Below are 72,089 nucleotides of genomic sequence, written 5' to 3' on the forward strand. Positions count from 1 at the left end.
CAAAACGCCCTCGAAAGACAAACCGGGTAAACGACCCTTAAGGGTAGTTTAAATATGAGTTTATAATTCGGTCAATCCTTACGGTAATATAAAATAGAAGGCTTAAACCATTTTGGCTTAAAGCTACATAATGGGCCATTTTCGTAAAAATGTCTAACTTGGGGATAGGATGGGAATATAATGATTTTTCCCATTCACGATCCATCACATTTAAAGTTGTGATGATATATAAATGAAAATCATATGTGGGAACGCGAACTATAAATAAACGCACTCGGTTAAAGAGTCATGATTGAAAGGTTTGAAATTCTTAAAAAGAATGCGGATTAATCAAAGTTCGGCCTTTGAAAGGTCGAACGGTTCTATTGGCGTAACCGTTAACCGGATAATGGTCGCATAAAACGCAAGAATAATACCCCGGGTTATGGGGTATAGTCGTAAAAATAATGTTCTTGCGAGAAGATATAACTTCTGTGAGATCGTTTGCTTAAATATGCAAACGGGTCAATTATTTAAAATATATATATTGAAATCAATAGTTTAAAACAAATTCTGTGAATCCGGATCATGGGTTCACAAGTTAGAAATGTGGGCAAATGTTTTACGAACACGTAGGAAAAAGTTTCGTGCGAAACGGACGAGTAAACGAAAAGATATGGAAAATTTAGTATAAGGGCAAAACTAGAATAAAGTTGCAGATCAGCTCAACCATAAGCTACGGTCACCATCTACTGCCCAAAATTTTACAAGTGTGCTGTAAACTACGGCACATCAACCGTAGCCTACGGCGGGTTTCACCAAAATGTTTTTCCTTGTTTGTTTGATATATTTATGTTGTTATATCATGTCTAAGCACCATGTAACTAACATTTGAGTTGTTTATAGGTGTATAGGTGTTAGCTAGAACCTTACGGATGAATATCAAGCATGTAGAAGAACCGAACACAAACGTAGTTGAAGCGTCCGCTTTTGTTTAGTAAACAACACGAAAAATGTTAATGTTTTGTAATGTTTTAATCACTAATACTTTTTATAACCTGAATTTTGATGGATGTTTCTTGTATAATCTTTGTAAATGCAAGTATTTTATAATTCTTAGTTTTTGAAAAGTATGGGTACTATATATAGTACGAAGTTCATTGGGGAACACTAAGAAAGTGGGGAACCAGGGAACACTTTTAAAAATTTAACTTAACCTGTTAAAAATCAATTTTTAAAAAAAAATATTTCGGTGCTTTTCTATTTTTTTTAATTAAAAATTCTTCTACATGTATTCATAAGGGAAAACGTCGAATTTTTTTTTTAAAATTGATTTTTTAACTTGTTAAGTTGAAATTTTTTAAAGTGTTTCTCGGTTACTCACTTTTTTATTGTTGTAAAATACATTATGGCTTAACGTACATTACGTATGCGACCAAATTACGCACGTTCATTTGAAAATCACGCACGTTATAAACTCTAAAAACCTAATCACGCATGTAGGAAACATAAATCACGCACGTTATCACGCATGCCCTACCTTACAGTTCAAAAATCGCATCCCCTGTTCTACGATCTGAAACCATTGTTACTGCCCTCTAACTCCAATCGAATCAAAGCTTGGTAATGTTCCTGCATCCTCTGTTCTACTGTCTGAATCAAAGCTTGATCATGTTTCTTCATCCTCTGTTCTACTGTTTGATTTCGAGGGTCAATATTTTGATGAAACTTTTCAAAATCAACGATGAATTTAAACCAAATTCGACGAAATTGACCGAACAATAGCCAATTTGAAAAACGAAAAGAAATTTGAAACGAATTGGACGAAATTGATCAAACCCAGGCGGTCTGAAAATTTGATATAATCACGCATGTTATGAGAAATAATCACGCATGTTGGTTTTGTGAGTTTATAACGTGCGTGATTTTCAAATGAACGTGCGTAATTTGGTCGCGTATGTGATGTATGTTAAGCCGTAATGTACATTAACCTTCCTCTATATATATATATATATATATATATATATATATATATATATATATATGATGAAGATTATTATAAATAAAGATTTTGAAAATTCAAAATAAGACACTTTTAATTGGACAGAGGGAGCATTAAATAAAATAATATAAATTACGGGTCCGTGTAGTCTCGTAAGCCGGTTAGAGGTTTTCGATTATCCAAGGCCGGCCATGGGGGTGGGCGGGGAGGACCACCGGCCAGGGCCCGATATTTCGAGGGGCACGTTTTTTTATGAAAACCCGATATGTATATGTAAAATATTTTTTAATAGGGTACACCGATATAAACACCAACACAGGCTCACTTACAAAAATATTCTTATGATTTAGATTAGTTATTAAATCCTTTGAAAATTGACCGTGGGGTATGGGGCGGGGGTTTGGGCGTGGGTTGGGGGAAAACGCCCAAGCCACCATCCCGGGTGGGCTTGGGTTGGGGCGTGGCCCTTGGGGCTTTGCTTTCAAGCCGGGCGTGGGGCGGGGGTGACATCCTAGCTGGCTGGCTTCTATTCGCTGACCCGGCCATGTCATAGCGGGTCTTTTGAAAGTTTGAATTTTACTAATCTGTCACGCAGTGCACCCGACCCAAGCCCAACCCACGCCCCGCCATACCCCGTGGACACGTCACTAGCCGGGGGGGGGGGGGTCTCCCATTCCACGTGTCAACAAATGCCCTAACTCAAGCCCCACCATACCCCACGGTCTTAGGTTTAGACCTTTAGTGAGCTCAATACTCAATTTCGTTAAGATCTAAGGGCATATTTTTTCGAGCTCGAACAGGGTACACGAATTCTTAGGGCCGGCCCTGCAATTATCAAAATAAGTTTATTTTTAGGGTCAAGCCCGTTTAAACTCGGCTCGATTTAAGCTTTAAATATACCATTCTCAGATAGCCTGTAAACAGTTTGATTCATTTAATCCTCTACATCGAGGTATCAAGCTGTTTAGTAAGTTAAAAAAAATGGTCTTTACGGGTAAAAAAGAAAAATAAAACAAAAAGACTGAAATGCCCTTTATTTAAAAAAAATAATATACAAATACCTCTCATTACCGAGAAGAAAATGCAACCACAAGTTTGGCTAAATTACAAGGATTACAACAGTAATCGATCAATAATATGTGGCCAACAAAATACTGTTTACATTGACCAAAAAATAATATTATACTATTAGGGTGGAAGTTGGCTACAAAGTCTATTTTTCCTACAAAGTGATAAAACATAATAATGTCAACCATAAAACACACTCAAAACCCACAAATAACATAGTGGATGTTACTAAAACACCATATTTGTGGGTTTTGTGTTGTGTTTTGAATAATAAGACTTTGATTATCGAATGACTAACATTAGTGTGTTTTATGTTGATTATCATATTGTGTTTTATATTCATAGTTGTACGATGGTGTGTTTGAAGTTTTTAAGGAATGTTAGGGTGTGGATACTGTGTTTTAGTGATTCTCACTATGTTATTTGTAGGTTTTGAGTGTGTTTTATGACTGAAATTATGGTATTTTAAGACTTTGTACACTTTATAGGAAAAATGGACTTTGTAGCGAAACCCAACCTCTACTACTATTACTATAATATAATATTTTGATTACTAATCGGTGATTCAATATCATAGAAACAATAAAAACGTGCTAGTATTCATTCAGAAAAGGTATTAAAAAGGCCATGAAGGAGTCGTGGTGTCTTGATATCACAACAAACGGCAACCCACTCAACTGTCTCCTCCCTCATCTAAGCCGCCACCACCACCCGACGCCGGAAATGGGAAGAGCTCCGTGCTGTTCTAAGGTCGGTTTACACCGAGGCGCTTGGTCGGCCGACGAAGACAAACTCCTCATCGATCACATTCAAACTCATGGTGAAGGTCAATGGCGAGCATTACCATCCAAAGCTGGTACATTACTTAACCTTTTACCTTATTCCAACTCAATTTTTCGTGTTATGAATTTACATCAATATAGTTGGTAAACGGGCAACAAGCTGCCGCTACCACTTTTTGAATAGCAAAACTAAGTCTTTTAAAAACTACGCCTATAAATCTCAGGGTCATAACATTACTACGCAGACCCTATGGTATCGGTATGTACTAATGGTGTCCCATTTGTATTGTTGGTTCATTATTCACTAGTACCGAAAATACTGAAACTGAAAAACAAGTAAAAACACAAACTCAGTATCCTACCGAAACTGTCGTTCGGTAAAATAACGAAACCGAAAACCATAAAAACGAATAACAATATAAATACAGATGTTGTGTTGTTCTATCTGTATTGGTTACCGAAAATACTGTAACCGAAATGAGTAAAAAGTAAAACTACAAACTAAATATGGTATCATTGAAAATACCAAAAGGTAAATATAGGGAACCATAAACCATAAAATGAATTATAATTTCCTGGTATTGATGTTGTTCGGTCGATATCGTCTCAGTACTGTGCCGGTACAATATCGTTACAGCACCGATGTCTTTGTAACTAATTACTGTTTATATGGGCATAGGTCTGCTTAGATGCGGGAAGAGTTGCAGGTTGAGATGGATGAACTATCTTCGGCCGGGTATCAAGAGAGGAAACTTCACCTCCGACGAGAATGACGTCATTATCCGGTTGCATGCTCTACACGGCAGCCGGTGGTCACTCATCGCCACCGAACTCTCTGGACGAACAGACAATGAAATCAAGAATCACTGGAACGCTCACCTCCGGAAAACCCTTGAAAACACTGGCAACCAAACAACAAAAAAAATAAAAAACAAAAAAATAAAAAAGAAGAAAATGTTGGACGATCAGAAAGCTGAAACCGAAAGTCAACAAAAGTCAACGGAAGTCAAACTTGTTGACTCTGGGTCTTCTTCTTCATCATCAACTTTATCAACAAGCAAGAATGATGTTTTTGAGGATGGTGGTGCATGTTCGAGTTGTGCGTTTGACTTTGAAGATGCGGACTTTGACTTTTTGTTGCCTTTGTTTGAGATGGAAGATACGAGCATGATCGACGGTCAGCTAGACGATGGTTTTTTAATGGACGGTTGTGATTTAGTTATGTCAAAAGATGAAGAAAGTTTGATGCTTGAGAAGCTCTATGATGAGTATCTGAATCTGCTGGATCATCCAGATGAGAATATTCAAAACTAAAAAATAAAATGTTTAATTTTTGTTTTTAATAATCAGGGGCGGATCTATGCCACTTTTGTGATTTTCCGGGAACCCATTTGGTTAAGAAAAAATGGAAAAAATTTGTGAGAATCTCGTATGATTTGGAAAAAAATAGTGAGAATCTAACAAAAACCCAGTAAAAAAAGTTATTAGATCCGTCACTGTTAGCAATCCGTTTATTTTTTGCATTAAATAATAATACCTTAGAAGTTAGAAATAACGTGTTAGACTAATAAAACATACATGTGTTTTTGCAGAGTGCAACTCCATAAGTTGCGGAACTTTTGTTTTTGTCTTTGGATTTGTTTTGGTTATATATAAATGATACTTTTGAGTTACCTAGGCGTAATTACATATAATAATAACCTAATTCTGTAACGAAACGATTAAGAAATTTGCAAACACGTGCGCATACTTCGAAGTTTGGATCACGTAGTTAGAATATGAGGTGTGGAGGGGTTTGGATTGGGGGCATTGTTCGACACGTGGTAGGTGTTGGCTCTATTAGTCTACACCCAAAAAAGTGGGGTGTGGAACGGACGTGGCCAGACCGACGTTGGGGCGCCAAACGGTCAACCATTGCCAGACACGTCATCCCAGCCAAACAGTCATCAACACCCAGCTAACCATTGTCAGACACGTCACCCCAGGCCAGCGCCCCACGCCAAGCGGGCAGCGCCCACCAAAACGTCAACCCAAGGTGGTGTACCCGGCGTTAAAGGGCCAACAACGCCCCTTAGCCACGCCCACACCCACCGATCTTAGACCAGTTTCTTTTTAGCTAAATTATATATTATTACTAGTTATCAGTTCTCTTTAGTGCTACTATCTTGTTTAGCATACTTTGTTGCACGTTGCAAAATTTGTTCACATTTAAACATACTCAACAAATTTCGGATTTCGCGTTGTTACCTCCCCACAAAAACCTCTTGCTAATGCTTTCAAGTTCATTAGCGAATTTTATTGGAGCTTTAAATGGTGATAGATAGTATATTGATAGACTATATCTAACATCACTTTTAGAAGAGTGACCCTCCGTTCAATAGATAATGTATCATCTTTCCACAAAGACAACTTGTCTTGATACCTTTTTGATTATCATACTCCAATGTTTGGAAAGATTCCTGTTAGTTCCTATTGGGAGCCTGATCCTAGGGTTGCAAGCAGTGTTTTAAAAAACCGGTAAACACCGGTCGGTTATACCGGTATTATCGGTGCCGGATGCAAATCCGGTACGAAACACCCCGGTAAATAAGTGAAACGGGATAAGATTCGTACCGCGGTAAAATCCGGTATACCGGTTTGAACCGTAATACCGGTACCGGCCCATGGTTATTTTGGTTTGGGTTTTTAGTATTCTAGAGTTTCATCAGATACATATACCATCGATCAACATTCAAAACCATCATCACTTCATCCACAAGTTGATTCAGCTCCATCTACATCGGTTCATAACTCCATATTCATCATGCTTCGAGTTCCATCTTCATTGGTAGTTTTACTTATTTTAGTAAAATAATCTGAGAGTAAATAGATCCACAAGTGGGTCAAAAAGTGAAAGACTTGAAGCAATTCGATGTATCTCTCTCTCTATATATATGTATGTGTGTGTATGTGTGTATGTATGTATGTATGTACGTACGTGTAAAGCAATGTTATGTGAAAAATTGTATTTTGAAACTTGAAAAAGAAAGAGGACATGATAATAGTTATATTATAATTTATTATGTTAGTGAAAGAAAATTAAAACTGATAAGTTATGTCAAATAATTCATGTACGTATGTATCTTTCATAGAGTAACTAGTTCATCCGGTTGAACCACTCGGTACAACCCGGTTCTAACGGTTGAACCACTTTTAAGGCCATCCCGGTATGATTTAAGAATCGGTTTTTAAAACATTGGATACAAATGAACTGAACTTTCAGCGAGTAGTTCATGAATTGTTTGGTGGAAAGTTCATTTATATTCATTCGTTTAATAAATTACGAACACGAACAAAAAAATTCGTTTTGTTTAGTTAAATGAACGAACATGAACAGAGGTCGTGTTCGTTTATTTGTGTTCATGAACGTTCGATAAGTTGTTTGTTTGTGTTCATTTGTGTTTGGGGTTTTTATATTTATATATAGAGAGAAAGTATAATGTACATTACGGCTTAACCTACAAAACGTATGCGACAAAATTACGCAAGTGCATTTGAAAATCACGCAAGTTATAAATGGAAACCTAATCACGCATGGGAGCAGGTTTTGTGCGTTATTATGCATACATGTATGTAATCACGCATGGTAGTTTGTTCAATATATAATCACGCACGTTATAAACTTAATCACGCATGTTGTTAAGCCGTCGTGTACGTTATGTACGTTAAGCAGTTTTGTACGTTAACCTTTCTCTATATATATATATAGGGTAGGGATCTTGTACATTAATCTATAAGTGTGAGAAGTGTGAGAAGTTTATTATAACACTATATATAACACTATATAACACCATATAAACACCGTATAACACTATGTAACACCATATAACACCATATAACACTATGTAACACTATATAACACTATACATCTATCATAGACATGCTATCAGACAAAATATACTGTTATATTTGTTATATAGTGTTATATAGTGTTACATAGTGTTATATGGTGTTACATAGTGTTATACGGTGTTTATATGGTGTTATATAGTGTTATAATACACTTCTCACACTTCTGGATTAATGTACAGGATCCTCTCTCTCTCTCTCTATATATATATATATATATATAGAGAGAGAGAGAGAGAGAAACGGGATCAGGAGAAAACGCTCAAAAGTGTGAGAACGCATCCTGCCCCAACATGTGGCGCGCAATATAATTAGGGCGTATGGGCTTTTTTGTCATTTTATCTTCTGCTTTTCCAGTTCCGCTTTTCACAATATTGTTTTATTTTTGGGGTTTAAGATTTTTGGCGTTAACCAAATTCAATAATTAATGGCGTTTAATGGTTTCATTGTATTAACATTTTGGCGTTTTTGACGTTTTTTCAAATCGTATGCCATTGGAACCCAGGAGGTCAGGAAATCTATCTGAATGACGTTTTCAAGGCGTTTTAAACAAGATGGCCCATTGTTCTATTATTTTTTATATACATTTTGGCGTTTGTGGTATCTTGGTGTTTTACAATTGTAAAATTATATTACAACCACAGGGAAAGAAAATAGAAGCGAAGAAAATAAATTAAAAATCCTAATTGGATCTCTCTTCACAATCTTCACTGTCACCAGTCTCTCTCTTCTTTAATAGTACAAGAACTGTTACCAAATATATGGCGTTTTATGTAAAACTTAACAAACCCATCGGTTTGATTATTTTGCTTGCTCGTCTGTTGAAGTGGCTTTTTGTGGATGTTTGGGGACATAGATCTATGACGTGTGAGTGGGTTTTTCGCTTTTTCTTCATCTTGATCTTCATCTTTATAATCATCCCACTCTTCAGTGTCATTGATCTCTTCTCCTCATCCAAGGCTTATTCAAGAACAAAGAACACAAAATGACATTCGATTGTCATCAGTATCTTTTTCTTGAAGATTTGTCCATCCCATGCAGCAAAATCTTACTAAGTTACTCCCCTCACCGAACAATCTATTCAGTGAAACTTCAGGAAGAATAATATACTGAATATCCAAGAAAGCATATTAGCTATCTTTGATTTTTTTAATTTTTTGGCGTTTTACAGTGAGTGGTATTTAGTAGTATTGGCCATGGTTGTAAAAGTCCCGCCTAGGCTCCGAGTACTCCCCGAGTACTCGCTACAAGGTTGGCTGCCGAGGCACGAGTACTCTTCTCCCAGGCCAATTACTCCCCGAGTAATCTCCGCCTAAGCCGAGTACTTCCCGAGTACTTCCCGAGTACTCCCGAATCCGACTAGGGAGCGCCTAGCGACTTTTGCAACCATGGCGTTTGTTTTTTTGGTTTGATTAAATGGAAGTTGCTGAGAGGTATTATTTTATAGGATTTCTTTTGGCGGCGTAGGTTAGGTAGTGCATTATTATAATAAACTATTCGTCGTTTCAGTTACTGTTTGTAATTATTGTTTTTCATAAGCGTTTATCTCTGAAGTCTGTAACACGTCCCGTCTTTCAAGTTTGGCGTTTTAGATTCTAATATAATAAATTTTCCGTCTCTTCATTTTTACTGTTTTATAGTTACTGTTTCTAGTTACATTTTCAAGTTTGGTTTTTATTTGTTTTTTATTTTTTGGGTTTTTTATAATACTTTTCCAAAGTAATTTTATTATAGTTTGGGAGTTTTTGGGGCGTTTTACGGCATGATAGCGTTTTAACAAGCATTTGGTTGTCTGGCGTTTTTATTATATAACAATCAACTGAAAAAAGAAAATTAAAAAAAAAAGAATTTATAAACAATTGATCTTCCAAATCTTCACTGTCACCAGTCTTTTTCTTCTTTTTTGAATCATCTTAACTGGGTGGTTCGACTTTCGTATGATTCATTTTGTTTTTTTTTTTTTTTTCAAGCAGTTTGTTTGTCGCCGTTTGGAAGCACAAAGTCTGACATCAGCATCTTTTTCTTGAAGATTTGTCCATCTCATGCAGCAAAATGTTATTGAGTTTACACCCTTCAGCCAACAATCTTGAATTTTCCAATGAACGATGTTTGATTTTTTAATTTTAGCGTTTTACCAATAAAAAGAACGCCACTAAATAAAAGCACCTTAAACCTCAAAATTTGATCATGCTAAAATCAATAATGTATTGCTGTATGAGATGGACAACATTGTTAATCCTCGGTTAAGAAAGATAACTGACAATGTTGTCCACCCCATACAGCTAAACTTTATTGACAACAAACCTCAATAATGTTTTTGTTTGTTTTGGCGTTATAAATTTGATGGAAGTTGAGGATAAAGTCAATAAGATTTTACTCAATGAAATGGACAATATCCTCACTTAAGGATTTTTGTCCATTACATTGAATGAAACCTTACACACAACCAAACTGAATTTCAAATAAAAGTTTTGGTTTAGAAGATATTTGATGTTTGGGTTTTTTGGCGTTTCTAAGACGAATGGTATATATTAAATATGGCGTTTGGGGTTTTGTGTGTGTTTTTAATTGAAGGTCTGAGATATTGTATATATAGGATTTTTTTGGCGGTTTTTTTAGGCGGGATTTTATTATAATTAAGATTGGCGTTTTATATCTAATGGCGTTTTTAGTTAGAATGGTGTGTGCTATTTTTTTGGCGTTTTATTTCATGAGATGGCTTTTTGTGTGGAAAAGTCAAAAGACTTTTTTTACCCTTAATGAAGCGTGTCCACGTAATAAAATTGATGTTATTTACGAAAACACCACCGCGCCAATCTAGTCCATAGATTGTTTTGATCGGACGATTCATAAGCGTTCTCACCGTTCTCACACTTTCCACCGTTTGCTCTAAATCCTGACATATATATATATATATATATATATATATATATATATATATATATATATATATATATATATATATATATATATATATATATATATATATGATTCAGTTCAAATGAAAACCACTACGAGTTGCGAGAACCGTGAGAAGTTTTTGATCCGGCGTGAGTTGGGCCAAAAGTTTTTTTTGCACAAACGTAGATAAAAACATTATAAACACATCTGTAAAAAAAGTAAAAAAAAATTGTCGAGGCATTAGTTTTGACTGATGCAAGTTTTTTTTACGCGTTGGCGTAAAATTTCAATCTTTTAGTCTTGTTTTCTACGGTGTTTTATTTTAGGAATTCAAAACAGATTATGGTATCTTATAAAATAAAACACCATAGAAAACAAGATTGAATGTAAATTGTTTTTGCAATGTTATCGTGTCTTATATATGTTCATTGTGTTTTACTGTAAAACACAACACCTTGAAACACTATACAATTAAAACAACATAGACAAAACACCATAAACTAAAACATACGATCGAAATGCAAATTTTTTTCTCGAGTGAATTTCAAGGATTGTCTTTTATCTTTATATCCATTTTCAGGCGTTGTCCTTTATGTTCAAAATTGCCAAGTTTTGTCCTTTATGTTTTCATATCATACACGTTTTGTCCTTTAGGCCTAACCCAGTTAGTTTTTTCAGTTAAATTTGGTCATGTGCTTTGCACATAAGGGCATTTTTGTCAATTCAAAGGTTGCAGAAGCTTTGAGCTGTAAATCTGCCGTTGAACTTACCTTTGAATTGACAAAAATGCCCTCATGTGCAAAGCATATGACCAAATTTGACTGAAAAAACTAACTGGGTTAGGCATAAAGGACAAAACGTGTATGATATGAAAACATAAAGGACAAAACTCGTCAATTTTAAACATAAAGGACAACACCTGAAAATGGGTATAAAGATAAAGGACAATCCTTGAAATTCACTCTTTTTTTCTCTATATAAGTATAGCAATATGGTACTCATATTAAAGATAAATAACACTCGTTATTATGGTGTAATTTTTTTTTTTTTTGAAAAAAAAAGTTACGTGTAAAAAGTTCTTGATGTTTAAAAAAGACGAGGGGAACTAGCATGTGCATTGCATGTGGGTTTTTGAATTTAAAAATGTTAAATTTACCTTTATACACTCAATATAGAAAATTAATTATTTTAATGGGAAGCAATATTTACAATTTTACTATTATAATCTCAACAATTAGATTATAGATCAAATAGTGTAGATTCATTCCTACCGTTCTCACAAAACACACCATTTTTACAATAACACAACCCTATATATATATAGGTAAAGGTTCCTATAAAAAAGACCAAAAGTGTGAGAAGGATAAGAAAGAATCTACACCATTAGATCTTTGATCTAATGGTTTAGATTAATAGGGACCAAATTGTAAAATTTATTTTATTTTTTTTGGACTGAATTGAAAATTATAGGGGTAATAAAGTCTTTATATCCATTCAAAATAGGAAACTGTAAATCAAAATCCCTACAATTTCGATCTCTCTCTCCAATCGCTCATCGTCATTAGGGGTGTTCACGGTCCGGTTTCAAACCGTGAAACCGCCCAAACCGGTCATCGGTTTGGTTTCACGGTTGGTTTTTTAATGATCTATCGGTCGGTCGGTTTCAATATTTTCAAACCGTAGCAAACGGTTTGGTTCACGGTTTATAGCAAAAACCAACCGTAAAAAACCGGACCGGACCGTATGATTTTATTTAATTATTTTTAAAATATTCTATAATATGTATATATATATATATATATATATATATAGTTATGTTATATACTTAGATAAATTCATAAATTCATAGTTCTATTTTGGGTTTTAACTTGTCTGAGATAATGTGAAACATAATTGGGCTAAGCCCATTCTACACATAGTTGTAACTACTGGCCCTAAACTTTGTGTTAGCTTTTAAAACCCTAAAAAGCTACCCATATATGTTCAATGTTCAGACAACACCCAACAACTCCTCACAAACCCTAGCCACTCCTTTCTCTCACAAGTTGAAGAACACGAGCTCAAGGTTGGAGACGCCAAGACGGTAACAACTAACAACCTATAAACTCTAAATTTATTTTTTATTAAACTGATAGTTTGACCATTACCCTTATTTTAGGGGGTTAATACTGTTGAGCCACTCATAAATAATCTAATTTTATTGCTTATAAATTTTGTTATATGTATGAATCATGATGGTTCTTAACAAAGCCATATAAAACCCAAAATAGAACTATGTTTTGTCAATGTTTTGTTAAATAGTGAACACCAAAGTCTCCTGTTATATTTATGCATGATGGTTTTTTTTTTTATGTAGGGTACTTTAAAATGGAAAAAGAAGATGTCAATATTTCTATAAATATTGACAATGGTAATAATGTGGAGCATGTCGATATCATTGATGATGATGACATGGGTGAGGCTGAGACAGATGATGTTGTGGATTTGGAACAGACTGGTGATAACAACAAAAAAAGGGGACGCAAGCAGTCCATTGTGTGGGATCACTTTAACAAACCGACTTCAGTTCCACCTGAAGGTGCTCGTACCACATGTAAGCATTGTAAGAAATCCTATGTTTATGAACCAAGTAGGAATGGTACTAGCACTTTGTTGACTCACTTGAAAAGATTATGCAAGTTTAATCCTCTTAAATGTCAAAAAGATGAAAAGCAAAAAACTTTGAGTTTTCAAGGAAATGGGAGTGGTGCTAAATTAATGTGTGGTCGTTTTACAAAAGAATGTTGTGAGATATGTTAGATCTTCGCCATCTAGGTTGGATAAGTTTAATGAATGTGTAAAGATAGAAAAGTTGGATGTTAGTGGAACTGTTTGTTTGGATGTTACTACTAGGTGGAATTCGACTTACTTAATGTTGGAGTCAGCTTTGAAATACAGAAAAGCATTTAATCGGTTAGAAGAAGATGGCCAATATGCTAGGTATTTTAGTGTGGGTCCTAGTAGCTTGTTTGATGAAGAAGATGCAAAGAAAAAGTATGATGTGATTAAAATTGGCCCCCTAGTGATAGTGATTGGGATATTGCAAACTCTTTCATGACCTTTCTTAAGGTTTTTTATGAAGTGACAAATCGATTTTCAGGGTCTTTGTATGTAACTTCAAGTGCATACTTTCATGATATGTGTTTAATGCATACCCACATTGATGAATGCATTGGAAATGATGATGAAAGGTTGAGTCATATGGCAATAAACATGAGGTTGAAGTATAACAAATATTGGGGAGATGTTGAGAAGATGAATCCTTTATTGTACATTGCTGTTGCACTTGATCCTCGCTACAAGTTAAGTTATGTCAATTGGAGTTTGGATGATATGTACCCAACTGGTAATCTTGCAACCAACTTGAAGAAGAAAGTTGAAGAGACTTTGACTAAACTTTATGACTTTTATTGTTCAAAAGATCTTAAGCATGGCAAAAGTTGTACCTCAAAGAAGAGTCATAATTTGGGTGGGATTAGTGAGAGTCTTAGCATACAAGAGAGACGTATGCTAAAATATAAGTCACATTTGGAAGCTGGAACAACGAGTGAATTAAGTGAGCTAGATCGATATTTGAAAGATAATAAAGAGCCAATGTATGAGTCATTTGACTTATTACATTGGTGGAAGATAAATGGAGAAAAATATAAGATTTTAGCAAAAGTTGCAAGAGATGTTTTGGCTGTTCCAGTTTCTACAGTTGCTTCGGAGTCTGCGTTTAGCACGGGAGGTCGGATTTTGGATCCATTTAGGAGTAGCCTTTCTCCTAAAACAGTGCAAGCACTTGTATGCACACAAAATTGGATCCGGGCTGACTTTAAAAAACAAGCAAGTGTTGAATACAAAGATATGTTGAAAGAAATTGAAGAGATCGAAGAAATTGAAAAATGTGAGTTTTAGTAATTTTTGATAAATAAATATTTATGTATCTTCGGTTCTAATAAAGTAAAACTTCTATTTCAGGTTTTGCAAGCAAGCTTAATATTTGCACGGATCATATCGATTGATAGGTAATTTGCTTATCATGTTTTTTACATATATTCTTAATGCACACATCATTTTACTTTTATTTGTTTGAACTTTGAGTGTTGACAGTTGGAAGTTGGATGAAATCATAAGTATGGGCAACAATTTTTGTACAGCATCCACAACAGCAGCCAAGACCTGTATTTTGATGTATGTAGGCATGTTTTGTTGATGTAACAGCAGCCAACAGTCCAGCAACTATATTTTGATGTCTTTGGGCATTTGTGTTTTTGATGAATTTGCCTATTTGGACTGCTTTTTGTGCTAAGTGTAATTTGTGGATGGCTAGTTATTTTAAATAGGTTAATGTAACATTCTAACTCACTATTATGATAATATAATTTGTATGGTTTATATTAATTATTGTTCTATTTACCATTTATTTTTTGCAAATAAGGCCCAACAAGCCTAAACCGTGAAACCAAACCGGAACCAAACCGTTATTAACGGTTTGGTTTGGTTCGGTTTAATAATTCTATGGTTTGGTTTTGGTTTTGGTTTACAAAAGTCAAAAACCGTCACTAACGGTTTGGTTTACGGTTTGAACCAAAAACCGCGAAAACCGGACCGTGAACACCCCTAATCGTCATAAAACTCTCCCGCCGCAATCTCCCTGTTGTAATCGTCGCCGGAGCTTTCTTCCGTTCCAGTGTTTCGGTTTTTAAACCGTTATTCGGCGGTTTTCCGACCTTACTAACCGGAAGCGCAAACGATTCACCTTGAAACGAAACAGATAAACTCCGTGCGGATGTTTTCGTCAACATCTTCGCGTTTTTTGACATTTCAACGGACTGATCTCGCCGGTTAGTCGCTGGAGAGAGTGACGGAAATCTCTTTGCCGGAAGTGGAGAAGATGATAGAGAGTTCTTTACTGAATGGTGTTATATTCTTTACTGAATGGTGTTAAATTCTTTACTGAATGGTGTTATATTTCTTTACTGAATGGTGTTATATTCTTTACTGAATGGTGTTATATTCTTTACTGAATAGTGTTATATACTTACTGAATGGTGTTATATACTTGCTGAATGGTGTTATATAATTATTGAATGGTGTTATATATGTGCTGAATGGTGGTTGCAGTGTTATTCGTAGTGTTTTTTAGAGATCTTTAAAAAAAATCATGTTTCTATAATTAAGGGGGCGGTTATGGTAAGTTTTGAATTAATTGAATTAATTATAAAATTACTTGTTTACCCTTTTGAATTAATTTAGATGGAGGACACATGTCATCTTCACAATATTTCTCACCTTTTAACCTTTTTTACAATAACCTTACCCTATATATACATTACCCAAATAAAATATATATTGAGTAGGAGTTGGGTGGAAAGTCTATTTTTCCTAGAAAGTCTAGGAAGGAATAAGAATTGGACATGTGTCATTGAGGGATTTTAAGTAGAAGGGCTATCATGTAATTTCACATTTTAATTTTATTTTTGGAATGTATCTTCATTAACTAAAATTCCATGATTTTCGGAATTTTTATTATTTTCGAATTCAAATCTGGAAGTCAATGTGTTCATTAACTAAAATTCCATGTCACATTACATCGCATATTCCATTGTTCAGAAGATTACTGGAATTTATCAGCATGTTCTTGGTGCTGTGTTTTAACAGTTTACAGGGCTAAAGTCAATTTTTTTTTATAGATCCCACAATATAAAGATTGTAAAACACAGGGTATGAATTTGATTGCTGTTAAAACACAACTGTATGAATCTGAATGCTAAAACACAATTGTATGAATCTGATTGCTGTTAAAACACAACTGTATGAATCTGATTGCTGTTAAAACACAACTGTATGAATCTGAATGCTAAAACACAACTGTATGAATCTGCTTGCTGTTAAAACACAACTGTATGAATCTGTTTGCTGTTAAAACACAACTGTATGAATCTAAATGCTAAAACACAACTGTATGAATCTGCTTGCTGTTAAAACACATCTGTATGAATCTGGATGATAAAACACAACTGTATGAATCTGAATGCTAAAACACAACTGTATGAATCTGCTTGCTGTTAAAACACAACTGTATGAATCTGTTTGCTGTTAAAACACATCTGTATGAATCTGAATGCTAAAACACAACTGTATGAATCTGCTTGCTATTAAAACACATCTGTATGAATCTGGATGCTAAACCACAACTGTATGAATCTGCTTGCTGCTAAAACACAACTATATTAATTTGCTTGCTGTTAAAACACAACGTCAAGAAAATGGAGATGATAAGAACAATATTTGAATGGTGATGATGAACTCGGAGATGGTGGAGATGGAGAAGTGTTTTAATTTGATCCGGTGCTCTCCATCGTTTCTAAAGTTATCTTCTTCCATGATTATAGTTATTTTTTGTAGGGATTGGGGTTTCCAAGATGGGTTTGGAGAGAGAGAGAGAGAGAGGGAAAATCGCTTGAATTTAGGAACTGGGCGGTTATCTAATTGATTTAAAACACGGCCATTGACAAAATTGCCCCTACTCATTTAAAACAATCAATTAATTAAACTCAAATATTACAAGATTGCCATTGATTTAATCTCAACCCTTAAACACACCAATCGGATGGACCAGATCGCTTCCTAAACTTTCTAGGAAAAACACCCTTTCCGTGCGAACCCTACTCTATATTTTGATATTCCATTATTTTTATGAGAGCTATGTAACTCCTTAAGTATGTTCGGATAATTAAGTTGGTATATTTTGGGTGGATCTACTTAGTGTCTTTGATACCGATCACATTCAATGTGACAACCCGTACTCTCGATCCCAATCATCGAGAGAAAGGTATTTTAGTATTATTATTATTATTATTATTATTATTATTATTTAATAAACAATAAAAACCCGCAACGGGAGACACGTGCTACTTAACTGACAACCCGAGCCGAGCATTTTACTTTATATATATATATATATATATATATATATATATATATATATATATATATATAGGGGACCGCTAAAATGAAAACCACCTCCAGTTGTAAGAACCATGAGAACTTTTTGATCCGGGGCGAGTTGGACCAAAATTTTTTTTCATAAACGTAGATGCGTGTATTATAAACACATTTATAAAAAAAATCAAAAAAAAATGTCGTGAGTGTAGTTTTGAGCACCACAAGTTTGTTTTTACGGGTACCGTTTACGGTACCCGTAAACACAAACTTAACGGTACCCGTAAACACAAACTTGTGATGCTCAAAACTACACACACGATCTTTTTTTTTTTGAATTTTTTTTTTACAAATGTGTTTATAATACACGCATCTACGTTTATGAAAAAAATTTTTGGTCCAACTCGCCCCGTACGGTGTAGTTCTCATGGTTCTTACAACTGGAGGTGGTTTTCATTTTAGCGGTCCCCTATATATATATATATATATATATATATATAATCTCCGTTATGTTTAATTGATTAATTAAACTGGCCTGTTCGTTTAGACAAGACATTTAGTATTTTACGGGTCCATATACACGGGCCAAGCCGAACACAAATCCCTTACACATAAACCCTACCCTATACAAATTCCTTATAAACCTCACCCCTCTTTTCTATTAAAAAAATATATGAAACCCTAATTACATACATCAGGCGCACACATTTGTTCTGCTCCTTTCCCCCTTGACCGATCGCCGGCAAGATCTCCGGCCATTCCGGCTGCACAAACACCCCACCCTCACAACCTCCCTCTTATAACTCTCTGGTAGGTGTAAACCCTACATACACCGACAACAGCCGACACACTCTTCCCCTTTTCTGTTTCACTCTCTTCTTCCGATCACCAAGCAAAACTCTCTGGCGACTCGCCGGCCCTGCGCTTCCGGCAGCACTACACCCCCAAACATCATCTTCCCCCTCCTTGTTCCACACCCACATCAGTGAAGCCAATTCCATCCTGCACAAACACATCGAGAGTTGTGACACCCCAATCGCGTAATATACAACAACATGCGGCAGAAACATTGGGGAGTCACGTTACAAATTGTTTCATAACCCATGGCTCATAAAGTTTTGTTTTATTGAGTTAATTGTTTACATTGTCTTGAATGATTACAAATAATACACAACAATTGTCTTGCAGGTTTTAAATTCACTAAGGCTCAAGTCCGCCCTATGTGAAGCATGCTCAAAGTCAACATAAGCACCTGAAACATATGTGAAAATAAGTACGTCAGCATAAAAATGCATGTAAGTAACATAGGTTTTGTGATGAAGATTCATGGCTTTGAATGTTAAAAGAAGTGTTTAACTAAAAGTAGCCATGAACATTTGTAAAATGTTTTCTTTTGTAAAAATAATATGAAAATCAAACGATTTTAAAGAATGATGCATGGTTAACTTAATAACCAAAATATGTCTTGTGTAAAATATGTCAAGTGTTGTACCAAATATGTCATGTCTTTGTATAAAATATGTCATGTGTAAAACAATGTCTAGTGTAAACCAAGGGTCATGTATAAACCAATGTATTAGACAAAATGTGACATGTGTAAACCAATGTCATGTGTAACAATGTCATGTATAAATAATGTATTGTATAACAAATGTCGAGTAATAACCAATGTCTTGTATGGTAAGTAAAAAAGTCTTCACTTAAACCATATGTAATAATGTCTTGTATAACCAAAAGTCTTGTGTAACCAAAATGTCGTGTACAAAACAATGTTTTTGAATAACAAAGGTTTTGTTTAATTCAAATGTTATGTTTTGAAAACCATTGCTTTTATTGTTATAAACATTTACTAGGTTTGTTGGTGAATATATTCAAGCCTTGTCGTCTGTCAGATAATGTCACACCCCGAATTTCCACGTATCACCGGTGGGCCCGGTGGGGAGTATCGTGACGTAATTGATGTCATCATAGTCAAACAACACAATATATAAATGCACAGCGGAAGCAAAAGAAATATATATTACATTCCGAATATAAAGTAATGTCAAAGTATTACAACGGAAAGTAAAGGATCCACAGGCGGATCAAATAAAAGAAAACTGTTCAACAGACTTTAGGCATCTAGAACTTGCAAGATTCCTTATTAACGCCCTGAGCTTCCAGCCAATTACGTTCAGTACCTGTCACTTAACCCTTTTTGGAAAATACGTCAGTTTACACTGGTAAATACAATTAACCGACTCATTTGAAAAGGTTTAATAAAAATTGATTTGAATGCACAAGGCACAACATATCTTTTATAACTTGGGACAATTATCTTTATAATCTTGTATACAGATTTACATGTTCGTTGTACGTTTAGGGCCCGATGTAGAAATCGAGTCAAGATTAACAGACACGCAACAAGTATAGGCCCACAAGAGAGTGAGATATCGTTTCCCTTATGCACTGTCAGGGGTATGCCTACACTTCGTGCATAAGGCGTGGCCATTTTATAATACAATGATGTCAGGGATATCCGGGACATGGTCATTAACCGCTAAAGGCTTTTATTTCAAACAATACAGATTAAAGCGGGTTACCTCAATAATTTAATCACAATCCGACTAAACATTCAATACCCGACCAAGCGGTATTATTATAATACCGTATCCCAAGCCCGTATAGGGAAAATAAGTTAAAAGTATTTACCTGAGCTAGCAAAAGCAATTTATACTCAGCCGTATATTCTAATCAGCAAGCGCAAGTACTTCTACTGGGGCTCTCAATCTGGAACGAAGGTTTTATTAACCTATTAGATCCTAACGGGTCTTTAATTTAGCCTTAGCTTAGACCGGTCAGTTTCAAAGGATAAATACGGTTTAATCGCGTGAAAGGCGAAAACCGGGAATGGAATGTGGTTTGGACCCAACAAGTTTGAAGACTTGTTTTATATGGGTATAATAACCACACTCTGGATTTTGAAGTAAAAATGATAAGGTTTGACCCGTTTCGGCTAGTTTATGTAAGCTAGTTACATAAACCGAACCGTGCGCGCAAAAGGGCGTAATGGGTAACCGTAAGAGTCCTACGCAAGTTTCCTAAGTTAATATACTCTAAAGAGGTTGTGGTATCAGTAGGATACCTTCCATAATGCCCGTAATGAGTTTAAATCCAAAATATGCCCCGAAGGGGTATTTCGGTCTTTTTAAAGACTATAAAAGAGATTTCTGAGTTCTACAGGAAATCTGAGTTTTCCGAACAGTTTATAAAGTCCAAAATACTTTATTTATTATTTAAAATCAGTAGCAACTGGAATCGGGTCAAAATACCATGTAAAACTCAAGTTATGTCCGAAAAGGGTATATTCGGTCTTTACCGAATCGATGCCATAACCGCAGGTTATGTGCGGGTTAAAAATAATTAAAAATATTTGAAAATCTCAAAATATTATTTTACATCAGTGTGTAAAAGGTTTGGTGTCGAAATTTGGGTTTAGATAGGCTTTATGCTAATTGCGCCGATTAATTACTAAAGTTTCCGTAATTGCGCTATTTAGCATAACTCCTATTCTAGACCTCGGATTGACGTGAAATTTTAGGGACATGCTTAGAAATCAGTAACTAAGGTTATTGTCCTTTCACATGTCCAAAATTCTCGTTTTAAAGTGAGAAGGGCGTTACGGTCAACTTTTAGGCGTTTAACGGAAATGTGCAAAAGACTCGGACAAACAACGAACCGGTCACAGAGGGTTGTACCCTCATGTAACCTGGTCCTAAGAGAGTCCTAAGGCGTATCTAAATCATACCACAATGGGTCAGAACTGAAGTCAAAGCAAAAGTCAAAGCTTTGCGACTTTCGGTTCCAAACCGGGTCAAAATAGTAAATGGTCGGATCAAACAAGCTTAGACTAGTTAATATACCTATTATCATGTTATATGAGTGTTAAAACAGGTTATACGCCTTCTACGTTGCTACTTATGTGCTAAATCGAAAATTAAGCTTCTGTTGACTTTTTATAAACAACTTTGACCCGACATTTGACCTAGTTAGAATGGGAATCAGAGGGTGCCCTTTTAAGGGTTTAAAGCCCACATGATTACCAACTTATAACCACCTTCGATTCGGTCAATCACTGGACCAACAGTGATCAATCATTAAGTCAACCGTTAATTATAATGGTTTGACTTCTAAGCTAAAACTAAGCGAAAACTCAAAAAGGAAAGGTCAAGCATACTTACAAAGGTCCTATGCACGACTAGGGAAGTTTAGAAGGAGGTCTTGAGCTCCAGAAATGATCAGATGGTGAAGGAATGAATGAATGATCAAAGTGTGCAACAATGGCCTTTATATAGTGCCTTAATCACCTTAGATCATTGACAAATCATGCTAGCAATGGCCATGGATGATTAACAAGTGTCCCTAAATGTCTAGGGGTTGTTTAGGCAGCTCTTAGGAGTGTTTAAAGGCAACATAAGTCGGTTACATGGGCTGAACAGGCAAAAGAAACAAGTTTCTGCATCTGGGCAAGCCAGGCGGCCCGCGTAAGACCTCTCACCAGGCTTACGCGCCCCGCGTGGGTCTTCTGATCTGATTTCCAAATCTTTCATTAATTGCAGGCTGGCTCTTGGTTCTTCGAAAGGTCAACTTAACTTATCTCTTGCACTTTGTCCCCTTCCAAATTACCTACAAGGGCCCCTAGACTTTTACCTATCATGCTAAGTCCTTGTTTACCTTGTTATTACCCGAAAAGTCTTAACTTTCAACGTTGACACTTTTAACCCCTAGAATACGAATATTGTCATAACTTCCTCATTCTTTATCGAAACTTTGTGAAATTTTAATCACTTATTCTAGTGAGCATAATTTACCTTTACAAAGCTTTGGGTTTGCTAAAAGGTCACTCAGAGGTACAACTTAAACATGTTGACATATTTAACCCCTGTAGTTTGTAATTTCTCACTTTCTCTCACAATGAGCTTCGTATGATCCATGAATCATTCGTTTAAGGGTATAAACATCATGTATGGATATTGTAGGGCATATTTATCCATTGTTGACATTTTGAACCCTTGAATTCACATACTTTCTATGTTTGTCAACTTTAGTCCCTCTATAGTATTCATTAACACGTCCAAGCTTATGACACGTGTCAATACATTATAGGACGCAAATTTTCGAGGTGTTACAGATAAACCCTTATAAAGACAAAGGTTTATCAAATGTTCACCGGATTCAGTCATTCCCCAATGGATACTTCCAGACAAACTAGGAAGCGGGAATGAGGTTATTAAACCTATGGTACCATAACATACTACCGGTCGGCGAGTTTAATGTTAATGAATGTATCATTGTATACTCAACGTACCAATATGTCATAAACAATGTAAGCATGTTGTGAAAATGTTCGAAAACCATGTACTAAGTATGCTAAGTCAACACACGAAGTAAAGTGTTCATAAAATCAAGGTGCTAGATATGCTAAGTCAACATATGAAGCAAAAAAGGATCCTTAAAATCAATGTGCTATGCATGCTAAATCAACATACGAAGCAAAAAGGCAATTGAAATCATGTACTATATGTACTAGTTGAACATAACATGTATAATGTCATGAAAACATGAAAGTAACGATAGGCACATGTGTTTCACCCCAAAACATTTGCAAAAGTAAAAGAGGGGAGCTATGTACTCACTTGGGATTGCATAATAGTCTTGTAATAAGGATCAAATAAAGCTTGAAGGATCCAGGAATCAAGTGGCACCTAGTATTGAATAACTATGTTAATAAGTCGGGACCTAAATCGGGGGATAGGATAGAATGAGGTCTCGTAAACCAAATGATTTATTGGAACTCATATGAAATGGTTTAACAAAGTCTACATTCTGATTTGAAAGTAATCCTAAGTGCTTTTGACACGTTATGACCCGTTAAGGTAGTTTATGCTACTTTAATGTGCCATTTGCGTAAATACGCATTCGGATGGTTAGATATTAGCTATGATAAGTCGTATATGCCCAAATATGTTTGAAAAAGTTATTACATCAGTTTATATGTGAAAAGTTTAATTACATATGCCTAAAATGAATTTATGTGCAAAAAGGGCATTTTGGTCATTTTTAAAGGGCATATAAACGACTTATCATATAACTAACCAAATGAAGTGACCATAAGGTATAACCTCAGTAGGTTATTCCCTATACAACTATGGTCACAAGTATGTGTTTGGTCGGATCCTAAGATCGACCAAACAGGTCGGATTCGAAAGTCAAAGCGGTGGTCAAGACCGCTCGACTTACGACCCTAAATAAGCACTAAACTAGAAGTGACGAATTAAACATGTCAAAACATGTTTAACTTAGTTGAAAAACTGATTTGGTATCAAAACAAAGTGTTTTGATACCCGAAAATAGTTCCGTCGTAAAATGCACATAATTGCGCATTTTGACCGAAACTTTGACTCGTCACTTCGACTAGTAAACGTGGTAATCAGTAGGTATAATCGCAAGGGATTATAACCATCGTGATTATGATCACGTTGCAAAGTACAATTGAACTTTGACTCGACCAATTCATGGTCAAAACCGAAAGTCAAACAGTAAGTCAAACTGTTTGACTTTTAGCTTGAAGCCTTGAAATAGCTAAAATAAATAAACAAGACTAGGAAGAACACTTACTTGTGTTCTAGGATGAAAGAATACTCAGATGGGAGGCCTCCAATTATGGTAGCAACTCCAACTTACAGCAATAGAGAAGAAAGAATGAAGAATGAGCAATGAATGAAGAAATGGAGGTGGGTATTTATAGTATTCTTGAACTTGTAGGATCTTGACATGTGTTTGTGTGATCAACAAGGATTTACAAGATCATTCCAAGTGTGTGGACAGGAATTATGGCTTGGAGATCACACAAGATTGTCCACAATAATTAAAACCATCAAAGGAAACAAGTTGCAACCAGCTTGAAAGCTGACAAGAACATTCTGTCCAGCAGTGTCTCTCGCACCCCGCGACCCAGGAGGGGTCTCCTGTCGCGCCCCGCCAGAAAAAACCAACCAGTTTCAAGTTTTGGCAGTTTTGGTCCCTGCAGCTTGTTAAACTTGTTTTCGACGCATTTAACCCTGTTAACCCAATTTTAAGGCTTTACAAGGATGTCAAAGCATAGGGGACTTGAAACATGCTCGTAAATGTTGTGGATGTCAGTTCGTTCGGTCGTACGGTTGCGTTTTTCGCTTAATTACGACGAACGCTTTAACGAATGCGAAAACGTTCCAAATTACGAAACGAAATGTATTTTTGCATTCACATCACTAAAATTCAATATTTTAATGAATACAAAAGTTTTTGGATGTGCGTATATGTTCCGTATTAAGAAATACGAGAATCGGCGGACTTTTCGCAGTTTTACGCAAATAGTCCCTGCGCACGAATAAGTATGTTTTTGCCATACCGAACCCTCCAAAACTTATTTCTAAGTTATGTTAAGGGCATTTAGGGTATGTTTAGCTTATGTCACTGTTCCGGAATGTATGTCGCGTTAAACTGATTACGTTTACGTCACAATTTACGTATAAATTTACAGGAAAGGTTTAAGAGCTCAATTTTGAACAAGGATTGAAAACGTGCAAATGCCATGGATAATTACACAATCCAATAAATAAAACACAAGGTTTCATTGCTTATGAAATCGTTCAGGATTGGATAATGGTAACTGAAAGCACAGTTGTCACAGGAGTTGCAGAGAGAGTGAAAGAGAGAGAGAGTCTGACGAAAGAAAGGAAGAGAATGATGGCGTTGCTATCGATTCGGTAGCCAGAATGGCTGCAATTACGGAGGCGGGTCCAGGGGGCGTCGATTTGGCTGAAGAAGCTGATGATGACGGCTGACTGAGGTGATGACCGATGATGATGCTGGTGGTGGTTCTCCGACAAACCAAAAGGGCCGGCGACGAAGAACAGTGATGGCAGGAGCCAAGCAGCAGGTATGTATCTATGTATTTCTTATATTATGAGGTCTTGAGTATATATATGAGTGTTAGCTGTTTGTTTGCAAAGATACAAAAGACTCGAGAGTTGTGTTAAAACTGTTTGGAATGAATATTGCTGCAAACTGATTTGAATGTCTGATGATTATTTTCATTTTGTGATTCCTAGCTAGTATATGACTATAAACTGTATCAGTTGTGATGATAGGGCTTTAATAGAATATGAGCATGATCTGTTTTTAATGTAAATTGAAAAGAGGATAAAATGTGTGTAGTATGGTATGTATTTCTTTCTCGAATCTGATATGTATGATGGTAGGATTTTTATAACGATCTCATGACAATCTGTTATATGTTTGCTTAACTTATTTAGATTTTAGTCTTGCTATAAGTTATAATCAAGCTATTGATTTTGGTTGGATGCTTATTTGTTAACTGTTTTCGGTGTTTATGGAATGATAGTTATGAATTAGTATTGGAAATCTTATTGTTATGGCATAACAGGAGTAAATAAGGTTGCTGTACATGTGAATCTGATGGTTTGATACATAGACTAATTGCCTCATGATTGTTTGTAGAAATTTGTTATATTCGTAAATACAGCTGTGATGCCAGATTTGACTTGATGACTGGTGAATTGTTTAAGCTTGAAATTTGATAATAGAGTAATAATAGATATCATGATTTTAGTATGGATAATTTAAAGGGTTATGAGTTGAAATTTTTTCGTTTAATTTGAAAATATAAAGGAATGCAAAACTGTTTGTTGTTTTGGTCCCACACTTTATGTCCCGCACAACCGCCTTGTAAAAGTCATTATAGCATAGGGTACAATTCACTCTAAGCATGACCGCACACTACCAGTTGGCCGCATACTCGCTTGTTTGCCGCACAATTGGTAGTATGCCGCACAGTCTCATGAGGTCGCACATTCACATTGTGCTGGGAACGGTGTGGGCCACAATCTTTGTGAGCCGCACACCAAAGCTGGACCGCACACACTTATGGCAGACCACACACTCTCTTAAGCCACACAGTTGCATGACCGCACACTTGTCAAGTGGTTGCACACTCTTGTGTGGACCGCACACTGACAAGTGGGCCGCACACTCATATCTGGGCCTTATTCCTTAGTGGGCCGCACACTAATAAAAGCCCATATCTTTGTTTAACCGCACACTTATAACAGTGTATTTGAACTATGATTAACTGTGATGATAATTGTGAACGTGTATACATGTTAGTATAACGTATAGTAACTATTATTTGAACACTATGTGTACACGTGATGTTACTTGCATAACAAAGCTAAAAAGCATTGGTAACCATAATAGGGTGTGGTTGACCAACCTAACACAAGTAATTTATCTGCCGAGCAAAACAAAGGTGAGACACAACTTTTTACTAAAAGCATGCATTCCCGGTGGTTGGGAAACGGTACGAAAACCACTTTCCCTGGTTTGGGATTGTTTACTATTCCTGGTTTGGAATATGCTTGAACGGTGCAAACAACACTTTCCCTGGTTTGGGATTGCTTACTATTCCTAGTTTGGAATACAGTTAATTACTATTTATATTAGATGCAACAAGTGTACTAAACGAAACTCTATCACGAAGGTCCCCACTTACTATACCGATTAATCGCCGGGGCCTGGCGAACAAGTTATTAGTTGATAACGCTATTTAGGTTTCACCAACCTCACACCGTGCTTGGAGAGGATCGGTCGTGAACTAATAGACTCAGGCAAACTGTCAATGATGATAGACATTGACAAAACGGGGCAAACAAATATGAGATCGCAGAGTATTCGATATGATGCAGTTTAGGGTAGCTCCCCATGGCATGGTATAAATGAGTAGTTAAACAACAAAAGCTTTTGGAAATAAAACTGGAAAACTGTGAACTCGTGAACTCGCCAACTTTATGTTGATACCCTATTGCATGCTTGGCTGGTTGCTCATTACAGCTTTGCACGTACATTGCAATCGGATGGAGTGTGTGGTTTGTAAGTTTCATGTTAACGTATAACTAAAGAACTTGTAGTTTTAAATTAAGATGGGGTTTCTTTACATTTTCGCTGCTAAATTAAATAGCGTTTTTGGAAATTTAAATGTAGAAACTAATTGTGTTAATTGGGAAAAATTGTAACATGCGTAAATGGTTCAACATGATTAGTGGTTAGGATCCTGGTCAGTCACACGCCTCGCGGTAGTACTCCGCATGTAGATTTTGAGGGTGTGACATTCAAAATTTAATATATGTTTGTTTGTGTTTATTTATATTCATTAATGTTCGTTTGTGTTTGTTTATATTTATTAATGTTCATTTGTGTTCGTGTGCGTTCATGAATGTTCGTTTGTGTTCGGTACCTAAAATTAACAAACTAACATAAAGAAGTTCATTACCTTAATGTATGAACACGAACATAAATCTTGTTCGGTAAGCATTCGTGAACTGTTCTTTTGGTATCTTAGTTATTTTTATGTTTTTGTTATGGGTTTTTAGTGTTTTGATATTGAGTTGTTTTGGGATATCGTTTTTTTGGCAAGGCCTTGATGTGTTGCCAATGTCAATGACTATGACCCTGTTAGATGGGATTCTTTTTTACGGTTTCTTTGTGTTCTTTATATTTTGGTTTCCATGAAGATTGAAACAATGTTGTTCATTCGAAAAGTCGGTTTAAGTTGTATAGAATCTTTATGATTTGGTTGCCAATGAAGACGATTTGTTGTTTGTCCGAGATTTTGGGTTTTGTGTTGAGGGTTTTTTGGGGTTCTTTTTACCCTGGCTGAACGTTTGTGTTCAGTTGGTATGCATGAATATGAATCTGTAAGATTTTGTTGTTTGATCTGATTTCTTTATGTTGGTTGTTATGTTGGATATTGTTTCGTTTCGATAAAGATGAACGGTTGTATTTCATCTGATTTTTTTTTTGTGATAAAGTTTTTGGTAATGCATGGACGTGTTGATGGGTAAACAAATACTTTTAGGTCTCCATTGAGATTAGTTGTTGCTCATGGGATAGAAACGGCGATGATGGCACCTCTTTTTTGGCATGGCATTCTATAATGCAGCTGTCTAGAGATTCTGAGCTAAATATAATGCTTTTTGTGTTTTGATGAAGATGGGTTGTCAGTTATCTAAGAGTAAAGGCTATGATGGTGCATCTTATGTGGCGTGGCATATTATATTGCAGCCATGCGGAGGTATTGAGCTTGGGTTTTGGTAATAACGCCAACTTAAATTATAAGCTACTAATTAGTAACATCAGAAGGTTTTCATTGCTTGTACTTTGCGCCTTTATTGTGTTGTAAGCTACATTGGCAGGTAATTTTTGTTTAAGATTTTGTACTCTTTATGGGTATATAACCTATTTTTATAGGTTTGTAATTAATTTTATGAAGTTTTTTCACTAATTGGGTATGTGATGTTGCAGTTATTTGTTCTCATCTTCATTTGGAAGCTATTATTTTGTTGAATTGCTAGACTTTGTATGTTGAAGTTGTGTTTTCCCTATGGACCTTGATTAAATTAAAAATGGGCAAGTGAGTTGTTACTAATATATACATATATATATATATATATATATAGGCCAGTTAACGTACAAAAAGACTTATCGTACATTACGTACGCGATAACCTCAGCCGTCAGATCTTCATCCCACGTTGAAATCGCATGCTGGTTTTTTGTAACAATTTCGCATGTTGGTTTTTTAACATGCGATTTCATCAAAATTACCTACATGCGAAATTGTTACAAAAACCAACATGCGATTTCATCAAAATTATCACATGCGATTTCATCCATGTTATTTTATAACATGCGATTTCACATTGCGTATGTAGCATACGTTAAGGCATTTTGTGCAATACACTTTTTCTATATATATATGTGTGTGTGTGTGTGTGTATAGGGGGAGGATAAAACGAAAACCTATTTGAGTTGAAAAACTCAAGAAACCCTTATAAAAACCCTATGTAACATTTTTTATTTTTTTTCTGAAAAAAATAGAGAATGTAACATACATATATTTGAACATTTTTTGTAAAAAAAAAACAAAAAACGCCGAGTAGTTTTTATAAAAAAAAATGTGAAAATTTCATGTTACAAAATATATATGTCAAAAAAAAGGTAACATACATATTTTGAACATTTAAAAAAAAAACTAGTCGGCGCTTTTTACATTTTTTTATAAAAATGTTCAAATATATTTATGTTACATTCCCTGATTTTTTAGAAAAAAATAAAAATATTACATAGGGTTTTCTTGAGTTTTTTCATCTCAAGTGGGTTTTCTTTCTATACTTCACGTATATATATATATATATATATATATATATATATATATTTATTGATCAAAGGATTGTTGTAAGGGGACTGGGGGTGGGAGGCAAGTTCCACGAGTAATGGGAAGTTCCACGAGTGATGGGAACAAACAAACCACTGCCACCATGCATTTTATCACTTGAAGAACAATTTCCGTGATTGTTTTCACGCATTATGGGGTTTGAGTGATAAATGGATGTGAGGGGGTGTGAGGGTTTATTGTTGGGTGTTGTGAGTGATGACCATTGCCACAAAAAACGGTTGTGAGTGATGGAGAAATGGTTGATGACATGGCGGAACTTGATTGAATGTTGTGAGTGATGGAATTTTTGCAAGTGATACCACCCCCACCTCCTAAGCCATGTAAATTGATGATGATGTTAATGTCTGGGTTTGTAATAATAAGATGGCTTAAAAACAATCGGTTAAATCTAGGCTTCTGAGCCACGAAAATCATATTTACAAGTTGGTGTTGCGTATAGATGTTAAGATCAAATAATTTTAAATATTTTGTTTTTATATATTTTTGGTTGTGGAGTTTTCTTGTATTCATGTTTTCTCCTTTTTTTTGGTGGATGACCAATCGAGCATCTATATATGAGCCTCTTTGTAACGCTGTTAAATTAAATTTTGATTAATTTTATTTGTTTTTCTTCTTTGTTGTTAAAAGTTGTTTAATTTTTTTGGTTAACTTATAGGTTTCCAATGTCTACTTCCAACAAAAAAATGGATGTTTTCGAATGGCTAAGTCGTGTGTTAGATGAGGTGGTGGAGTCGGATCATAGGATTAGCCAAAAGCTCGACAGCTTACAGAGCGTGTTGCCAAGATACGTAAGAAACAAGTTGAGCTTCCGACTAAAAAATAAATGCGCTTTATGCACGTTACGTGCAATCTGAAGGGACCCGGGGTGGAGCAATTTTAGCCCGTGATGACCATTTATAACGCGTGAAAATAAACAACACACCACCGCCACCATCGACTATCACGCGTCGATTTTATAACGCGTGGTATTTTTCACGCGTGATGGGGTATTGGGTGATGAGAGAAATTGTTGGTTGTGGGGAAATTGTTGGGTGTGGTGATGAGTGATAGGCATTTCCACTAAAAAAAGTTGTGAGTGATGGAATAATGGTTGATGACATGGCGGAACTTGATTGGAAGTTGTGAGTGAGTAATAAGTGATGACCACCCCTACCCCTAACGATTTAGCTAAAAATTAATAATGTAGCTAAATTTATGTAGTAGCTAAATTTCAAACTACATCTCAAACCAAGTTTTCATACATCTATATATATAATAAATGAATTAGATGTGGGACACGTGTCCCTATATCATGCAACTAGCTAGATGGTTTTGGCGGGAAACAATACCCAAAATGTAGATCTTCGCATTCGGATCCCGTGTTGGGTATCCATATGTGTATTGGTGACCCGAGTATATAAAGACTTAAACAAAAACCCTAACTAAATGAAACCTATCAATTCTCCCATCTTCATCGGCCGGCTCCGGTTGTTCTACTCCCGGTCACACGATCTTCAATCTTATATTCATTCATTCATGATCATTCCATATGATTCAAGGTTTGTATTATGTATATTTTGTTTCACTGATGATTTCTCCTAATTTCAGTTTTTACATTCGATGATTAATTTAGTTAGGGTTTACATCCGTTGATTGTTGATCATCGTAACTGATTCAACCTTTGTATGTTTCGTAATTTAGTTAACTTTTCATTTCTACTATTCTTATTTCAGTTTTCGTAGACCATATATTCACCACTAATTGTTCTTTTTAATTTACTTAGTTTTTACATCCCCTGATCGATTTTACCTTAATGTTTGAAGGATTTTATTGAAGTTTGTTTTTTTATTTTTTTAAAAATCACATATAATGGTGTTGTTTATCCTCCATTACTTAACTTTTACATCCCCTGATCGATTTCACCTTTATGTTTGAAGGATTTTATTGAAGTATTTCTTTTATTTATTTATAAATCACATATAATGGTGTTGTTTATGCTCCAGGTATAGATACGTATCAGAAAAAACTGTTATGTGACTTATTAGTATAGATTAGTATAGATTTGTGTATTTCTTTGTGTTTACATCTGATCGTTATTCTATATAGTAGCAGAGTGCAATTCTACAATTTGGTGTTTTTGATTTTTGCAGACTGCTGTTACTCTTTATGTATACCCAAATTTAAATTGATATGTTATTTTAAATTTTAAATTGATATGAACTTATTTTAATAAGTTCATGTGGTTCTTCTTTTCCATATTTTTTCGAGTTGAACATCTTTTCATGTATAAGTTAAAATAAAATATACTAATCAACTATATTTGTTCAATACACCTATTATACAGATTTAATAAATCTTCTATGTAGGTTTTTTTTAACTGCTGAAATATTTTTAAATACAATGTATATCTTATATTAATTGCATGATTTTTAAAAAAAATCAAAACTTAATAAACTAGGAAATTGAATCTTCTATAATAGAAATGTAACCGACAATCATTTCTTAAAATAATATGTGATTGATTGTCTTTTTTAAACTTCCAAAAATACTTACCAATCATTCCAAAAAATTAACATTGAGTAGTTTATAAATTAGTTTACGGTTTAGTAGATAATACTTGTATACCACTTCAATGGAGAACAATAAGATTACTATGTTCCGGTCACTCGATGCTCACCTAACTAACTACACCATCAAGGCGAAGATCATATCATTGTGGCATAAAAAAATGAATGGTGATGAAAAGCAAATATATCGAGTTGATATGGTTTTGATGGATGAGGAGGTTACTGTTTTTATTTTATTTTATGAAACTTCCTAACAATTTATTATAGATTATCTGTTATGCATCTTGATTAACTTAAATACATTATGTAATTTTGATTTCAGGGTTCGTTTATGCAATGTAGTTGTTTGAACAAGCTTTTCGAACGCTTCCTCAAGCATTTGGTTGTTGATGACTGTTTATTGATTTACAAACCATCTCTTGCGAAAGATACTACAAAGATAAAGGTTACGGGAAAGGATCAGAAGCTATCTTTGTATCATTTCAGTTCTGTTCTTAAAATAGATAATTGGACTGGGCCTCGCTACTATTTTCGTTTCACTGATTTTAAATCTGTGTTGACCAAAAAAGTTCCAGCTAATACTCCTATAGGTATGGATTATTAACCAGTTATAGTTAACTGTTCTGTATTTTTATCAAAAATATGTTAATACTTTTTAAATAGTCAAACGTATATTAAACTAACACATTGTTCTGTTTCGTAGATTTTCTTGGATATGTGGTTGTGTCTTATCCTATTGAGGATGTGGATAAAAAGGATGGCACTAAAACCAAACGAATGAACCTAACTCTCAAAGATCTCCAGTACTCACTTTAAATACATTACATATATATACATATATATAGATATAGATTTCATATTATATAAGCTTGTATTCTTAAAATGTAAACAATTTATTGTACAGTGATACCAAGATTAGTCTTACATTATGGGAAAACTATGCAATCGAGATGTCCGACTACATGAATGGTAAGGACCGAGAAGATCATGTGGTTCTTCTTGTGCATTTTGGCACGGTAAACATCTATCAAGGTACTCATTTCAAATATATTTAATCAAGAAACATAAAAATATTAATCTATTTTATTTTCTTATATATATACTAATAAATATGTTATTTATGTTCCTTTTCCATTTGCATAACGATGTTCAGAAAAAGTTGGCCTTACCAATATGTTTGAAGCAAGTCGTCTTTTCATGAATTCTGATATTGATGAGATTAGAGAGTTCAAAGAAAGGTATTTGTGAGTAATTTTGGAATTAAAGTTAAACTGTCCTTTTTTATTTTTCTTTTTTAAATACATTACTCCATTTCTAGGTATGTGGAGAAGGAGTTTTCTCAGTCGTCTTCCAGTAAACAGTCATGTTCTCAAGTGATATCCAATGTTGAAGAACAGTTTTTAAATGCTGGTGACTTTGTGTTCAATGCTTTCATTTCTTCCATTGAAGTGGTACATTTCCTACATCATATATTTTGTCGTTAATTGTGGCTTATATTCTAATACTTTATTATAATAGGAAAAGAAGGTTGTCATCGTTGGTACTGTTATTGCAATATCAAATAATAAGCCTTGGTACTATTTAGCATGCAATCATTGTAAGAAACAAATTGAAGAGAGATCTCAGCTGGTTGAAAAAGAGGATGGCAGCTTTGACGTTTTAGATCAGTATATCATTGAGTGTTCAAACGGTGATTGCGAGGCTGTTGACATTACCCCTATTCATCGGTATAATATACATCTTTTGATTACTGGTTTTTTGTAATCATACATAACATATAATCTAAGTGCATGTTTGGATTTTTGTTGTTTATTGCTGCCTACTAGATACAAGATACCTCTAAGGGTTCAGGATTCGACAGGGACTGTGTCTTGTACGTTGTTTGATTATGAAGCTATTAAGCTTTTTAAGAAAACCGCCAAACAACTCCTGGATGTTTATACAAAGGTACACCTTTTAACTATTTATCCTCAATTTAATTAGCTTGACAGTTCGATTGAAGGAGGCTTTCAAACAACTCCTGGATGTTTTAAATAGGTTGACAGTTCGATTGAAGGAGGCTTTGAAGCACTTCCAGATGAGTTTGATACGCTGATCAACAGAAAGTTTGCTTTTCAAATCAAAGTTTCCAGTTATAACATTGCTAACCAGTCGGAAAACTATGGTATTTCTATGTTATCTTCTGACGATGACATACTCTCAGCGCTAGAGAAAAAATGGAAAATTAATGAGGTATATTAGTAGTACCCAAGAAATATCTCTATTATAAACATCTTTTTATACCACCGAGCACGCTCCCCGCGGGTGATCCAATCACCGTTATTCTTAATATACAACTGTTTTTATCTATATGTTTTTTTGAGTAGGTTGATCAGTCTGAGTCAAATGTTCAATCACTGTTTGATTCGGTCAGTAATGTAAAATTCATATCTAAGGTAACATTTAAATTTTGCACAGTGTCACTTAACTTAATACAATAATAACCATAGAAATTAATTTTGAATGTTATTATTTTATTTATTCTGCAGGAATCACAATCTGTAATTGGTGACAATGTTACACCAGAACATGTTGATGTTGCCGATCATGGTCAGTCAAAGTTGGAAAACGTCAAACGTAACCTTCAAGAAGTTTATGATGTTGATGCTGTTGACAGTTCTTCAAGTAAACGTCCGAACATTCCGGGTGATGTTGAAATAAAAGATGCTATCAAGTTTGACCTCATCACTCCAAAATTAGAGAAATGAAGGAATCTGCCCATGGTCTTAATTTGAATTTCCATTTTACATATTTTTAAGACTTATGTGTTGGAATAAGGCATTATATGCTATTGATGTTTTTATGGATTTTATTTTGACAATTTGTTGGAAGTATTTAAGGTTTTTTATATTGGTATTTGGTAATATCTTATGCTTTATCAGTAGTTGCTTTTTGGTAGAAAATGTACCGGAATAGGTGTTTTGAATATCACGTTATATTCATACTTTTGAGTTGATTATCCTTGATTAACCTCAATCAGTTAAAATGTTGTTGCTTCAATGAGACTTTTTAAGAATCTCTACTTCGATACCATTTCACATATTCATAAAAGTATAGAATTTGTGTTAACCAATTTTATTATGTTTGTAGTTGTTGTCTAAAATTATTTGACTAATACATACTTATCCTAAAATAAGAACTAATGCATAATCAATTTCGTGTGAGTCACAACGAAGTTGCGCTATTATGAGAAGACTATTTTTACCACCTAATATAATTATGATAAACTAAGTATGTATGTCAACTCGATAACTCTCACTAGAAACTGACCCCGTATCCCAATTTAATAAAGTTATATGTAATACACATGCTAAATATGGTATGATGTGTCATGTTATAGTGGACTTCGATAATGAGATGGCATCACCATAAGGGTCTTCACATTGGTTATCCCTACAAAAAAGATGGCACTACAGCGAAATGAATGAACCTAACTCTTAAAGATCTCCCATATTCACTTTAAATACATTATATATATATTTACATATATAACTGATATATTGAATAAGTTTGTATTTTCAAAGTTAATATATTTCTTGTACAGTCATATTATTAGTCAATTTCAATACATTATATAGTTTAAAACTTGATCTTACAAGTTTATAACATAATCCACGATATATGCAATAAAACCCACCAAAAATACATGTGTATCAACACTATATATAGGGGATATTTTAGTAATATCTATCACACAATATATCAGTTATTTCTATTCCTTCATCACGAGTACCAAGGAAACCTTTCATCTTCAACAAGTTCATCAAAAAACCTCTAAATCTTCATCGGTAATTTCATGTATTTTTCATACCTAAAATGGTGTTTGTGTATTATTTTCATCTTATTTACTTTAAATGTAAACCTTTCCATGTCCGATTATGTATCTATACATGCAATCGCATACATGAATCTTTTCTTTGTCTTCATCTATTATTTCTGGTTAAATGTTTGATTACATCTCCGATTGGTGTGTTTTTTCAACTTTTTTACTGGCAATTATTTGTTCTTTATGGTAATAATCTATGTCTTCAATCGTATACAATTATTTAGTATAAGGTTATCTCGAATCATATGCTTGCATAGTATGTTTTTGTTGATGTTTTATCTCTGATTAAACCGGAAACCAAAACAATATTCGAGATTGTTTGGTCTGGATGATAATAAGAAATGTCTTCATTCTTATACAATGGAATTTTGTTTATATAGTTAAGGTACAGTGATCCAAAGTCTTTGGTTTGACATAAACTTATTTGAAGATTTCGTTTTTTTTAATGGACTATGTTTTGATTAGGTTTACTTTTAATGGTTAGATTTGGTAATTTTATATAAATAGTATCTATTCTTTTATTGTCTTTTTTTTTTAAATATTTTTTTAACATCCTGTTGGCAGTGTTAAACTTGTTCTACTATGGTTATTGTATGAAATTTTACTATTATAAAATATTTGCTGTTCAAATGATACTTATGAAGTGTTTATACAACAAGTTTATATACGATCGTTCTTTGTTCAATGTTTAAATTTTTTTTTCAGCGTATTAAGGATCATGGATCGTATTGGTGATGACATGTTGTTTGAAGAAATCTTATCGAGACTACCTCCAAAGGTAGTTTCTCAATTCAAGTGTGTTTGCAAACAATGGTGTTATGAGTTATCTACACCAAAGTTTGCTTTAATACATACACGACGACTTTCAAAGTTACTACAAAAGAAGCTGCTGTCTTTGGATGAACATACCATTGTCGTTGACGACATAGTATCCGGCAACTTGGAAGTCGATACCAGAAAAGTCATCACTTTTCCATACGATGTCCAGCCATCAAGACTAAGAATTATAGCTTCGTTTAACGGACTGATGTTAGTTTGCATTAGGCGGACTGATGCGAATCAGCTCGTCCTTTGGAATCCAACAACTCGGCGTTTTAAGTTGATATCGGACGACTATTTTAGTCGTTATTTTGGTCGACATGACGATACGGGTGGGATGTACTTTGACGAGAACAACGATCTGAAGGTTCTTCATATTAACTGTTTCGCAGGTGCAGTTACTGCTCGTGTATACTCACGACATAATGATTCATGGAGAAATCTGAGTTTCATCAAAGGATGTCTGTTAGGTTCAAACTTTTATTCATGGTCGGCTGGAATTTATTCAGGCAAAACAATTTATTTCACTGCTTCTAATTACTGGATTCCTCCTGGTGAATGTAACATTGTTGCTTTTGATGTTGTATCTGAATCCTTCAGTATTCTTCGTTTTCCCGAACGTATTCAAGTGAATCCTTGCCAAGTGCATTTTATAACAATTTCGAACAGGCTACATGGCATTCTTGTTCGATATTCTGATGAGGTAATTGCAGAATTGGTGAAATATGAAGATGATGATTGGATAACGGTTTTTACTTTCAGCAATGCTCGCAAAGTTCAACAGTTGGAGCCGCACCAAAGGACGAATATAATTCAAGAGAATAAGTGGTTGATAACAAGTATTTGGGGAGACACAGTTGAAGTTCAAATGTCCAACGAATCTTTGAACTACATTCAACACGTTGACAGCTTTAACGGACCTAAAGGCGCATTATTTCTGGAGACAATCGTTTCGCCTTTCCGTTAGGAAAATGGATTTAAATTGAAAGTATTTTCTGTTTTGTTTATCGAATTATATAATTTGTTTTAAGTGTCTTGTGTTTTATATTTTGGTTACTTTAATATTAAAAGAATTATGTGTATTACTTTTAATGTTTATTTTTGTCCAAAAATTTGGTTTATTAAATTACATATTTTAGCATACATTGTGGTTATATTCCTTCTTTAAATAATTAATTACCGTAATTGAATCTGAAACAATCAAAAATAAAATAAAAAAACAAAACTTGTATAGTATAATCTCTATTTATTTTATTTTTAAAAATTATAGATATTATTTTCTAACACCACAATTATCGTTAAACATTAATATCCAAACATTATAATAATTATATTTCACTCGTAACATAAAAGTTAATAATTCCATAACAAACTTTAAACACTCATGGAGGCCAAATTTGAATTTGACTTAAACCGAATACAAGATTTTGTTAGGAAGGGAGAGAAGACACTAATTAGTTTACTAATTTTCTATATGTATTTGTAATTCAAATATAATTTTCCCTCTCCTCGATGTTCCAAGTTATATTCATGTTTTCGAATTGATTAACGTTGATTAACCTCAATCAGTTAAAAATTTGATGATTAAATGACACTTTTTAAGAATCACTATTTGGATACCATTTGACATATTATTAAAAGCTTACAATTTGTTCAAGCAGTCACAAAGATGTTGCCCCATTTTGAGAAGAATATTTTTATCACCTTATACAATTATCATAAACTAATTTTCTATTTCAAGTTGATAACTCTCACTGGAAAATTACCCCTCTCCCAACTTAATAAAGTTATATATAAGACAATTCGTAGTGGGGCGTAATTTTTAAAAAACATTGCAAAATAACGCCTTAAAAAGCCCCCAACCCCATTACATGGGGCGTTAAACTTTAATAAATTTGAAAAACAATCCTAATAGCGTTTGAAACAAAACGCCCAATACCCAAATTGGTCCAAAAGTTTCTTTTTGACTAACCAATGTGGGGTGACTTTAGTGGTCCATGTGGTTATCCCTAAAAAAAGGAAAGCACTACAGCCAAATGAATGAACCTAACTCTCAAAAATCTCCCGTACTCACTTTAAATAGATTACATTTATATAGATAGAAACATAAATTGCATATTGTATAAGTTTGCATTTTCAAATTTAAAATATTTAATGTACATGGATACACATATTAATCATTTTCAATACATTATAGATTTTTTAATTCAAAGTTACAAACCTTTGATATGGATCCGCGAGAGTTAGGACTAAAACCCGACCCGCCCAACCATTTTGTTATTCGGACTATTATAAATACATATTTTAGTAATAATAACCACAATATCTCACTTATTTCTAAATATCTCAACACAAGAACCAAGGCATACTTTCATCTTCAACAAGTTCATCAAAAATAGCTCAAAATCTTCATCGGTAATATCATACATTTTCATAGTTAGATTTCCATCGGCGATTATGTTACTTTAGATTCAATCGCATATCTGGATCGTTTTTTTGTGTTCATCTTTTAATTCTGGTTAAATGTTTGATTTCATACCCGCTTGGTGTATTTTTTTCATCTTTTTTACTCGAAAATCTTTGTTCTTTAGGGTAGTAATCAATGTCTAGAATCTTATACGAGTTTTTGGTATAACATTTTAAGTATGTATAATCTTAGATACTAAGTGTTTGTTGATGTTAAATTTGTCTCTGATTTAACCGTAAACCAAAACAACAATCGAAATCGTTTGGTCTGTAGTTTAGTAATCTATGTTTGCAATCTTGTACTTTTATAAAGTTGTTTGTATTGTTATGGTACAATTATCGAAAGTATTCGGTTAGACATAAACTTATTTTGAAGATTTCGTGTTTTTATTAATGGATTTTGTTGTGATTAGGTTAACTGTTAATGGTTAGATTTCATGATTATATAGATACATTTTTTATTTATAATTTTTTTTTATATTTTTTTAACATCCTGTTTGAAGTATTACAATTTTACTATTATCTTTTGCCTTTATAAATATTAAACTAATGGTGTCATGTTGAAGGCATACGTAGGAAGAACGAAATGGTTTATGGATTTGCTGCTCGTGTCCATAACAAGGACAGAAAATCGTTGGTTAGTTTTAATCTTATAAAATTTTGGACCAACATAATTCAATTTTTACTTAATGGTTGTTGCTTATTCATGTTATAATTAACATTAACATTACATACTGTGTTTCTTTATAGAAACTTCCGGCATTATATGGCGACTGGATTAAAACATTCAACTACCCATCTAAGAATGCTGTCATCCGCACTGTCGATGGGATGATTTTCAAAGTAAAAATTATTAAGATTGCAGGCGACTACTTTCTGTATAACGGGTGGCTTGATATGGTCACGTCTTTGAAGTTACCGTCATCTGCCTGGGTGGTTTTCCAATATGAAGAAGCTTTATCTTCGTTTCGTCTCATCTACTTTTATCAAGACATAAATCTTGCGCCGGGAGAGTATTTCTACTACCAACCTGGAAATCCTTGGGACCGTGATAACTGCATGGTACTTATCCCATTTTAAATTCTATGTGTTTAAAATTTTGAAGTGAATAATTGTTTTGAACGTTTGAACTTATATATGTTTGGGTTTCACGTGTAGTATGTGAGTAGGTTGTTTGTTGATCACAAGATGCTTTCAACTTGTCCATATTATCCTGTTGTGGTACGTTCCTCTTGTAATCGGAAATGGTTCGTTCGTATGGATATTTTTGACAATGATATCTATATTACAACTGGTTGGAATCGAATCAAGAAGGAGATGTCTATTACTGATCATCATTTGGTCGTTTTTGAAATGCTTGATTTGCATACATTTGAGATGAGTGTTTTCTGTTGCAAACCCACGCTACTAACTCTACCACCAGAACTTTGTGTTGTCAAAGAAGAACCTACAAATGAGGTGATTGATATTTCTGATGATGATTTGCCTAATCCCATTCCGGTAGTTGGTGTTGAAGAGAGTACGGACGATGAAGTACCGGTTGTATTTCGCGTTGACAATCATTATGTAAGTTTTTGAAATTTACATATTACTTCTGCAATTGCATGTGTTGTTTTGTATTCATTATAAATCGATGACCAATTTAAAAACCAATTTAAATATTTAATTATTTTATTGTTATTCGTAGCGACTAAAAAAGAAGTGGGCACAGTTGCACGGTTTGGATCGTAAGAGGGATTTGATTATTAAGGACTCTGCCGGTTTGACTTGGGACGTGTCAATTGGTGTCGAGCACTCTGAAGGATATCCGCGCTATAACGTGACTGGTATGAAGAACTTTGTTCGAGACAAACAGTTAGTCAAAGGTTCCGAATTTCATATGGTTTACGTAAAAAGTAAAGGTATCTTGATTTACCGTTGACGTGGTGGTGCTTGATCGGATGTGTTGGGTGTTAAAAACAGTATTCTTATCCTTTTGTGTTTACTTATTAGTACAGTAGCCGTTTTTGTTGGTATGCTACTTTAGATTCACTAACGGCATGTTCAGACACTTATTTTTGCATGTTATGTACATGTTTTAGTATTTTCCCTTTCCAACTTCCTCAATCATGTTTTATAAATCTTTTAACTTTAGGGATTTGGAATGTTTGCGTCATGATGTTATGAATGATAACTGTTCGGACGCTTGCTAGGTTGTCAAACTTACTATGATATTGTTACTATAGGAAGATTCTAATTAATTATCTATTAGACAACAACCAATGTTATAAACTTATAACACATCCTAAAGTTTCTAAAGTCTACATTGAATCCCGGTTAAATTTAGGTTGCTCTATATTTTATGGCCTTTTTTAAAAATCTATTTAGACACTTAATTAAAATACGAAGTTTTGGTGTTCATTTAAAATTAATGTTAATACACATAGTTAATACATATTTATAAAGTTTTATGATATAATATACGTTTTCCATTATTTTCCTAAATTAAGTATATGCGAATACACCTGCCAAGTTTTTAATAATTCTTAAATTATTGTTCTCATTTGTGGAAAGTTTTAAAATTCGGTAAATTAGTTTATTGATTGATGATAATAATTATGAGCAAAGTAATCCTTGTCTCAACAATTATGACAAATTCGAAGATAAGTTTGCAATATTTTTCAAACATAATATTAACATATTAAAGAATTATAATAAACATAATAATTAATTTCTCATCTCACATATTCCTAGCATATATCTATCCCAATTATATAATCTCACGTATGACAAAATTTTGTAATGAATGATATATATATACATTCCATTTATAATTTTTTTTTCCATATAAATTAACAACAATGTTTTCATTCAATACATATCAACTTCTATACTTTTTTTCTCTTTCTTCTATAAGGTACTATCGAAATATCTTTTGTAATACCTACTCTCTTTTGATTTATGATAACGAAGTACTTTAGTTGGTTATTATATGTGTTTTTTTTTTCCTAGGTTTGCTTGTATCATGGAGAATATGCCATTTGAATTGTTGGTAATGGAAATTTTTTTTAGGCTCCCACTCAAATCAGTTGTTCGGTTCAGAAGTGTATGTAAAGATTGGTATGAAGCACTAACAAGTTTTGAATTTCTGATGAAGCATTGCACCCGCGTTAATAATAGATTGGTAATATATTTTTTTTCCATATAATAAATGGAAAGAAATTTAATTTGCTATATTTATATTTAACACTCCTTGTAGTGATTGTCAAACTATTTTCGAAATTTGTAACAGGAAAAGCTTCTTGAAGAAGGCATCCATCCTGATCCGTTTCTCATCTGATAATATGAGGGGGCCGTATTTTGTGTCGAATTGTCTTCTGGGTTTTTCAATAAATATCTGTTTTTTATATTTATGGATAATATCGTATTGGATTTTAGGTTTTTTATGTTTGCAAAATGTTTGGTGTTTTATGTTTTCATTATCTTAATTCAATGTGACGGATTTCTTATAGTGGTGTTATATTTCAGATATGTTCTAAATTTTTATTGGAAAGTAACAAATAATACATAAAAAAAAAGGTGTACTTCAAAACTTTCTTTGGCCATTATGAAAAGACTATTTTTGCATATATAACACTTATACATAATCAATCATAGCCCAACTTACTTAAATACACCCCTTTTTACAATTATAACAAAAAAACAAACAAACTCATTAGTCAAATTAATTTACATATTATGTGAACTTAAGTTTGTAAAATGGATGAACTATAAATTTTACATATATTTTCGGGTTATTTTATTAATATTAAGAATATATTAAATAACTTCAAAACTGGAAAAGCAATCGAATTTTTTGTTTCTACACTATTTAGTCAACCTACCCTATGAGTTATATATAGATAAAAGACCATTTTATGGAAAGAATGTAAAACCTTATTTAAATTTGGCGTGTATTATTTTATACTAATTGTAAATACAAGTATTTAATAATTCTTTTAATTACAATATTCTAATTAAAGACCACGTATTTTTTTATTAACGTAACGAAATTTTTAATATTAATTAGTTTAATTTACTTCCTTATATATTATGAATTGTAATTATTAGTTATCCTACATACGTTATATAAATAAGTCCATTGTGTGAATAAAAGTAGTTATCATTTTAGTTATTCATCAACCACTTACTTGAATTCCTTGTCAAAGCATCTAACACTATCTTTCTTTCGTCTTTAGCTATCCTTTTTCTTTTATTCGTCGTCATACCAACGATTCTACATAACCTCATTTATCAGGTATCTGCAAAACTCTTATTATGTTATATGTTCATGTTTTAAACATTGTTAAATTATAATATCCGATGCGCGTAAAATTGTTTTTTTAAGTTGAATGCAATACAGATTCCTGATCATCACCTTATATCATCCAGTCATTCCATATTCGCAAAATACACGGTTACGTAAGTACTAATAACCTGTACATATGCAGATTTACTCATATTACAGATTAAGCATAACCTTATTGCATCACACTAAACCAATTGAGTCACCTATTACCTTCTTATTGTCACTTTTATTAGGTTCCATCCACATTTCTTATATCAGCAACTGTTTTCAAGTTACAAACGTGAAGTAAAAAATGTAGTCATACTTCATACGAATTGGTTATGCATCATTTTAGGGCTTTTAACAATTGCCTAACCGACCTATTTAACACTTTATTATATTTTGATTTTGTTATTCCTTTATATCATTTTATTATCAATTTAACGTATGTTGTCTGCTTTGACTTATGAATACAGCAAATGGCAAGTAAGAGAAGATTTAAAAATACACCGTTGATTGATAATACTTTAGTCGGGGAATCATCTAACAGTAAGTTATTTTAGTACAATTGATTTTGTTAACAATAACAATTACATGTATTCCATTTGATATTAGTAATCTCTATATATACTCTCACGTTAAAAAATATGTGTTTAGGTACGCTTCCAAGAACACCGTTGTCCAATATTTCCAATGGTAAATTTGTTATATTACAAGTTTTTATTTACTATTGGATCATTATAAATTCATTTATTGTACAATATAAATATATTTCTATTTTGTGGACAACTTTTAACCACTAATCTAGGTATATCATTCGCTCATACACCTCAAACAGTTATTGGTATGTTATATATTTCATTTTTTCCAGTTATTTAACGATTTCATATCGTATGTTGTGCTTATTGATTTTGTATATACATAATTTATTAGGTACAAATGATTCAGTTTCGATAAGTTTTAACTCAAATGGTATGTCATATCTTAAACTAACTTAATATATGTTATCTCATTCACTACACTTCTTACGTTGTTATATTAGTTTGTTACACGAATACGATCTAATCTATAGAGTTTTATTAAATTGAATATTTCAGGATTACTTGCTAAAGAAAGAAGAAAAATGCGCAAGCTCTATCTTGATAGCAAACGTTCGAATTCAAAGAAACAAACTACTGGTCCTTTTAGTAGAGGACGCTCAAAAGTCAATAATCGGTCTCAGGTCATCGACAAAGAGAATTATAATTCAAATATTTCTTCATCATCTAATAATTTTCACACCGTGCGGAACTTGAAATATGTAAACACATCAGCATCATCAAGTACCATCACGACAAGTATGTTATCTCATAAACTTTTATTTCTCATTATAGTCTACAAATTTTTAGACTTTATGTATTGCTAAATATATCTCAGTAGCTACTATTTTTTTATTCAATAGGTGGTCTTCCTTTGAATAACGAATTTACCACTTCTACAAGTACTCGGTTTTCTATTGAGTCAAACATTGTTACACAAAGCAGTAACTCCATTGGTCAATCTTCTTCAACGTTAACAAAGCTGAATTCCGGTAAACAAAAGCTTTTACCTAAGAAACGCCGTATTGATCCTATTCCAATGTTAGATCTTACGTCTGATGATGAGAATGTAGTGTTTGCACCCATCCAAGACCCTTGTAAGGGTGTATCGACAGGTTATACTAATTCTGAGTATTTGTTCTTTTTTTATTACTTACTTATACTGTATTCGTTAATTTATTCATTACTCAGTGATCAATTTGTTTTATGTTAGATTATTTGGATCACGGTAATCAAAGCCTTAAATGTGAGATGTGTGATTCATTGTTATGGACTGACGAAGGTGGTAAAGGGAGAATTACATTGGGTAAGTTAACCTATAGCTTATGTTGTGGTTATGGAAAAGTGGAGCTTCCGGATTTGAAAGAGCCTTCTTCAATATACAAGGATCTATTTGCAAATTCTAATGAAAACAGCAAGTATTTTCTAAAGAATATCCGTCGATATAATTCTATGTTCGCATTCACATCCATGGGTGGAAAAGTAGATTCAAGCATCAATAGTGGGAGGGCACCTTATGTATTTCGTGTAAGTGGACATAATTTTCATACATTAGGTGGTTTGGTACCTGCACCTGGAAAACAGCCAAAGTTCTCCCAGCTTTATATTTATGACACTGAGAATGAAGTTTCAAATAGAAATAAGTTGTTCAGGTATTTCATACAAACTATTGTTCTTTTTATTTTTTTTTATTTACCAATACACAGATGTTATGTTATGTGATAAATTTAGTTAACACGTCTTTCTTAATTCACAGTGACTCCACAAATAAGTCCGACTTGCATTTAAAGCAAATAGATCTTCATCTCATAAAGTTTTTAAAAGACTTCCTGGATAATAATAATCAGTTGGTTAAAATTTACAGAATAGCACGAAACCACTTCACTGATAATCCTAATGAGAACTTCAAACTTCGTATCATTTACAAAAGAGATCTTGATGGTCGTACTTACAACTTGCCTTCATCTTCTGAAGTTGCTGCATTGATTGTTGGTGGTATCCAAGAAATAGTTGACCATCGTGATATTGTTGTTGAGTCTCACACTGAAGGTCTTCAACGAATAAGTGAACTTCATCCATCATATCTTGCACTTCAGTATCCAATTCTTTTTCCCAATGGTGATGACGGATATAGAATAGACATTCCTCATAGGGATGGTATAAGTACTTTAAAGAAAATTAGTCCCAAGTGTACAATGAGAGAATTCTTTGCTTATAGAATCCAAGATCGATCAACTTCATTTTCGGTAATATTAAATGCCCGCAGATTGTTCCAGCAATTTTTGGTTGATGCATATACCATGATCGAGAGTGAAAGACTTAATTATATCCGTTTTCAACAAAAACATCTTAGGTCTGAATCATACACAAATCTTCAGAAATTTAAGAATGAAGGAAAAGAGGATCTATCTAACACTGGGGTACGGTTAGTACTACCATCATCTTTTACTGGTGGGTCTCGATATATGCAGCAAAATTATCTAGATGCTATGGCTATTTGCAAATGGTTCGGGTATCCTGATTTTTTCATTACGGTGACATGTAATCCTAAGTGGCCAGAGATTATCCGATACCTTCGAAATACTTCTATTAAGCAAGAGGACAGACCAGATATTATGTGTCGTTTGTTTAAGATGAAACTGGATTCAATTATAAAGGATTTGAAAGACAAGAAAGTGCTTGGAGCACTAAGTGCAGGTATAAATACAATGTAAATGTTATTATTATTATTATTATTATTTTTAGTATTAAATTGTTACACTTACTCTAATACTATTAATTTTTTTTTTTGTAGCAGTTTATACTGTTGAATTTCAAAAACGTGGGTTGCCACATGCTCACATTTGTATTTTTTTGAAACCTGAATCCAAGCTTCTCTCCGTTGATCACATAGACAAATTCATATCTGCTGAGATACCAAATAAGATTCAAGATCCCGCTCTTTATGCTCTTGTATCCGAGTTTATGATTCATGGCCCATGTGGAAATGCAAATCCCAAGTGTCCTTGTATGGTTGATAATAGATGTTCAAAAAAATTTCCAAAAAAATTCATTAATGAAACAATTACCGATGCTGAAGGTTTCCCTGTATACAGAAGAAGAGATAATGGAAACACCATTATCAAGTCCAAAGTTCAATTGGACAACAGAAGTGTCGTTCCATATAATCCGCTTCTTCTGAAAAGATACCAAGCTCACATTAATGTAGAATGGTGCAATCAAGCGGGTTCTATCAAATATTTGTTTAAATACATTAATAAAGGTCCAGACAAAGCATCGCTTGTGGTGTCAAATGGAGACGGTACAGAAAACGAAAAAACATCAAAGGATGAGATAAAAGCTTATTATGATTGTAGGTACGTTTCCGCTTGTGAAGCTTCTTGGAGAATATTTGCAAATGAAGTTCACTATAGGTTTCCTCCAGTTATGAGGCTTCCTTTTCATATGGAAGGTCAACAAAATGTTGTTTTTGGTGCCGAAGATGATATTGAAGAAGTGTTGGACAAGCCATCAGTCTCTTCATCAATTTTTTTAAAGTGGATGGAGATGAACATAAATAATGAGGAAGCACGGAAGCTTACATATGTTGAGTTTCCTACAAAATTCTGTTGGAAACTAAAGGATAGAAATTGGGCAGAACGTAAAAAAAAATTATTACAGATTGGACGCATTCATTCTGTTTCCCCTGCTTTGGGTGAACCATATTTTCTTAGAATTCTTTTAAACAAAGTCAAAGGACCAAGATCCTTTGAAGAAATTAGAACTGTTGATGGCCAATTGTTTCCAACCTTCAGGGATGCATGTTATGCAATGGGTTTGTTAGACGATGACATGGAATACATCGAAGCTATTAAAGAAGCCAGTTTTACGGGAGATGGTCGGTATATTCGTGCATTGTTTGTCACTTTGCTGTTGTCAAACACATTATCAAGACCTGAATTTGTTTTCGAACAAACATGGAAATACTTGGGGGATGACATTTTATATAAAACGAGAAAAGAAACAAAGAACAAAGGTTTGTTTTTGATTTATTAAGCATAATACTATTCATAGTTAGTTTTTCCCACATATTTTAAATGGCTTTACTTTTTGCTGTACAGATCTTGTAATGTCAGATGACAGATTGAAGAACAAGACATTGGTGGAGATTGAGAAGTACCTCATTCGAAATGGGTCCTCTTTGACACGATGGCCAACAATTCCTTATCCTGATTACGATTCGTTTGCAGTTGGAAACAATCGTCTGGTTGACGAAGAACTGTCTTTTAGTGTTCCTGAGGTACAGAGTGAGTTGGATAGTCTAAAATCTTCATTGACTGACGAACAACTATATGTTTATAATCAGATAATGACAGCCGTTGAAGGCGAGAAAGGAGGTGTATTTTTTGTTTACGGATATGGAGGAACCGGGAAGACGTTTTTGTGGAAGACGTTAGCCTTAACCGTTAGGTCGAGGGAGCAGATTGTTTTAAATGTGGCTTCAAGTGGTATTGCTTCACTTCTAATGTCAAGAGGTAGAACGGCTCATTCTAGATTTCACATCCCCATTAATTTAGATGAGAGTTCTATGTGTCACATAAGGCCCGATGGTGATGTAGCTTATCTGCTTAAACAAACTAGGTTGATTATATGGGACGAAGCACCCATGGTACATAGACATGCGTTTGAAGCTTTAGATAGAACATTAAAAGATATTTTTGTCGATAAAAGCAATTGTCAGTCGGATGTTTTGTTTGGAGGTAAGGTTATCGTTTTTGGTGGTGATTTTAGACAAATTCTTCCTGTTATTCCAAACGGAAGTAGGCAAGAAATTGTTAACGCTTCATTGAGTTCTTCCTATATCTGGCCCCATTGCAAGTTACTTACTTTGACCAAAAACATGAGATTGACTGTTGGTGTTTTACCATCTACAATCGAGTCGACAAAGAGATTTGCCCAATGGCTTCTTGATATAGGCGAGGGTAAAGTTGGAGGTGACAATGATGGTGTAGCAACTGTAGAAATACCATCTGATTTGTTAATCACAGATTCTTTGGATCCCATCGAAAGTTTAATTCAATTTGTATATCCATCTGTTCTTGAAAGATATAAGGATCGAGATTATTTTTCTGAAAGGGCGATTCTGACACCAAAAAACGAGGTCGTACATGAAATAAATGATCGACTACTAGAATTGTTTCCTGGTGAACCAACAGAGTACCTGAGTTCTGATAGTATATGTGCGACGGAGAAAGGTATCGATTCATTCCAACAAGAGTTGTATTCACCTGATGTCCTTAATGGTTTAAAGATATCTGGTTTACCTAATCATCGTTTGGTTTTAAAACTTGGAGTTCCAATTATGCTTCTTAGGAACATTGATCAGCAAAATGGTTTGTGTAATGGTACAAGGTTACATGTTACATTTCTTGGAAAGAGGGTCATAGAAGCTGAAATTATATCAGGTGCTAATGTCGGAACCAGAACATTCATACCAAGAATTAGCATGATTCCCTCTGACAAAAAAATTCCTTTTGCTTTTCAAAGACGACAGTTTCCTGTTGCTGTGTGCTTTGCTATGACGATCAACAAGAGTCAAGGCCAATCTTTATCTAAGGTTGGATTGTTTTTAAAAGAGCCCGTTTTTACACATGGCCAGCTATATGTAGCATTGTCAAGAGTTAAATCAAGGGAAGGTGTGAAGATGTTAATTCTTGATAAGGATGGCAAACCTACCAACACAACAACTAATGTGGTTTACAAAGAAGTGTTCACACATTTATGATATGTGTCTGAATTGAATTTTCATTCTAATAGGTGTACTAAAAATTACTTGAATTGTTGTTATTACTAGAATCGTTGTTATTAGTTATTTTTTATCATATCACCTTACATATGTTGGTGTTTACTAACAGTAAGTAACCTCATTCACGTATATTTTTATTGAAACACTACTTGAATAACATTTCACATATTCATAAGAGTATAGTATTTTTTTAAACGATTTCTTATTGTTTCCATTTATTGTGTTAAGTTATTTCACTAATACATAACTATCACAAAGCAACATAAATTGCATAACATATTTTGTGTGAGTCAAAGGGAAGTTGGGCCATTATGAAAATACCTTTTTATTTTGCCTGTAGAAAGTTTCAAAATAATCATTTGGAGCAGAAGACATGATTGCCCAAATTGATTCAATAGAAGGCGAACCGAAAAAATACATTCACCAAACATTTTAAACGACCCATTACTTCTAACTTATTTTTGTAAACTTTCTGCAATAAAAGCATTTTAAAATAATAACAAATCGAACAAACTTTCCTCATGCCGTTACCCCATGTAAAAAGTTAATAATTCTAACTGAAACCTTTAAACACACATGGACGCCAATTGTGAATATTATTCAAACCGAAAAAAAAATATTTGTTACTAAAGGAAACAATCCACTCATTAGTTTATAAGTATTACTTATGTATTATTTTTTTAATTCAAACATAAATTTTTCTACCCCGCGATGTTCGCGGGTGATAGCCTAGTTATTAGATATAAGGCTTCTTTACGCCAATCATTCATATTCCAAATATAGTAAAAACACGTTTTTATAAAATATAAGGCTTCTTTACGCCAATCATTCATCTTCAAAATATAGTAAAAAAACGTTTTTATAAACAATTTCCTTATGTTTATTTTATCTATGATCATCACGCCAAAAATACATGTAACTCCAAATGTCTATATTGCCTTAATGTCTCTTTATATATTACATTAAAAAAAAAAAAGAAAAGACAAATACTATTAGGAACCCCGGCTAGCAAGTAGCAAGCCCCAAAAAAAAACAATATATTACAAATACATACGCGGATTTTGTATCCACTCGATCCAATTAAGTGTTATATTTTTCCTCCTATTCACAACCTACAAAAAATTATAGAAAACAATATCTTTCAAAATTTTCGTCTTTCTTTTGTTGTTAGGCCGAAATGTCTCGTTCCTATGAATCCTATATCTCCAAATTGTTTAATTATAGTAATTTGTTTTCAAACATGATTATGTTAATGAATTTGTCTTTTACTAAAAGGTGTAGACCCAAATCCCACATTCACATGGTGGTTCATAAACATGTTAGAATGTTGGGTACTAGTTATATTATCATTTGGTTTTGAGATAGAATCCTATGCATATTACCTTTAGTACATTCTAAATGATGCATATTTGTCTTCATGCAGACATTTGATTTCCTCATATTGTCAGTTAGATTTGAGAATAGTTAAATTTACAACAACAACAACCATACCTAGTAAATCCTACAAATAGCAAAGCTACTTATAAGGTCTGGGGAGGGTGGGATGTAGACAGACCTTACCTCTATCCCTAGGGATAAAGAGGCTGCTTCCAGAGAGACCCTCGGCTCCAAAACGAACATCATACCAACACACCAAGTCAAATAACATAGAAATAAGAAGTCAGCAATACCAAGAAAGTTATCAGAGTGACACAATATAATGTAAATCATGTATAATATCATACAACATTTGGGCATGAACACAGGAATGCAATCACCGGTAAGGTCACTTAAAGAATAAGAAAACCTACGTCCCTAAAATACACCTAAGACCTTTCTGCAATATCCCCTAAAAGTCCTTAACCCTAATCCTACGTCTCCAGGCAGTCCTATCTTGGACCATGTCCTCCGAAAGATGCAACTCTAGTAAATCATGCCTAATCTGCTCATCCCATGTCAGTTTGGGTCTGCCTCTTCCCCGCATCCCCTCCACAGTAAGAGTTTCCACTACTCTAACCGGTGCCGTCGTTTGTCTCCGCTTCACATGTCCAAACCATCTCAATCTCCCCTCCTTAATCTTATCTGATATACTAGCCACCCCTAATCTTTTCCTAAAAACCTCATTTCTTATACGATCTAATCTTGTGTGACCACACATCCACCTCAGCATCCTCATCTCTGCTACCTCCATCTTGCTACCTCCATCTTGCGCGCTTGTGTCTTCTTGAGAATAGTTAAATTTGATGGGTGTTTTATACGTTAGACTTGATAAGATAGTGGGACCGGTCATGATTACTACAAGTCTACAAAGCTGAGTTTTTTCCCAAACTAGTGTAGATACAAAAAATATTTACCTATTTTGGTACTTTGAAAAATATTTTCCTATTTGGGTATATTTAAAATATTATTATTATTTTTGTTAAAAAAAACCACAAAGCTAATTGTTCATCTCCGATCTCTACTCCCCCAAAATCACGGCGTCCATTCTTCTCCCCATCCACATTAACTGGCGGGCGTCATCCCGGCGACCATCGTTCCCTAAGCGAAGGTTTTTCTACCTGCGGCACATCCTCCCGGCGGCGCATTCATCGCAACGGCGCATCATCAGGTTTGGTTAATCTTGTTATTTTTAACGATTCTGATATCATGTTTAGAACCAGATTTCCTTTGATATTAGGTTTTTATTACAACCGTATTTCGTTGGTTCATCATATATTCCAGTTTATAGTTCTTCGATACCAGTTTTTCTATTAGTTTGCACTTTCAATAACAATCTACAAATAAAAAAGTCTTCATGAACAATCTACGAAGGTGCATATGATGAGATGATAGACAATATTATATTCAAGAATTGATATTAATATTAAAGAATTAAACAATATTCAAAGATTCTAGTTTTATTATATTCAAATTATTAGGGTTATATTTATAACTTGTAGCATGTCATATTTTTCAAATATAAATTCTTGAATTATCATATTTATCATGTTGTTTATCATGCTTGTATTGTATCTAAAGTTATTGTGCTATCATTCAGGATGAATAGGGTTAATGGAATATCAGACATAATTCAAAATGAGGATTCTAACGCGATGTCTCATATTGCTATTGTTAACAATGAAGATGTGTTAGAAGAAGAGCCTGTAGACTGCATTAAAAGTGAAACGGGTGATGAGTTAGAAGATGGAATTGGAGATGAAACTCAAACGGATGGAGATGGAACTTCATATGATAATGTTCAAGTACCTTCAACATATACCAATTTAGAGGAAACTAATATAACAATTGATGAGAATTGGATGACACCACATTCTAATAGTAAAAATGATTTTGTGCGTGAGTTGGGAATTGATTCTTTCAATGACAAGGAAGAATTTGTTAGAGCTGTCAAGCTCTACAATATCAAAACACACAAACATTTTGAGGTTGTTGAATCAAGTCCAGACATTTGGTCTATCAAATGTAAGTTACATAAACAAGGCTGTTAATGGAAACTTCGTGCATGTAAACATAAACGTAGTGGATGTTTTGACATCACAAAGTATACTGGTCCACATACTTGTTTGCATTCTAAGATTATCTAAGACCATCCAAACCTAGATGCAAGCTTGATCGCCCAAGAAATATAACACCTTATAAAAGGGAAAAATGTGCAAGTAGTTGATTTGGATAAAAAAAAACTTGCACGTGCGGTAAGTGGCTGATATATAAGTATCCTTGTTCTCATGTTTTGAGTGCATGTACCAAACTTTTTTTGAACAGTTGGCAATATATTGATAAATGTTACTCAATTCTTGATTATTGTGCTACTTGCTCATCTGAGTTTAGTCCACTTCTTTATGAAGCATATTGGCCTAACTCATCATCTATTAGAGAGTTGTTTTCCAATTCAGAGCTAAAACAAGATAAAAAGGGCCGCCATCGCTCAACAAGACTACGGAATGGAATGGACATTAAAGAAAGGAAAATGGCGAACCTTTGTGGAATTTGTAAACAACGTGGTCATAATCGATCAACGTGCCCCTCAAAGCCTAGAAGAATGGACGCCTAAACGTGTCGAGTTATTTTGACATTTTAATTTGTATTTGATATTGATATTATGAACGAAATGACTTTATTTGGTATTTTATTTGTATTTGATTGGTTGAAAAGACAATTATTTTAATTGTGTGGTTGAGATTATTGGATAGTTATTGTTTTATAATATTTTTTGCAGATCTTTTTTTTACTTTGCAGAACTATTGTAGAATTTTGTAATATATTTTTGCATATTTTTTGTGGATTTTTTTGTAGAATTTTTGCAGATTTTTTTTTTTTTTTTGAATATTTGCAAATTTTTTTATTTTTTTACAAAAAATAATTACTCATATTTTTGCTGATTCTAATTCTATGAGTAATCTAATTTTACTTTGGGTAGAAAAATAAAAAGAAATGTATAAATTAGGTAAAAAAAAATAAAGGGATATAGAAAAGTACCGAAATAGGTAAATATTTTTCAAAGTACTCAAATAGGTAAATACTTTTTGTATCTACATTAGGTTGGAAAAAAACTCCTACAAAGCTATTTGTGCTTTTATGTATTCTAAAGGGGAAATTGATTGGCACACCAGCCAATCTATTCGTACATTTTGTTTTTTCAATACGGGTCATATAGGTCTATACGGTGTCGTATAGGTTCAAAGTCAAAAGTCAAATCCGCATGTATCATTTCTTGTCTGGGGCTGGCTGGACCAATACGGGTCGTATTGCATTAATTTTTTTTTACATCTAATCATAATTTTAACAAAGTTTAATAAAAGAATTCTTTTATTTTTTAATCAAAAAAACATTTTTAAAAATTTATCATGTAGTATAGGCTTGGTACATGTTTATTATACTATACTATCTATGTTATAATCGTATTATATATTACACTTTTTAACAAATTTTTGTATACATCTAATCATAGTTTTAACAAAGTTTAATAAAAAAATTCTTTTATTTTTTAAACAAAAATTATTTTAAAAAATTATCATGAAGTTACATGTTTATTATACAATGCAATCTATGTTACAACCGTATTACATACTACACTTATACTATAGTTATTATACTATATTATACTACACATATACTATATTATACTACAACTAGTATATACGAGATCTATACGACACCTATAGGTCTATACGGGACCTATACTACACGTTTAGTTTATTGTAATATACTACACATATACTACTGCATTTATGGTATAATACGACATGTAACGACAAAATACGTCAAGTAATAATATCGTACGACGCATATACATACAAAACGACACGTGAGAATACATGTATATTCCCATCAAAATTACATGTAATGACACGTAAATTTGTTTGACGTATACGACCCAATTTGACCTATACGATGATGCGTATAAGGGTAAAATCAGAATTTCATAATTTTAGCTTTTGCCTTTTCGGTGCGTATACGGGCCGTATTTTGACGTATTTTGTCATTACGTATAGTTTTATTAAGTATATGCTCTGTACATGCCCTATCGGTGACGTTCGGTTCCGTGTGGTATCGTATTCTATGATTAAGGATTTAGGGTGCGCCAATAATACGACCCATTCTAAAAGATGCAAACCACTAAACCACTAAAAGATGCCAATGATCTCTAGATCAAGTGGTGGAGAGCTTGCATTTCTCTTGAGAGGTGCAGGTTCAACTCCCACTTGGTGCAGAGTGAGGCACTGGTGGGCAATGATAGGAGACCCAGGGAAACCTGGGTTGGATCCTTGAGCCAAACGGGTTTTACCGGTAATTTCATTGTCGTGCCTACGGGCGGGTGGGTTACCGGGTTTTCCTCGGAATTGGTGGTGGACTCGGGTTACTCTCGGAGTACTCCGTTTGTCCAGTGGGTGCCCCGAGAGTGCTCGGGATTGAGTTTGTTGGCCGTTCAAAAAAAAAAAAAAAAAGATGCACCTTAAATACGATTATAAATTAATTGCACTATTAATTTTTATTAAAGCATTCACAATGGATCCCCTATATTTGTGACTGTGTTAGAGCATTCACATCCAATCCCTCATTTTTTACCCTATATTACACTAAAAATTACTATTTTTTCTCTTTCTTTTCAAATAAATAATACTTTTTACTACTATTATCATCACATTTATATTAAAAAATTATAAAGGGTGAATAGTGTTCCGTCAAATTTACACATGAACACTAACATTTTCTCTCTTCTCTAATCAGAATCACATACAACCACTTTTCATAAAATAAAAACCCGCTTCACATATGATTTAGGGGGTTGGATGTGAATGTTCTTAGTTCTATTATAAGGAATAATTGTGAGTGGATGAGGGAGAAAATGTTACTGTTCATCTGTAAATGTACGGGAAACACTGTTCACCCCTTATGAATTTTTTAATATTTTTTAAAATGATTATGATTGGAGGAAAAAGAAAAGGTAATTATAAAGGTATAAAATAATATTATTTAGTTGAAAAAAGAGAAAAAATATATTGGTTTTTTAGTATAACTAGTATTAAGCACCCCTCGCGTTGCGGCGGGGACAAGCACTAATGCCACACTACTGCCAGCGACCACCGACACTGAAGTTAGAGCGTGTTAATGCGAAGAAATTAAACCGAAACGTAAAACATAAAATAAAATAACTAAGTTGATCTAGGACTCGCGCGTTACGATGAGTCCGCGTCTATTTTTTCCCATTTGACAGGTTCATCGTCTATATATAATATATATATCATTATCACTATACAAACGATAATGCATATATTACATCAATCATTGCATCAATATGTTGCAAATTATATTTATATGAGATTTTGGCTAAATTAATTAGATTATTATAAATAATAATAACAATTTACAAATAAAACAACACAAATTTGAATGGATCAAACCGATTGAACATGGTAAGATAATGAAACAATTATTTTATTAAGACACAACCACTTAAGAACAATTTACAACCATACATGCATACAAAACATATTGAATTTGGTAAGGTAATGAAACAGTTATTTGATTAAGGTACAACCACTTAAACACTATTTACAACCAAACATGCATATTTGATTAAGATACAAACATTTAAACATAACTAGGATTACAACCCGCCGCAATGCGGCGGGGATTCTTTAGTTATAACTAAGTCGGTCTAGGACCCGCACATTATGTTAACCCTGTCAAACGGGGAATAAATAGACGATGAAAAACGTTCACCCACACACGCATGTTGCATCGTGTTAACTCGCAAAATTTAGAACGAAACGTAAAAACGTTAAGCCAAAGACACACGTTGCGATGTGTTATGTCACAAAATTTAGAACCAAGCATAAAGCGAAAAATTTGCGGAAAATGAAAACTATAAAGAAACAAAGTTGAAAGTAAAAAACTTATGAGAATAAATTGCAAAAGATAAAAAGTGTTGAGTTAAAAGTAAAAAACAAATAGTTTTGGTTTAAAAGTAATTTATAAAATACTTTTGGGTGAAAAGTAAAAAAAAATCATTTTTTTTTTGGAAAACTCCTAAAGCCAACGTTACGACAACCATATGCATAACCAATTTTTCTTTGAAAAACCCACAAAGTACACATCGCGTTGCAGCGGGGCGTAAAACGGTGTCAAATAGTACTAATGTCACACAACCGTTATCGACCACCAATACTGACTCGACCTAGGATATGCGTGTTGCGAAACCTTTCAAACATGGAAAATAGAGGCAAAAACGTTGAACCACACATGTACGTTACGTCGTATTAACTCGAAAAATTTAGAACTATACGTAAACGGAAATTTGCGAAAGATGAAAAGTATAAGTGACAAAAGTTGTGAAGTTAAATTGCAAATAATGAAAAGTTTTGGGTTAAAGTTAAAAAAACAAATTATATAGGGTTAAAATTGCAAAAGGTAAAAACCTTTGGGTTAAAAGTAAAAAAGTCAAGTTTTTTTTTTTTTGAATAATGTGCAAAGCATAATGTACAAGTTGATATGCACCAAAAGTTTGCTTCTTTGTAAGGGTATAATTTACAACCAAAGATGCATACACATGTTACAAATTAATAGTATATAAATATAAATTATATGGATATAGTATAATTATATGATACTATTGAAAATTAATTAACTTGGTTTTTCAGAAGACAGAACTGTATATATTTATTGTATGTGATTAAGTGACCAATAATAGATGGCAGAAGATAGAACTGTATATATTTATTGTATGATTAAATGACCAATAATTAACTTGAAGTTTACCGGAAGAGTAGTTTTTTTAACGGCAAGAAACGATATGTCAACCATCATGACATCGGGTGTTTTGGCTAAGTTCGACTGTTCGACCGTCGCCAGCCCCTTGGCTCTCCCTGATACGTGGAAACCCGACCTCCACCTGCCTGAAGGCACGACAGTGGAATAATCAGTAAACCTCGCCTCCCATCCAAGATGAACCGGCGCCCAGTATTCGCTCATCACCTGAATGCCGCAAAAAATAATGAGGAGAGTGGGAGTCGAACCTAGTTCACAAGGAACACTAAGTCTTTCCCCAACCATTCCACCACTACCTCATTGGCTTTCAGAAGAGTAGTTAACTCATCTTTTAGATCCGCCGTTCAAAAAAATTGATTGGGTTTCAAACCTTATTTACTGCAGTTTTTTTTTTTTTCTTTTGTTGGACCTTTTTCTATGGCTTCTTAAATGAACATGTGTTTGCCGCAATCCAAAGTAACAACTTGTTCCAATAGTTTTAAAATATTTTTCGATGATTTCGATACGAAAAAAGGGGATTACATTCATGTTTTGAAAGGAAAAAAAAGAAGAAAGAAAGAAAGAAAACCACTTTTCTAAGATTTTTCGATAAGTTCAAAGGTGAAGAATTCAATATTTAGATGCTTGGTTACTTGAATCTAGGTTGAAACTTGTTTTTATTTTCTATTGATAAAATATTTTGATTGTGCAATTACTTTTTAGTTACTTTTTAATGATGTTGTATTCTATTATAAGAATTACTAGGTTAGAACCCCGTGTACTACACGGGTTGAATAAATACAATTTTATATACCAAATAATAAAAAAATATATATCTTTAAAAATCCTGTTTATTACACGCGTAGAATAATTGCAATTTTATATACCAAATAATAAAACAATATATATTTAAAAATCTCGTTTATTACATTAGTTGAATAAATGTAATTATGTATACTAAATAATAAAAAAAAGTTATATCTTTAAGAACCCCGTGTATTGTACGGGTTGAGTAAATTTAATTTTATATATTAAATAATAAAAAAGTTACATTTTTAAGAACCTCGTCGAGCTGAGGAGCGAGACTAAGTTCGACCGTTAGGGAGACTAAAGCGGAAGGCTGTGTTATACGGGGTTGAACACATGTAATTTTATATACCAAATAATAAAAAGTTATATCTTTATAAATCCTATGTATTATATGTATTGAATAAATCTAATTTTATATACTACATAATAAAAAAAGTTAAACATAGTGATTACCGTATTTGAGTTGAGAATTGAACACGAAAATATAAGTATAGAACCAATAAACACCTTTTAAACATTTTTGAAATAGGTTCTACCGTTAACTATTTTAGTTTAATAAAATAAATAAATCATTTAAACTAACTGAGTTAGGGCTAAAAGACATAACTTGCAAGGGTTTGTAAACATCGAGTACGTTTTCTGTAATTATTGAAGACAAAAGATACAGTTTGCAATAAGTGACATACATAAATGACGATTTTTGTAATTTACTCTATTTTAAAATATTATATATATATATATATATATATATATATTAGCTCCTATATGAATTGTTTAAATTTATATTAAATTTAATTGTATAATTTTCTTTTAATTGATATTAATTATCTATAAAAGTAGATGTCTTCAATGAATGACATGTGTCCAAAACTTAGTTTCTTTTATTATAGTAGATAGATATGATCTAATAACTTTAACGTTAGAGTTGATACTTTATATGATCTAATACTACTTTAATGTTGAGTTGATACCTTAACTAAAAAATGGTGGAATAGATAGATCTTGAAAATAATACATGAAAATTTGTTGTTAGATCATGTGTAGTGGGAGATGGAAGACTATTGGGTATTTTACGTTATGTGGTGGTTCTGTCAGCATGTATACATTGTGGGACATTATGTTAAAAAGGGCGTAGTGGTGATGTGTAATGCCCAGCATCCCTAAACTTTAGATTTTTGGCTGAATTAGTCCCTAAACTTTTATCAATTGTCAGTTTTAGTCCCTGTAGTTATGTGATGTTGATACTTTGATACTTTTGGTATGAATCTTATTGATATGATGCTTAATATTATGATGCTTGATACTTTACTCTAGATACTTGATTCTTGATACTTAATGCTACGAGACTTGACACTTAATCTAGATACTTGACTCTTGATGCTTAGTCTAGACACTAAATTCTTAATGATTAAACTAGATACTTGATCCTTGATACTATGAAGGCTAGATTCTTTATGTGGATTCTTGATACTTGAGAGACTATGATTCTTGACTTTTGAAACTTATTTGGTGCTTGACTCCTTAGACTCGCGAAACTTGATTCTTGGTTGAACGAGATACTGGAGCCTTGTCACTGGCGGAATCTATTAACCTTTGAAACTTTATGTTTATAATGAAATCTAGTTACGTAATACTTTACCTAAACTATACGCAACGCTTAACCTAACTCGCAAAACGAATCAAAGACGAGAACGCGGAAAGGTTGGATTAGCCAGAGTGGCAATCCGATCGGATTGCCACCCGATTGGATTGTCACCCTATCGGATGACCACCCGATCGGATGGCCATCCGATCGGACTGCCACCTGTTCTGAGCACACCTTCCCTCCTCTCTACACTCTCACACTATAAATAGCAGCTGTCACATCAGTCCTTCACTGATGTGATAGCCCTGCTCGACTCAGACGCACCAACGCCACTATTCTCCATTTTCTTGCTGATTTCGGTACGCTTCAAACTAGATCTTTGTACTTTCTCGCTCTACACATCATTCTCTACGTGATTCTCACTTGAAATCACACTTTTCACCGTGAAATCTCTCGGATCTGAGTTCTTGAGGGTGATGTCATCATGGAGGTTGTACAAACTTCCATGTGATGTCATTCTGCGCAAGTTCTAGCTCAGATCTAAGATATTTCATGCATTTTCACGCTAAATCTAAACCTTTTTCCTATAAAACTGGAGTATCTTCATCTTTTTCTCAAACTTGCACCTTAATTGGTGGAACTCAGGTCTAAACGGGCTGTGGACTGGATGAATAGTCTACTGACGTGATGTCGTGGTCACGCAAATTTAATCCCAATAACAACTATGTAGATAGTGGCAAGTGGGTATCGAACACAGGGAGTTTGTGGAAAATGTGCTATTTGAAGTGCTTCTCTAAGTTAACTAAATTAAACTAATTGCAAGAAAATAAAATTCAAGAGTTGGTTGGATTGGTTTCTTTTAAAACTACAATTACTAATTAAGTTGCAAAATGAAAACTCGAGGTTGTAAACAATTTAGAAATAAACGACTATCTTGAGTATCCGGTTTGTTTCAACTTTTGTGTTAACATTCAACTAGAAAGAACTACATAGACATAGTTCATGTATAACCAATTGCAGTGATGAAAGGGGACTAAGTACTCAGATTCCGAGAACGTGAGGTTATCACCCGATGATCAATCAACCCTTACCCAAACCTAACTATACCCATGATATCTCGATTGCCAACGGCACCAAGAACGTATGGTTTCTAATTAGTTCAACATAAGAATCAACAAATTACTAACAACCAATTATACACCATAACAATCAATTCAAACGAACAGGAATTGTTATTCTAGAAATATAGATAAAAACACAAAAGTTTACCACAAACCTTCAACACAAGATAACCATTCAAGTATCTAGCCACTCATGGCTTTAGCTAACATCATGACAAAATGAAAAGATAATAGTGTTCACAAGTTTCACCAACAAAAACCAATAAAAAGCTAAAATTGTTCGATAGGTGATCAAAAGATAGAAGATAAGATAGTGTTCTTTCACTCCAACTCCCTAATTATAGTCCCCAAATTCGTTTCTTCCAAATAGTAACCGAAAAGCACATGATTGAACTCCATAATGCTCCATAAAAAGGCCAATCAATGCGGAAGTTACAACTTGAACCCAGTCGGCGCCGTAAGCTACGCCAGACCACCGTAGCTTACGGCGGTCAGCCTAATCCAGAAAGTCAACATATTACCGTAAGCTACGCCAGGTGCCGTAGCTTACGGCAGTCAGCGAACAGAGGTAGTCAGCACAGCACCGTAAGGTACGGCCAGATGCCGTAGCTTACGGTGATCATTAAAGCTTTACGGCGATGTGCTCCTGTCCTACGGCGAGTCATTTTCTGGTAAAAGGGAGGCCGTAAGCTACGGCCAGGAACCGTAGCTTACGGTCCTGAGCTTTACTTCTTTCCTTGTTTTTCATCCAAACTTCACTTCTTTCCCTTTTTGACTCCAATAACTTCTAGCATTCCTTTATGCCCTCTAAAATCCATCTCTTGGTCACTTTAACACCTGCATAACCTAACACAAAGTGGTTATCTAATTCAAGCAATTAACCGAATAAAGTGTAGAATGTGCGTTTTATTAAGCCTTTTAAGGGTTGTCCTACGGACCACCCGTCACATCCCCACACTTACCCGTTGCTTGTCCCAAGCAACCACTTCAAAAACTATTTTTAACCATAAGCGACCAATCGTGCGAACCAAACTAAAGTGCCGTCCTTTTACTAACTTTTTATCATACCACAAAACACACCCCTCACAAATACTCTCGGTGACAAGAAAAATTAGCTAGTTATGCTAAACCACTCAATGCGTATATGTGTGTGTGCGACAATAAGCTTGTATGAGAATCAAGTTTCCTCCTAACAAATATTTAACATGCTTATAAATCAAGGGAACTTACGGGTTGTACTGGGGCTAGGTGCAAAGGTAGGAAAATGGAATATATATGTAGTAGCGAAGGACTTAACCCGGTCTTTTATTACACAATGAAACAACAATAAACATGATATAACTTCTACAAACAAGACAACTCAACATCACTTTTTTTCTTTCTTTTTCATTGTTTTTTTTTTCAAATATTTAACATAACACCATAACATATCTACTACTAAAACAACTACTAACACTATAAGACCGGGTTAAGTCGGGTAAATTTTTGGGAAACTAGCTAAGGGGTAACAAATGATCGGCTTTTAGGCACAAAATGGGCAACTAAATGTCAAAACCCCCGCCCTTCTCGCAACCATGCTCATATATATAATTAATGAGGTCCAACCCCCCAAATCCCACACTCGCACTCACCTAGACGAGGCATCCTAAAAGTCCCCTATCATCTTCGAAAGCATGCCAACTCTAGGATTTAACAAGCATTCACACACAAGTTCTATTTACACACTACACACACCGCCACTCAAGCAAATAATTAACTCTCATATGTGGTTCAATTCTCACCAAGAAAAAGCTATGAACGGGTGTCGGTGTGTTAAATGGTACAATATCAAGTTTTCAAATTTTTACACTTTTCGCTTGGATTTGCAAAAATTTTTGAATTTCTCAAAAATTTCCCCCATCCCCACACTTGGGATACATTGTCCCAATGTATGGTTTTGAGGGAAAGATCGCTTTCAACAAGAACATCCCCAATTGCTTAAATTCTCGAACCCCAATTTTTTTTTTTTTTTTTTAAAAGACACCACCAACTCTCACAACCCAACAACATCTTAATACAAACACCACCCAACCTCCCAACCGCAACATAAACATAAACACATAGACATATATACAAAAATGTACAAAGGAGCAAAATACAACCTGGCTAGTAGTACTTCGGCTGTGGAGGCCCAAAGATGGATGTCATCATATCCGTCCACTCACCAAAACCAAATGCTCCACCGCTACTACTGCTTCCTTGATCACTACTTGGATTTGCTTGTTGATAACTCATAGCATGCGGGTCCACCCACTGAGAATGGTGCAATGGCGGGGTGGGGTATGACACACTACCATCATATGGTGGCAATGTGGTGTAGTCCACAATGGGTGGATCTCCTACAACTGGCTGCCCCGCATGCCATTGGTCATGCATGCGTCTTTGACGATCATCCAAGTAACGGTTGTTTGTTTCTTCTTCACGGGCATATCTATGAGAACGGTTCCATTGCTCATTTCTATCGTAACTTCTTTTAATAGCCCTTTCCACACTAGCACCCATAAATGTTTGTTGATCAAATAGCACTTGGTTTTGTTCACTCCAATCACCGAATGTGGGTGGCCGCCTTTGTTGAATGATTTGACCCATATCCCCCGAATGGGCCCAATACGGGTCATAAGCCTGTTGTGCATAGTCAAATGCACTACCCACATAACCAGATTGTACGCCAGCTCCTTGAACCCCCGCTTGACCAACACCTCCTAATTGAGCATCTACCGTGAATGTGTCTTCACGATAATCATCATCCCCACCTACTTCATCATCCATTGATTCGGGTTCCTCTTCCTCCCCCGGTCGTAACGGTCTCGCATCCACTTTTAATGCTCTCCACCTTCTACCATCCGCTTTCAACTTATGAAACCTATCCGATTCTGTGTATGTCCAATCCGACCCAAGATTCTTAAGGTCGAATGGTTTAAACCTCTTGTACGAAACTTTTTCATCTCCTTTGATTGCCCCGTACTTCTTGAGCAATGCCGTAATCAACCGGCAGTGGGGTATAATCTTTCTTTCCCCACTATTCTTGCTCAACCAAATGTTGTTTAGCACCAAAAATCGGAAAGGAACCTTGGGCGTCCCATGCATCATCATATACAAGATTGGCACTTCTTGAAACCGTACCTCCATCTTGTCACCCCCCCTCGGAATGACATTGTACATGCACAACGTCAACAACAACTTTGCTTCCATCCTCAAGTTTCTTCTATATAGCTTCCCATGTGTTGTACCCGGGAGGAAGAGGTAATCAAGCATATTTTATCATTGCGGATGCTTATTAGGCTCATGGTAGAGATCCTTAAGACTTGGGTAGATGTACTCATTGGCCGGCCCATCATCAAACTTTGCTATCCGGCGCAAAGAGTCATACGACATCTCTACCTTCACACCATTACACTTCCCAACTAACCGCATCTTATTTGGAGCCTTGAATGGGGGACATTCAAGTGATGCCACCCACTCTTGAATCCGCGTGTCATACATTTTTTTCTTCTCACCATCATAACATTTTGTGGCCGCCCCCCAACCCAACGCGTTAAACTTGGCTATGATCCCGAATGGGGCAAAATCAGCCTCCCGGATTTCTTTTTCACAAATAAATGCTTCTCCCCTTTGTTTTAGCTTGTTCATTTGTTCGTGAAATAGATCCTCTCTCCATTCCGCGGGTTGGTCTAACAATGAGCCGGTTGTCCAATCCGGCTTTGGCCCCCTTGGCAGTGCATCCTCCTCCGAGTCCGGGTCACCAACCCGAGCCAATCTCCTCCTTTTTTGTTGTGCCGCATCCCCTTGGGAAGAACTTGCAACTCCCTTTCCTTTCCTAGAAGCCATACCTACACACATTCAAAAACCAAGCAAATAATTCAAGTTAGTTTTTCTACCCCATCTTCCCCACACTTGCTTCATGTTATGGGTATAGATGTGCAAAAACCCAAAATTTTATTTTTTCAAACAAAATTTTGGCATGATGTCCCCTAAAATCAGAATTTTTCCAAAAAATCTTCATTAGAAATCAACACATTTATACCTATAGCACTCAATGGTTCACAATGTTCTATCATCTATCTCATACAAGCAAGTGTGTAAGCAAAAACATAATGAAAACTTACAAACCTCAATGTATTTCAAAAATGAAAAGAACGTGCATACCTTGGTGTTGTAGAAGATGAGAAACACAAAAACTTGAAGTTCACACAAAAATCCACAAAAAACCCCAAATTTCGGCACCTAGGGTTTGAATTTCGGACCAGAAAACGTGATTTCCTTCCAAAAATTTACCCACAATCGGAATGCTTGTGAAATTGTAGTCACAAACGACCCAAAAATCACTGAAATCGGCCTTGATTTGAGAGGTTTATGAAGATATGAAGGTTAGGATTCTTGGGTGAAGAAGAAGAAGTGGAGAAGAAGAAGAGTATGTGTGGTTGGGGATTAATGAAGAAGGAAATGTGTGGTTGGGGGTTTTAGTTGATTGTTTTATTATTATTATTATTATTATTATTTTCGGTTTTTTTTTTTATATATGAAACAACGACCAGCCCAGGTCCTCAATTCCACTCGGCGCCGTATGCTACGGCTCATCGCCGTAGCTTACGGTGACAACTGGGTGAAAACATGATACCGTAAGACAGGGGCTCCACGGCGTAAGGTTTTAATTGATGGATGGCCGCCGTAAGCTACGCCCCCCACCGTAGCTTACGGCGGGTACTGGGCATAGGGGGGGCCGGCACAAGCTTGTGTACAAAATTTTTTTTTTATGCTTTTATAATTTCTACTTTTTTTATGTGTTTTTTATAACTTATCGAAAAACATAAAATATTACCCTACTCCCCGGCAACGGCGCCAAAATTTGACGTGATGTCGTGGTCACGCAAATTTAATCCCAATAACAACTATGTAGATAGTGGCAAGTGGGTATCGAACACAGGGAGTTTGTGGAAAATGTGCTATTTGAAGTGCTTCTCTAAGTTAACTAAATTAAACTAATTGCAAGAAAATAAAATTCAAGAGTTGGTTGGATTGGTTTCTTTTAAAACTACAATTACTAATTAAGTTGCAAAATGAAAACTCGAGGTTGTAAACAATTTAGAAATAAACGACTATCTTGAGTATCCGGTTTGTTTCAACTTTTGTGTTAACATTCAACTAGAAAGAACTACATAGACATAGTTCATGTATAACCAATTGCAGTGATGAAAGGGGACTAAGTACTCAGATTCCGAGAACGTGAGGTTATCACCCGATGATCAATCAACCCTTACCCAAACCTAACTATACCCATGATATCTCGATTGCCAACGGCACCAAGAACGTATGGTTTCTAATTAGTTCAACATAAGAATCAACAAATTACTAACAACCAATTATACACCATAACAATCAATTCAAACGAACAGGAATTGTTATTCTAGAAATATAGATAAAAACACAAAAGTTTACCACAAACCTTCAACACAAGATAACCATTCAAGTATCTAGCCACTCATGGCTTTAGCTAACATCATGACAAAATGAAAAGATAATAGTGTTCACAAGTTTCACCAACAAAAACCAATAAAAAGCTAAAATTGTTCGATAGGTGATCAAACGATAGAAGATAAGATAGTGTTCTTTCACTCCAACTCCCTAATTATAGTCCCCAAATTCGTTTCTTCCAAATAGTAACCGAAAAGCACATGATTGAACTCCATAATGCTCCATAAAAGGCCAATCAATGCGGAAGTTACAACTTGAACCCAGTCGGCGCCGTAAGCTACGCCAGACCACCGTAGCTTACGGCGGTCAGCCTAATCCAGAAAGTCAACATATTACCGTAAGCTACGCCAGGTGCCGTAGCTTACGGCAGTCAGCGAACAGAGGTAGTCAGCACAGCACCGTAAGGTACGGCCAGATGCCGTAGCTTACGGTGATCATTAAAGCTTTACGGCGATGTGCTCCTGTCCTACGGCGAGTCATTTTCTGGTAAAAGGGAGGCCGTAAGCTACGGCCAGGAACCGTAGCTTACGGTCCTGAGCTTTACTTCTTTCCTTGTTTTTCATCCAAACTTCACTTCTTTCCCTTTTTGACTCCAATAACTTCTAGCATTCCTTTATGCCCTCTAAAATCCATCTCTTGGTCACTTTAACACCTGCATAACCTAACACAAAGTGGTTATCTAATTCAAGCAATTAACCGAATAAAGTGTAGAATGTGCGTTTTATTAAGCCTTTTAAGGGTTGTCCTACGGACCACCCGTCATCTACCGCCGACTTGGATCTGAGTTAATACCAGTAAAGACGAGCATCGAACAGATTCTGACATTAACTCGTTACGAACAGACGACTGAACGGACATGGGTGATTCCCACCCGATTAGAACGGCGGGTGCTAACGAGTTACTGTTGTCACAGTACGTGTTGTACCGTCACCCTTAAGTTAGAAACTTAGAAATTTTTACAAAAATGGTAAATAAGAACAAGGGTCGCCCGATCGAGCGGTAACCCGATCGGACAACCGTCCGATCGGACAGCAACCCTATCAGGTGACACTTGTCCTTGAGCCATGAAAATTGAAACTTTCCAACACTTAGAAACTTTCTCAGAAACATGGAAAGATTGGAAACCTTGATCAAGTGGCAGCCCGATCGGACAGCCGTCCGATCGCGCGGCCACCCGATTGAGGAGACCAAGACACTTACACCCAGATCGAGTGGCACCCGGTCGGACAGCCGCCCGATCGGGCAGCCACCCTATTCTCTTCTCTGTGAATTTCAAACCAAGTGGCAACCCGTTCGGACGGCCATCCGATCGGGCAGCCCTCTAAACTCCTCATACACATAAGTCACATGACCGACTGGCAATCCGATCGGATTGCCATCCGATCAGACAGCCATCCGATCCAGTGACTGATTTGACACTTATGCAATCTCGTTATTTTTCCCGACTCTTATTCCATTGTAATCTAAGCAGGCTAATTCTAAAAAGAGCTCCCTTTAATCCAATAGCAGTTTATACTGTTAAGCGATCACTTTGAGTATACTCGATCCCCTTTTTCTTTAAACTTTTGGGGTGTAACATGTATTCTATGAAACTGAAACTTGAATCTTTTAAAACTTGAACTCTATTCTATGTGAACATGAAACTTGTGATTCTTGATTCTTGATTCTTTGTGCTATGTGACGTTTAATCTAGAGTGTGTAGTTCCGCCTTAACAATAGTAGCGCTATAGGAGATGCACCTCTCCCATTATTCTCAGGGGGCATTGTTAGGAGGATTCTAGTTTGCCTTGAGTCTTGGGTAAATACTAAAGCATCGGGATACTTGGGCTATCACTGCGTGGACTGCGACACTAGCACGGCTGAAACTATTTTTCTTTGCTTACACTGTGGATATGAGTTGTTTTTAATCATTTATTCTATTATCAAACTTGTATACTCGCCAATACTTTCGTATTGATATTTTAATACATGTTGCAGGCTGATAGGTTGCTTGGGAATGCATGGAAATCAAGCTAGGAGATGCTTAGAAACGTCGCCTAGTTAATTTAGTCTTTTGAACAATTTGGACAATTTATGGTTTGGTATGTAACGTGATACGTGTGATGACGTTAGTTAGACAATTGCATGAAGTCAATTAATCTTTATTGAAACAATAGTGTTGTAGAAATCTCATGAGCAATCTGAACGCCTAGTGCTCGCACCCCGATGTTTCCGCCATCGGTTGGGGTGTGAAAGATTGGTATCAGAGTCATAACTATAGGGAATTAGGATGAGTAGGAATACTTACCTAGTATATAGTTCTAGGAATCTTGACTCTTATTTGTTGTTTAAGACTTATGTATTCTGCCGTATCTGCTTCCTAGCAGCACCTGTTCTTGTTAAACTTACATGCCTTTCCTAAAGCTAACATAATATACACTTTATACTTTGAAAACACTGTTCACCGGTGTTTGTATTTTGCATGAGAATTGCCCTCAAGACAGGAGTGACATCCAAACCTTGGCGGAAATTCTCCATATAAATCTAGCAGGTCTTATCTGCGGATGAGTACCAACGATGTTAGGGTATGATGTGTCAAGCTAGAGGTGAAACTCAGATCTTGATAACTAGTCCCACTCCTCGATTTTCATGTCTCGCCAAAGTCTCGTAACTTCCGATCAATTGAGTACGTGAAATGACCAAAAGGACGAATATCGTAGGCCTAACATCGATGACGTATTTGTCTAAGTAAGTCGAAACACGCTACCTCAATTCGAAAGGGGTTCGAATCACTTTGGTTAGTCGTCGTTCCTCTACCCGAAACACTCTATGTTTTACGAGCCTATCTTTTATGCTATTTCGATTTTATGTGTGGTTTAAAACTCTATTCTTCATTTATTTTGACTCTTTGTTTGTTTTGAGACTTTTACATGAATCGCACGTATGTCCGCAATCTAAAACGTTAACTCTAATTTCAGGATCAAACTAAATTTATGAAGCTTTACACAATCTATATGGGAATCTTGATGTTATGTGAAGCTATTTGATGAATCCATGTGTTATTGTGGTTGTGAAACGCTAAACGTAACATGGCATAAAAATACGAGGGAAAAGTGACATGTTCGAAGCGTGGTGGATACACCGCTGGTACTTCCTATATATAAGCGTTTCGGGCATGTTACCAACTTTTGTACCGCGTGCCATGCGGAACTTAGTGTTTTGCAGACCGGTGATGGGAAGCTACTTGTGTGATATATGTGTAATCTATGTGCACTCTAGCGTAAACTATGTGTAATCTACGTATGTGTGGTTTGAGGAACAAAATATGAAACGTAGCCTAGCACCGAAGACGAGGAGGAAGTGGCATGTCCGAAGCGTGGTGGATACGCTGCTGGTACTTCCTATATATAAGCGTTTTTGGCATGCTACCGAACCTTCGTACCATGCGCTAAGTGAAGTTCGTAGTTTTGTAGGCTCGGGTTTGAGAGATTGAATCTACCTTGTTAATCTATGTGGTTGAATCTATCTGGGTAATCTATGTTTTGAGAAGTGGTGAAATCTAAAGTTGTGGTTAACGAGGCATGACACTGATGACGAGACGGACGTGGCATGATCGAAGCATGGTTGATACGCCGCTGGTACTTCCTATATATAAGTGCCTCCGTCATGCTACCGAACTTTCGTAGCACGTGCCATGCGGGATTTAGTTGTTTGTGGTTTGTTAACACAAATCTATGTGAAACTATGTATTGAATCTATTAGAATCTATTGGAATATACGTAAATCTATTGTAAACTATGAGATTCTATGATGATGATGATGAGTGTGTTCTGCGACACGTAACATGACACCGAGTACGAGGTGGAAGCGATGTGCCCGAAGCGTGGTGGATACGCCGCTGGTACTTCCTATATATAAGCGTTTCTAACATGTTGCAAAACTTTGTACGACGTGCCATGCGAAGGTCGTGGGTTTTGTGGTATTGAAATCTATGTGAAACTTGAATCTTGATCTATGCGAATCTTGTGAATCTTGTTGAGTTTTCGTCTATTTGTGTGTGAATCTATATTGGAGGCTTCGTGAATTTAGACTTATACGATCCTCTTATTGGATCTTTAGGATGTCTTTTCGAAAGCTATCCGACACTCTCAGGAAATCCAGGGAGAAGTCTCAAAAAAAGATGATGTCATTCATGGCCGACCAGATTGCCCGAGTCATGCCAAAGATCGTCTCTGAGCTCCAAGGATCAAACACTCCTCCATCCTCTGTGGACTCAAAGGCCGAGAAGCAAAAGCCTGCTAAGTTCAACTATAAGCATTTCATCTCTTGCAACCCCAAGTCTTTCACGGGCAGTGATGGGGTGACCGCTATGCTCGATTGGTTCTACAGCATCGAGGTTACCTTCATTAACAGCGAGTGCCCAGATCATTTAAAGACTAGGAGTGCAACTGGGATGTATCAAGGCAGAGCATTGGAGTGGTGGTCGAATGAGAGAAACATCCGTTCAAACGAAGAGGCCTATGCTCTTCCATGGGCTGAGGTGCGAGAACTCATGATGCTCGAGTTCTGC

General features: G+C 34.8%; 4 protein-coding genes and 1 long non-coding RNA gene across 5 annotated transcripts; all 5 read left to right on the forward strand.

The window, feature by feature from the left end:
* Window positions 1-3,644: 3,644 nt before the first annotated feature.
* LOC110930217 (transcription repressor MYB6) lies at window positions 3,645-5,256 on the forward strand. The gene is made up of 2 exons (XM_022173466.2): window positions 3,645-3,905; window positions 4,511-5,256. Exons 1-2 carry the CDS (start codon window positions 3,677-3,679, stop codon window positions 5,143-5,145), a joined length of 864 nt encoding a protein of 287 aa, XP_022029158.1. The 5' UTR covers window positions 3,645-3,676; the 3' UTR covers window positions 5,146-5,256.
* Window positions 5,257-34,158: 28,902 nt separating this feature from the next.
* Window positions 34,159-34,556, forward strand: LOC118490236. The gene is made up of 3 exons (XR_004888748.1): window positions 34,159-34,195; window positions 34,295-34,415; window positions 34,506-34,556. It is a non-coding gene; the product is annotated as an uncharacterized LOC118490236 (long non-coding RNA).
* A 2,495-nt stretch (window positions 34,557-37,051) lies between these two features.
* On the forward strand, window positions 37,052-38,119 carry LOC110932304 (F-box only protein 8-like). Its single transcript, XM_022175649.1, has one exon. The coding sequence runs from the start codon at window positions 37,052-37,054 to the stop codon at window positions 38,117-38,119; it is 1,068 nt and encodes a 355-aa protein (XP_022031341.1).
* A 2,771-nt stretch (window positions 38,120-40,890) lies between these two features.
* On the forward strand, window positions 40,891-41,541 carry LOC110928137. Its single transcript, XM_022171318.2, has 2 exons — window positions 40,891-41,184; window positions 41,306-41,541. Exons 1-2 carry the CDS (start codon window positions 40,936-40,938, stop codon window positions 41,537-41,539), a joined length of 483 nt encoding a protein of 160 aa, XP_022027010.2. The 5' UTR covers window positions 40,891-40,935; the 3' UTR covers window positions 41,540-41,541.
* A 2,862-nt stretch (window positions 41,542-44,403) lies between these two features.
* On the forward strand, window positions 44,404-54,317 carry LOC110932322. The gene is made up of 9 exons (XM_022175666.1): window positions 44,404-44,473; window positions 45,022-45,261; window positions 45,366-45,617; window positions 45,716-46,154; window positions 46,259-47,199; window positions 47,297-48,517; window positions 48,603-50,250; window positions 53,304-53,717; window positions 54,029-54,317. The coding sequence occupies exons 1-9, from the start codon at window positions 44,404-44,406 to the stop codon at window positions 54,315-54,317; spliced, it is 5,514 nt and encodes a 1,837-aa protein (XP_022031358.1).
* Window positions 54,318-72,089: the final 17,772 nt, after the last annotated feature.

The sequence above is a fragment of the Helianthus annuus genome, chromosome 3 (genome assembly GCF_002127325.2).
Source record: "Helianthus annuus cultivar XRQ/B chromosome 3, HanXRQr2.0-SUNRISE, whole genome shotgun sequence".
Classification (NCBI taxonomy): Eukaryota; Viridiplantae; Streptophyta; class Magnoliopsida; order Asterales; family Asteraceae; genus Helianthus; species Helianthus annuus.

Coding starts and splice junctions, on each gene's coding strand:
- LOC110930217 (XM_022173466.2), top strand. CDS start 3,677: ATGAAGGAGTCGTGGTGTCTTGATATCACAACAAACGGCAACCCACTC. Junction 3,906..4,510: donor AGCATTACCATCCAAAGCTG/GTACATTACTTA, acceptor ATATGGGCATAG/GTCTGCTTAGATGCGGGAAG.
- LOC110932304 (XM_022175649.1), top strand. CDS start 37,052: ATGGATCGTATTGGTGATGACATGTTGTTTGAAGAAATCTTATCGAGA.
- LOC110928137 (XM_022171318.2), top strand. CDS start 40,936: ATGTCTATTACTGATCATCATTTGGTCGTTTTTGAAATGCTTGATTTG. Junction 41,185..41,305: donor TTCGCGTTGACAATCATTAT/GTAAGTTTTTGA, acceptor TGTTATTCGTAG/CGACTAAAAAAGAAGTGGGC.
- LOC110932322 (XM_022175666.1), top strand. CDS start 44,404: ATGGCAAGTAAGAGAAGATTTAAAAATACACCGTTGATTGATAATACT. Junction 45,618..45,715: donor TTGTAAGGGTGTATCGACAG/GTTATACTAATT, acceptor GTTTTATGTTAG/ATTATTTGGATCACGGTAAT. Junction 53,718..54,028: donor GAATCAAGTCCAGACATTTG/GTCTATCAAATG, acceptor TTTTTTGAACAG/TTGGCAATATATTGATAAAT.